This window comes from Conger conger, chromosome 10 (genome assembly GCF_963514075.1).
Source record: "Conger conger chromosome 10, fConCon1.1, whole genome shotgun sequence".
NCBI classification, from domain to species: Eukaryota; Metazoa; Chordata; class Actinopteri; order Anguilliformes; family Congridae; genus Conger; species Conger conger.
This window is the reverse complement of record NC_083769.1, coordinates 50,004,635-50,070,561: the sequence shown is the minus strand read 5'-3', so window position 1 is coordinate 50,070,561 and position 65,927 is coordinate 50,004,635. Positions and strand designations below refer to the sequence as shown.

General features: G+C 43.2%; 2 protein-coding genes across 5 annotated transcripts; both read left to right on the top strand.

Moving 5' to 3' along the window:
• Window positions 1–18,282: 18,282 nt before the first annotated feature.
• Window positions 18,283–30,113, top strand: LOC133138284 (14-3-3 protein beta/alpha-1-like). Its single transcript, XM_061256908.1, has 6 exons — window positions 18,283–18,434; window positions 25,766–26,066; window positions 27,187–27,310; window positions 27,854–28,017; window positions 28,711–28,806; window positions 29,263–30,113. Exons 2-6 carry the CDS (start codon window positions 25,773–25,775, stop codon window positions 29,317–29,319), a joined length of 735 nt encoding a protein of 244 aa, XP_061112892.1. The 5' UTR covers window positions 18,283–18,434; window positions 25,766–25,772; the 3' UTR covers window positions 29,320–30,113.
• A 3,213-nt stretch (window positions 30,114–33,326) lies between these two features.
• pabpc1l (poly(A) binding protein, cytoplasmic 1-like) lies at window positions 33,327–49,974 on the top strand. 4 transcript variants are annotated; one of them, XM_061257891.1, is made up of 16 exons: window positions 33,327–33,451; window positions 35,694–35,896; window positions 36,723–36,916; window positions 37,455–37,570; window positions 40,021–40,160; window positions 40,676–40,770; window positions 43,712–43,849; window positions 44,902–44,997; window positions 45,501–45,767; window positions 46,081–46,168; window positions 46,493–46,621; window positions 47,164–47,306; window positions 47,733–47,826; window positions 48,272–48,402; window positions 48,988–49,071; window positions 49,830–49,974. In XM_061257891.1, the coding sequence occupies exons 2-15, from the start codon at window positions 35,704–35,706 to the stop codon at window positions 49,048–49,050; spliced, it is 1,887 nt and encodes a 628-aa protein (XP_061113875.1). In that variant the 5' UTR covers window positions 33,327–33,451; window positions 35,694–35,703; the 3' UTR covers window positions 49,051–49,071; window positions 49,830–49,974. The 4 variants fall into 4 exon arrangements, with proteins under 4 accessions (XP_061113875.1, XP_061113873.1, XP_061113877.1 ...); XM_061257889.1 differs by lacking the exon at window positions 33,327–33,451 and adding an exon at window positions 34,707–34,848 and having other exon boundaries at window positions 49,830–49,973; XM_061257893.1 differs by lacking the exon at window positions 33,327–33,451 and adding an exon at window positions 34,707–34,848 and having other exon boundaries at window positions 46,493–46,612; window positions 49,830–49,972.
• Window positions 49,975–65,927: the final 15,953 nt, after the last annotated feature.

Here is a 65,927-nt window from a genome sequence, read left to right as displayed (position 1 = left end):
TGCTTCCCCTGGCTGTAGCTTCCTCTTCCCCGTGCCTTTACCGGTGATATTCTGTTTGGTTTTTGCTCTGTTTTGGATTTCCTGGTTCATGATCTCTGCCTGGCTTTGGACTTTTTGTTTTTGGATTTGTTACCTTCGCTTGCTTGGACTGCCTTCTGCCCACCACACTGCCCTGTATAATCCTGTCTGCCCACCACACTACCCTGTATAATCCTGTCTGCCCACCACACTACCCTGTATAATCCTGTCTGCCCACCACACTACCCTGTATAATCCTGTCTGCCCACCACACTACCCTGTATAATCCTGTGTGCCCACCACACTACCCTGTATAATCCTGTGTGCCCACCACACTACCCTGTATAATCCTGTCTGCCCACCACACTACCCTGTATAATCCTGTCTGCCCACCACACTACCCTGTATAATCCTGTCTGCCCACCACACTGCCCTGTATAATCCTGTCTGCCCACCACACTGCCCTGTATAATCCTGTCTGCCCACCACACTGCCCTGTATAATCCTGTCTGCCCACCACACTACCCTGTATAATCCTGTCTGCCCACCACACTACCCTGTATAATCCTGTCTGCCCACCACTCTACCCTGTATAATCCTGTCTGCCCACCACACTACCCTGTATAATCCTGTCTGCCCACCACACTACCCTGTATAATCCTGTGTGCCCACCACACTACCCTGTATAATCCTGTCTGCCCACCACACTACCCTGTATAATCCTGTGTGCCCACCACACTACCCTGTATAATCCTGTGTGCCCACCACACTACCCTGTATAATCCTGTCTGCCCACCACATTACCCTGTATAATCCTGTGTGCCCACCACACTACCCTGTATAATCCTGTGTGCCCACCACACTACCCTGTATAATCCTGTCTGCCCACCACACTACCCTGTATAATCCTGTCTGCCCACCACACTACCCTGTATAATCCTGTCTGCCCACCACACTACCCTGTATAATCCTGTCTGCCCACCACACTACCCTGTATAATCCTGTCTGCCCACCACACTACCCTGTATAATCCTGTCTGCCCACCACACTACCCTGTATAATCCTGTCTGCCCACCACACTACCCTGTATAATCCTGTCTGCCTGGATCACAACCATGGCCTGTTTATGAATTAAAGCATCGCGTTTAGTTAAAAACACGCTTAGATCATCATGCTTTGTTAAAAACTTTGAGCAGGGGCTAGTTGACAGAAATATCCAGCTGTGTCCAGCGTGTAGGATCGCCCTGGGAATGCACACATTTATACGATGACAATATTAATGATTGAACGTGGCAGGAGCAAGGTAGCCACGCTGCAAAGCATTTTCAGAGCTGGACTTGTAGCTGGACTCTGTAGTAGTTCTGAGATTGCTGCTTTGAGTCCCTGTTGGGCTGCTGCAGTTGTATCCGCCAAAGCCAACTTGTCAATAAAGACCCAGGTCTCTATAAACCTGATGGCTCAAACTCAGAGGGCCTATAATTCCGTATTACTGGGTGGTAGAATTTCTCCCGTCAAAAGAACGCATCCGTCCCGTGCCTTTTTGTTGTCGGAACCATTTGTGGTAAAATTCCAATTGCAGATGATAATATTGTATTTCCCTCGTTATGTGTTCGCGCTAAAACTCTTCCTGGTTCTGGGACCATAACCGGCTCTCTGCTGCACGGTGGACTCTGCGTTCTGAGGGCAGCGGTTAAAAAGCTGTTTATCGCTGAGGAGCTGAGTTTGTGTCCCTGGTCTGAAATAACCTCCAACCTCAAAGAGACAAGAACTGACAGGCTGAACCAGGGCTGAGGTAAACGATGAGAGAAGGCTCTTGAACTTCTGTTTTATTTTATTTATTTATTTATTTATTTGTTTGTCAGAACTGATGTTCGTAACCAGTTGGGATTACCTTAGAATGGACTGTTTGAACTAAGAGTTACTTGTCTCCTGTTAGCAGGAGAAGAATGTTGTATATTGAGGCAAAAGAAAAAAATGAAACTTGTGTTCATGTTTGACCCTTATCTCTGAGGTGAACAAGTCTAACGTATTGTGGTTTGTGCGTGCGGTGGGGGTTCTGCCCAAAAAAATCACATTGCCAGTTTGGCAAATCCATTATACATATCACATATGTTTTGGTAATTTGGTTAGTAAACAAAGTAATTACAACAACATGATTGATAAACAAAGGTTTTTTGAAGGTCAGTCTTTAAATTATTAAAATGCACTCAGTGAGCACTTTATTAGGTATTCTGCTGCTGTAGCCTATCCACTTCGAGGTTTTATGCGTTGTGTGTTTAGAGATGCCCTTCTGCATACCACTGTTGTAATGTGTGGTTATTTGTGTTACTGTCACCTTCCTGTCATCTTTGACCAGTCTGGCCATTCTCGCAAACTCTAGAGACTGTTGTGTGTGAAAAACACAGGAGATCAGCAGTTTCTCAGATACTGAAACCACCCTATCTGGCACCAACAATCACTTCACGCTTAAAAGTAACTTAGATCACATTTCTTCCCCATTCTGACATCTGGTCTGAACAACAGCTGAACCTCTTGATCATGTCTGCATTCCTTTATGCATTTAGTTGCTGCCATATGATTGGCTGATTAAATATTTGCACAAACAAGCTGGTGTACAGGTAATAAATAAATTGCTCACTGAGTATATTGAGAAGTTATTAACTAATGTTAATATAGACCTATTTCCTCATGGTCCGGGAACATTAAAGGCACATAATCTCGAGGGTGAGGGTATATAAATGCTCATACACATTAATTATATTTAGGGGGCGGCCTGTAGCGTAGCGGTTACGGTAAATGACTGGGACACGCAAGGTCGGCGGTTCGATCCCTGGTCAAGCCACAATAAGATCCGCACAGCCGTTGGGCCCTTGAGCAAGGCCCTTAACCCTGCATTGCTCCAGGGGAGGATTGTCTCCTGCTTAGTCTAATCAACTGTACGTCGCTCTGGATAAGAGCGTCTGCCAAATGCCAATAATGTAATGTAATGTAATGTAATGTAGTTATAGCTGTGCATTTTTGTGAAACCTTGATTAACGGGCAGTTATACTGTCGCCAACCCATGCCTTGACACCAAGTAACAAGCGACCACAGGTACCTGTGCAGGTAGAAACCACCGCTGTGGTTTGACCTCCACCACTGTCGATTGCAGCCAATCAAGACTTTGCAAAGCAGGAAACAGCATTTAGCTGGTTAGCAAGCATGTCAGCTTTTCATCCTTTCTCACGGCATTGTCAGAAATACGAATGGCGTGATCGGTGGAGACAGGAGAGAAGGTTGTGCGGAGGACAGTGACTACACTGGGTCACAGGTGCTGAAGGGCTGGAGGACTGGTGGTGAGGAGGGCCCGAAACAGAAAGTTTACCTGGCGTCACCTGGCTATTCACTCCGGCCATGAGCATACAGGCTACCGTACCAGGTCGTACCTGGCAGGTAGTCTCCAATTAACGTGCTTCCAGTAAACCCTGACCTGACTCAAACTGCTACACAGTGTGCAGTACGCACACTATTTCCCTCCAACTGACTCTGATGACTTTGCAGCTACAGTAGCTGCTGCAGTGACATCACACTGACAGTTATCTGTCAATCATCCTGCTGCAGGCCGGTTTCCGAGGTTTTGCAGCACTAAGAGCTGTGTTCTCTCCGGAAGGTTCCTCTGTGAGCCTGTGGTCTCCTCAAACGTCTCTCAGGTCTCTGCTAACTCACACCTCTCGAGCTCTCTCTGTTCACCTCGGGCAGTTCCCACCAGACAGCTGCGGTGTGTTGTTCTTCTCATCTACATCTATAAGATTATATATATATACATCTATAACCAAGATTTTATTTATGTTCCTGTAGGTGTGTAACAGGTTGTAGGTGTGGCAGCTGTTGGATTGGAGGCCTGTCCAGGGTGTATAACGGCCTCTCGCCCAATGCATGCTGGGATAGGGTCCTGCAGCCCCCCGCAATCCTGACAAAGACTAATAATAATAATTACATTCATGGCATTTGGCAGACGCAATGTGCAGTTGATTAGACTAAGCAGGAGACAGTCCTCCCCTGGAGCAATGCAGGGTTAAGGGCCTTGCTCACGGGCCCAACGGCTGTGCGGATCTTATTGTGGCTACACCGGGATTAGAACCACCGACCTTGTGTGTCCCAGTCATTTACCTTAACCACTATGCTACAGGCCGCCAATTATAATTATAATTCATATCCTTTATCGATAATGGACTGATGGATGGATGGAGGTGGCAGCTATGCATGTGTGAATGTGAGATGTCCTGTTTATTTCAGATTTGGGTTTATTTTGAGGTTCAGTGTTTGTGTGGAGTAAAGGGAAGGGAAAAGCGCTCCAGAGCCCAGTCACGCCAGGGACATCAGGGGGAGGGTTCAGGGGTCGAGCCTGTTCAGGCTCCTCTGGGCTACAGGCTTCTGAACAGCTACGGCTTGCCTCATATGAAGGAGGCGGCCTGTAGCTTAGTGGTTAAGGTACAGGACTGGGACACGCAAGGTCGGTGGTTAGATCCCCGGTGTAGCCACAGTAAGATCCGCACAGCCGTTGGGCCCTTGAGCGAGGCCCTTAACCCTGCATTGCCCCAGGGGGGGGGGGCAATCTCCTGCTTAGTCCAATCAACTGTATGTTACTGTGGATAAGAGCATCTGTCAAATGCCATTAATGTAATGTAATACACAGTCTCATTTTCTGCATTGAGCAGAGAGACTCACACAGACTACATTCTTTGGTCACACTTTACAATGAGGTTCATGAATGACCATTAACTATTGTAGCTGTTAACATGGATTAATGATGGACAAATACATTAATTAAGCATGAAATTAACTTTTCATTAGTTCATGCATTTGTTAATGACTAACTAATGCATTTGTTCCATGATATTTGTACATTAGCATTAGCCAACCACACTGTCTCACCCCATTAGCAATATTATTTGTCTTATTTATTGAAAAAAATAATAGAAGTAAGATTTATTAGTCCAAATATGAGACTGAAATACTTCTTGAGATTGACTTTGTTTTATTTTTTTCAGGTTAAGTATGTTAATGATAGTAGCACCCCATCTCACAAACACACTGACAGACTTGTCAGTTTTACAAACACAGTTCTCTCACTGGGCTACACTAATGCAGTAAGAGCCCGTAACAGTTTGGAGCCTAACTCTCAGACGGTTTCACATTTTTTTCCCCCTCCAGTTCTGACACCCTGCCATTGAGCCCAACACCTTACATGAACCTCAGAGTGTGTATGTGTTCATAACCGTCAGGTTACCATGGTTTCTCTGCCAGGTTTTCTCTGAATCTCTCCTCTCAGTTCTTCTGGTTTCCTGAGGCCCAGATGTTTGTAATAATGTGTTTCTGAATGGGTGTTACATAGCAGCCTGCTAACATTAACGTTGCTGCTTGAATCAGACCCGGGTTTGTGGTCTGGACACATGGTCTGCAGATAGATTAGAGTACTAAATCAGAGTGCTGAGATATTGAAATAACTCCAGCAACATTACAGATGCATCTATCAATCATACTACACATTTACATCCCCTTTACAGGAGAAAGACTAAATAAACGGCTGAGCAGTCCACTGCAGTGAGGGCTGACTCTATGTTAACTGCATTTGCCCGTCATGAGTTCATTTTGTGGCTGAGAAGAGTGCAGCAGGTGTGGTTCGTAGTTTAGCGATTTCTCCTCACATCTGACGCACGAACGTCCTTCAGAGAGGACGTCAGGTTGGCAGGGAGCGTGTGAGTGGCTGAACTGGTTCAGAGAGGACGTCAGGTTTGCAGGGAGCGTGTGAGTGGCTGAACTGGTTCAGAGAGGACGTCAGGTTGGCAGGGAGCGTGTGAACTGGTTTGCTGCATCACTGGGCTGGGAAATGGAAAGGGCATGTTGTGGTACATTATGTGCATTTACACAGGCTTACACCCGGCATGTAGAAAGCGTGCTTATCCAGTGTGTCCTGCTGGCCTGCTTTAGGATGCAGAGGGTTGTGCCTGTTCTCCAAACATCACTCTGTGTAAGCAGCTTTGAATCTTTATCAGCAGACATGCACAGTCATAATGTTGTGCTTTTGAAAGTCTGTATGTACTGTTTGTCTGAGTTTGTTTGACAGGCACATTAATCAGATTTCCTTTTATAAGAGCGGGAGTGACCGGCTGAGTGCTCTGAGTCCCCCCCCCCCGACCCAGAGCAGATGCACACGGACCGCATGACGTTCCTCTCGCCGTGAGAACACCCCCCCCCCCCCCCCCCCCCCCACACACACACACACACACTCGCGTATACACACACACATGCACACACACACGCAGGCAAGAGTGCATGTGCTCTGAACTTCCAGCTGCTCAGAATAAATTTCTACTGTGGTTTAAAAGCACAGGTTAACAGGTGCTTGACCAATACAGGGAGTATTAATCCCGGAAAATTCCCCTTTCCCAAAACACGGAGCGGTGAGCAGGAATGTGGCCACTCAGTGAAGGGAGAATCCAGGGCAACACTGAAGACAGTCAGGCGACGCCCCTCCTGAATAGGTTGTTCGTCTTTAACTTATTAAGCTGTTGTTTCGAAAGAAGAACATAAATCTTTTTAAATCCCACATGCGTTAGAATATAGGACATTAGAGAAAGCAAGACATTAATCAGGGAAATTAATTTGTCTTCAGCAGCAGGATAGCCCCACGCGGATGGCCACTAAGAGGGTGAGTTTCAGCCTTCAGAGCTGATATACACAGGAAACCACAGGAGTGGAGTGGATTGGGCGGGACTGTGACCCGCAAGGTTGGTGGTTCTAATCCCGGTGTAGCCACAATAACGGCACAGCTGTTGGGCCCTTGAGCAAGGCCCTTAACCCCGCATTGCTCCAGGGGAGGACTGTCTCTTGCTTAGTCTAATCAACTCTATGTCCCTCTGGATAAGAGAGTCTGCCAAATGCCATTAATGCAATGTAATGTGGATGTCGGGTTCAGATACAGCCCAACGTGTCTGTGTTTGGACCCAGATGGATGAAATGGCACATGAAAGAAAGACTGAAATCGCTTCATTCCAGTGCACTTCTCCATGGAAACAAACAGACAAATACAGATGTGACGGCACCCGCGTTTCCAGTGGAAAAACAACGGTGTGCGTAGAAACGACAGCAGCGCACACACACACATCGCCAGCCCCTACCCCTACCCCTACCCCGGCTCCGGGTGGTGATGTCACCGCATGTGGGACGTGTTCACCTGTGTGCCGAGCCGTGATTGGCCCAGGGCAGGGCCGGCGGGGCCGAGCTGCCCGTCAACAGCCGCGCTCATTTGCATATGCAGATGAGGCCGGCCCGTCTCCAGCCCGGGTCCTGATGAGCGCGGGCCTGCGGGTCTGATCAGCGCCTGATTGATCTGCGCCCCGTGAGGAGATGTGCGGGGCGGATCGGCGCCATGAATCAAGACGATCTATCCCTCTCCACCCCGCCATCGCAAATAAGCGTCTGATTACGAGTGATTATCGGCCCTGCGTGAGGACACTCCGCTCCTTCCGAGGCGGGGGCGGGGCGGGGGGCGGGAGGGGGTGCGTGAACGCTGCATTTCTTCTGCTGAAACACGGAGCCAACGTCAGCAGGGAACCGCTCAGCGAACACCGGGATGGAGGGAGGCGGTATGTAAAAAGACAAGTAAAATGGTAAAAGGAAAATGTGCAAAATGACACTTTAAAATGGCGAGGTCAGGCGGACCTGGTAATGAGGCGCTGAAACTAACGGGACGGTACTCCAGTAAGTCAGGAGCTCTGAGCATCTGCTTCCTGCGTTTTCTGCAGACAGAAGGACGCGCTGAATCACCCCGGCCTCCTGAGGTGCCTGTGAGAGGGAGGGGGGGTGGTGGTGGGGGGGGGGGCTGTAATTGGGAGACATTTTCTTTTTAATGGACACTGAAAGCTTCAGCGGTTATGAGGCGCATATGTAAAATCCTCTGAAACGAACCACGGAGTCAGCGAATCAGGCGCGGGGGTGAAGACAGGTGCAGACAGAGGGGCTAGCCTACAGGGGCTTGCAGAGTTTTCTCACAGGTGGGCATCACAACCCAGATCAGAAATACGTATTTTAATGAGCAGAAACGCGAACTGAACCCGACGTTTCGGCATCTCTCCTCCGTGTAAGTGAGACGTGGCCTCTGGCAGCTTTCTGAAGACGGCAGTTGGGAAGTATGAACCGATCTTCTTCACCGTGCCCCAGCCGCACCGCGGGGTTGTGGAGGTGACGTTCTCTGCGCTGTCTCTGTCATCGTTCGGGAGGAACTGTAATGTCCTCCGACTGGAGTGTGTGGATGTTTATCGCTCCCCAGGGGGCCAGACCCGCTCCTCTCTCAGCTCCTCTCTCAGCTCCTCTCTCAGCTCCCAGAGCCTCCAGAGGGGGCGGGCCCCTGGGCCTCCTGCATCCGCAGACTGACAGCTGGGCTCCGCCCACCATTAAGCCGTTGCCGTGACAGCCCTTCTGCGACCCGACGCTATTTCGGGACGTGGAAGTGATGCGCGAACTGTGGGCCTCTCAAAGCCAATAATAGCAGTTTGTGCAAAGCTTCAATTAGTTCATTAGCACTGGCAGCCTCAGCCAGCCTCCGTGCCACACAGCACGGGTTAATCTCAGGATTTAAGTTCCGTTTCAGAATGCTAACCTATTTTCATGAAATGCGAAGTTATCATGAAGATAACCGTACTTATTTAAGTGCTGCAGACTCTACTGAACCTGGTCTGGCCCTGCAAGTCTGTGTGTGCATGGTGTTTGTATTGCAGTGGATGAGTGCAGATATTTCATTCAGTCAGAAAGGGAGAGGAGAATACTTAATGCTGACTGAGTATTAACAATAATAATAATCTGTTATATAGCTGACGCTTTTATCCAAAGTGACTTACAGTTGATTAGACTAAGCAGGAAACAATCCTCCCCTGGAACAATTAGATGTTAAGACTATCATGGCTATACCGGGGCTTGAACCACCAGTCTTCTGGGTCAAAGTCATAAACCTGAACCACTCCACTACCGGCTGCCCCAGAGCCACACCCCTCTCCGAACATTGTGCTTCTGGAGCGCCTTTTCTACTTTTTCCTCCTAGTTTAGAATTCCTGAAAATTTTCAGCGGCACTCACGGATCCGTCCTCCGCCATCGATGTGGAAGAGCGCAGACACACACGTGTGCCCCCCCGACACGCGTGTGCTCTCCCGACACGCGTGTGCTCTCCCGACACGCGTGTGCTCTCCCGAAACGCGTGTGCTCTCCCGACACGCGTGTGCTCCCCCGACACGCGTGTGCTCTCCCGACATGCGTGTGCTCCCAGTCTAAACCCGTGATGTGTCCTCACACCTCCATTCACACGTCTGACAGAACGCAGCGCCCACACCGCACGAGCGGCAGCCAGCCTGTTAGCGCCAAATCAACTAGCGGGGGTCGCTAGTGAGTGATGAGAAGCTGTCAGGCTGACTGAAGCCCCCCCCCCTCCCTGAGCGAGGAGCACAGCAGAGCTGTCCGTCATAGAGCCCATCCACACACTGGAACAGAGCCTTAACAGATACCAGACCATGGGGCCCATCCACACACTGGAACAGAGCCTTAACAGATACCAGACCATGGGGCCCATCCACACACTGGAACAGAGCCTTAACAGATACCAGACCATGGGGCCCATCCACACACTGGAACAGAGCTTTAACAGATACCAGACCATGGGGCCCATCCACACACTGGAACAGAGCCTTAACAGATACCAGACCATGGGGCCCATCCACACACTGGAACAGAGCCTTAACAGATACCAGACCATGGGGCCCATCCACACACTGGAACATTGCCTTAACAGGATGAGCTACATATGCATACAAATTCCACACCCTTTCTGTAGCAGGCACACTGGTTCCGTTCACAGTTATTGCACGTCTTGCACTCTGAGCTCCTGTAAACCCCTGTAAGACAGAACCAGCCCTCACGATGCTGGTGGTTGGTCTGTCAGCCTGACGTACAGATGTCAGTACTCTTCCCGATGATAGATACGGCATCGCTCTCTCCTCTGAGACGCACCTGGACAGGGCTCTGCTCAGGAATTCTGCACAGGAAGCCTCTACCCTCCACATCCTGTTCCTTCATAGAGTCACGCCAGTCAATAATTTAGGCATACTCAGAGCAGAAGCTGTTCCGTAGTTTGATATCAGAAGTGGTTTTATAACCATAATTGTGTGAAATGAGAAGGCACCGGGGCCAGAGGATCACCTGCTTTGTTTACAGCATTAGAGCGTTCAGACCATTTGCGTGTCATGAAAAAGCTCTCCAAGTGCAGGAAATACATATCTGGATTATAATCCTTTTCTAGTTCTGTTTCTTTCTTGTAAAAAAAAAAAAAACATTTTTTTTTTAATACGAAATTGTACAATTCATGTCGCATACAACAGCCTAGTGGACAACCGATGATGATGGTAATAAAAATAATAATTATTTATTATTATTATTATTGTTGTTATTATTATTTATTATTATTATATCATCATTATTATCACTGAAAATAAATATCCCGAATGATCAATGTATTCTTATCCAAACTGTCAAAAGTTAATTTTAGAGCATAGGTATTTTGTAGACTAGGTCTAATAAGCAACTAAATACACACATCAGTGACGTTTTAATCCGGCAGGTAAAGACTGGTCATCAAGTACACATTCAGAAAAGCGTGTCGCGACAATAACTAACGGCTAAACACGCTAATGCTTATTATTTATTTGAATATTAGACATTACGACAGCGAATAAAAAATGAGCTAGTTCGATTCCGAATTAATGCCAAAGTACTCTATCCAGGCTATAGGTCCGCAATAGCACCTAGCTTTGAACATGTACGGGAAAAGCATGTACCGGAGAGTGCTGCCCGTTCCGTGGGTCTTGGGTTTCGTTGAATGTTTCACGTTTTGAATGTTACAACTGTAAAAGGCAGATGTTGAAGTCGCCCGAAGTAGCACACCATACTCGGCATAACATTATGCTGTTCACAAGTTTTTAACACTGGTATATATTGCAGATCAGAGGTGACTACTAATTGTCTCAAAACATAAATAGAAATGCAAAATGAAAATAAAAATTGTCACACTTTGTGCTACGGTGTCATTGAGTAATTAAAAACACATTTTTTAATTAGGCCCACACAAACAAATTTGAATGTAAATTAAAATGTAAGGTGTTTCGTAATATATAATAAACAACACCAATATAATAAACAACACCATTATATATAGATAAGCCAAACATTTTATAAAAGGAAAAGACACTGGACGATTAAATGCAATCTGCTACGAATACATAACGAATAAGAAGTAGAGAAACGATGAATGAAATGAATGGAAATATAAAAAGCATTAGAGTACTCACCAAGACTTGCGCTGCTGAGAGCCGTCAGATCGGTGGAGCTGCCAAGACGCTCGCTCTTCAACAGCTGTCGGTCGGCTGCTGTGCGGCGCGAAGACCCGCTCCTCGCGTGGAGCAAACCACTCCGCCATCACGGGGGAAGATCCGATCCACCAGAACAACTATCACGTTCTTACGCTCGTTTCATGATACGCACTATGTGGTTTTATTTCCTTGATTGCCTCAATGCACTTTCTCGACGGGCAATTAATTTACTGGAATAATTTGATCAATTTTCAGTCTCACCAGAGCGATCTATATGCTCCGTTGGCATCAGTGCAATATTTTCTTAAGACGTCCTTTTCTGGCGTTATTAAATTTACACTAGTGCTAGGAATGAGAAACCTGTTGGGGAAGGGATGGAAAGCTCTATTTACGCTTGTTTGATTGACACTGCGTGAGACTGCGAGCGTTCTCTATACCACTTAATGTCGGACACTATTGTACTTGCAGCCACCGGCCCGTATTTGTAGCACCACTGTAATCTACAGATGTCAACACTGGGGCTTGAACCGCCAACCTTCCGGGTCCCAGTACCGTAGCCTCAGCCTCAAACAGACAGGGGCATAACAGGTGTTTCTCATAAATATAAACATTTTGTGTCAAGAGTGAGTATTTTTGAGAATGATGGGGTGTAAAATCAGTCTTCATTGCTACAGTGGCTGAAGATCTTTCCTTCGTACGTAGAGAGCTCTCCCAGGAAACACACAAGAGTCTCTTGACCTTCTGCCATAATAATAATAGCCACAATAATGATAACAATAAGTCATTGTATTTATATAGCCCTTTTCCCAAAGCCCTTTACAGTGATGAGGAGGAAAACTCTGACGTGGGTGAAGGTTTTTGTTTAAGCCCAGCAGTACAGCACCTGATTACAGGCTGTAATTATCATGGTCTTGATTTAGGCCCATAATTAGTTCAATCAGATGGCTTAGCGCTGGGCTTAAACCGAAACCCTCACCCACAGTTTAGGGTACGGTTGGAGACCCCTGATGTGCAGGAGAACATTAGTGTTACGTGAGCAAGAGGACCAAACTTGATAAATAACATTCCCAGACAAACTAGCGCTACAATCCGTCACCAGAATTCCATACCTCCACCTGGGATGTGAGTATGGGACATTCATTCTCCGTGGCACGCATTGTCATTTCTAACATAAGGTGACTCCCACAGGGCCCATCCCTCAGTAGGCATAACAGTGTCTAATCAAGAACAATAACACCTTGTTTCAGTGGTTCTGAATGTCGCTGCTCAAAACGCCGCATAAGTGAGCAGCCCTGGGGCTGATTTTGCGAAGCCCTAGTTCCTGACAATGAACCAGACGGATAACTCTTGTCACCGGGGACAGAATTGACGAGCGCCAGCAGCTATGTGACATAAACCCTGACTTCACAACAGAGCAGCTTCTCCGTCACCGACTAATCATCTCATCCAGGTTGTCAGATAAATCCTCACGGCAGACTCTCTCCCGCCATTAATTCTGAACGCACGCTCTCTGTGGTGTCACATGATCCCGTCATTCCTGCGCTGCTTTGAAAATGTAATAACAAGCTCTGTCTACATATATTATCTCTGACATACTCGTTTTGATCAAGCGCTGCGAATATTCTCTCTCCTCTACCCTCTCTCTCTCTCTCTCCACTGCAGACGATGCCTTTACATTTCTCAAACAGTTGCAGACTGTCACGGAGAACACTGCTGTATAAACAGGCTGTCGCGTCGTTAAGGAGACTGATCTGTTTCTCCAGCACGGTTCTCCTCGCGCGCCTCCCGCTCGTTCCGTATGAACAGGTGCTCGTGTCTTGATGATGACGCACGGCTTCTATACGTCGTTGTTTTTGACGATGCCCAACGTAATTCTCTTCACAGAGAATCTATCTGATCGTTATCTTCAAGCGCCCAGACTGTAACGCAGAATCCAGAGATCTGCAGGTACGAGTCACAGGTGAGCTGATAACACTGCCAGTCCAAAGCTGGTTTGATCCAGTGCAGGTACATGTGAGATTCCTTTGAGGGTTTCTTTAAGGTGGAACTTCAAAGGATTTCAGTCGTTTCACTCATCCACTAAACACTTGTCACATTGCCAAGAGGCACAGTGTAATAACTTATTTTTAGAATTCAAACTAAATGCTGCCGGGGTTCAGGAGTATTAATGTTCAGCAAAGTCAACTTTAAGCCTTTGTAGAAAAGTTTTTTAGGAGGGGGGGGCGGTGGATCGGGGTTGATGGTTGGATTGAAAATTCCAATTTACACAAAACACCGGCCGTCAGAAACGGAAAAAGAACAGTATCACACAGACAAATGGCGCCATCACCTGGATATGTCGTGGTATTACACTTTGTGAACTGGTACTGTTTTACAATGCACATTCAGAAGTGATGTACAGCTTTTTTTAAATTGTATTTACCCCGTGCAATGGAATGGAAAATAAGCATCAAATGAATCTATATTTAAAAATGGTAAATTTATGTGGCATATTTTGCTGACAGTTTCACTAGCAGTACAAGCAGCTAAATCCCATTGACTGCCACTGCATAGGAATGCTGACCATTTTCAGCATGACAGTTAGACAGACACAATCTCACTGAGAACAATATTTTTCTGAATACCTGTGTGCTGTTTAACTATTCATGCAATATAAATGACTTGTACCCAGCTCCTGCCAAATGGCTGGAGCTAAGCAGGTGTGGGCTTGGTTAGTAATGGCTGAAGCTAAGCAGGTGTGGGCTTGGTTAGTAATGGCTGAAGATAAGCAGGTGTGGGCTTGGTTAGTAATGGCTGAAGCTAAGCAGGTGTGGGCTTGGTTAGTAATGGCTGAAGCTAAGCAGGTGTGGGCGTGGTTAATATTTGGATGGGAGACCTCCTGGGAAAACTAAGTTTCTGCTGGAGGTGGTGTTAGGGGGTGATCTTCTCTCTGGTCAAATCATCCCTCTGGTCAAATGATGGGGGCACTGTGCTATAGGACACCCACACACACACACACACACCCACACACACACTAGCTGCCCCCCTAGTGACACAAGCCGAAGGGAATACATGAGCAAATTTTTTTTTCCTTTTATTTTTTATTTTTTCATCAATCTCTGTTGCTGTGTTTCTCCAGACTCAGTTGGGCCTGCTAGGTATATAAAAATACAAATGCATCAGTTATTTAGTTTGTTGTTAAATAACTGTTATGTAATGTGTTATTTGACGGCCTGTTTTAAGACATTGTGCTGATGTCAGTCGCCCTGCTCAGTGACAGAGTGTGCGTGTTCCGGTAGCATCCGCCGGGGGAACAGGTGTTCACGCAGGTGTGCTCTGCCTGGCCTTCAGAAGCCTGGCGGGCCTGTCCCACACTGGGGCGGAGGCCAAGGGGCCCGCGCAGGAGGTGAGTCTCCGTTTCATCTCTCAGCATATCAGCTACGAGTCCTCTGAGGCTCAGAATGTTTAAATATTTTAACATATTCACAGTTATAAGTACCCCCCGGCAGAGGTTTACTCCATGAGCAGCTGCTTCGTAACTGCTTCATCAGTGTATTAGTGTTGTTGCTTTTGTTATGTTTATGATTTTATGACGGCTACATATCTGAGTCTCTCTCAGGTTTCAGGTCTTGTTTCTGTGGCTGATAATACAGAGCAGCAGAGTTTTACTTTAATATCAGCGCTCTCTGTCCTGTGTGTGCATGTGACCCTGGGCGACTGTGTCCCTGGGCGACTGTCTCCCTTGATGGCTGTCTCCCTTGGCAACGGTCTCCCTGGGTGATTGTGACTGTTCATTGTTTGCTGTACAGATTGAGGTGGTGGGCAGGTCTGATGAGATGGGTGAGATGTCCACCAGGCTGGGGAAACTCTCCGATTACTTTCCCAAGCCGTACCCCAACAGCAAAGCTGCCCGCCGGGCCAATAACGGAGCCTTGCCCCCTGACCTCAGCTACATCATCAATGCCAGGTCCCGCCCACATTAGCCCAGGGACTGCCTGTGCTACACAGTGAGCCCCATGTGCTATAATGAGAATGTTTATTCAGGTGTAAGCCTGGCAATAATCAAGGCAGTAAGGCTGTCTGGGGCTAGCAGCTGTGTTATGTGGTCTCAGTAACTCTGGCTCCCCCTGCAGACACAGAGGAGCGGACTATGTGTTCTCCCTGCTGACGGGGTACTGTGACCCCCCCCCCCCCCCCCCATGGGCGTGGCTGTGAGGGAGGGGCCCCACACATGGGCGTGGCTGTGAGGGAGGGGCCCCACACATGGGCGTGGCTGTGAGGGAGGGGCTCCACTGCAACCCCAGCCCCACCCATGTGCAGCGGGGTGCTGGAGCTCGATGATGGTCAGTTATCTCCTTTATCCCTCACCCGATTCTGTTTGCTTTTATTTTCTGTCTAATGTTCAAAGGCCCACTCCCTTCAGTATTCTCTTCCTGGTTTTAGTATCTTAAACGCCCACAAAACGTTCACAAAGAGGGACAGGATTCGAGGAGAAAAATAACTGGTAATAACTAGCAATTAACTGACTAATTTAGAAGATCAACGGGTTTCTCAAATTGTGCCTGAAGGTCTGTGGCTCGGTCTCAGAGGCAGGGTTTGTTCCCACACCCTGGGTGTGTCGAAGTGTCCTAGAGCAAGACACTCATCCCCCAATTTCTCCTGATGCATGGCAGCCAATCGCCGTTGGTGTGAGTGTGTGTGTGAGTGTGTGTGTGTGTGTGTGGGGGTGAATGGGTGAATGAGAGGCAGACATTGGAAAGTGCTTTGGATAAAAGCTCTATATAAATGCAGTCCATTTACCATGGAGGTGTTTACCTGAACTCACCTGTCTGAAAAACTGCAGGATGAAAAAGATGTTCTCCTCACCCCCTCTGAGGTTTCTGACTGCAGATGATCTCACAGTGATCAGGGAGGAGCACTGTTCAACACAGGAGGCTCAGTCACTACAATGCAACTTAAGGTTTTATTTTACCTGGGATGTCCAAGGAAAATTAGTCTCTGGAAATAACATCCCAGGAAATAATGATTAATTTTTCAGGTACAAAAAATGACACTCGTTTTGGCAGGAAACAGTCCATAAACAGTCCCACTGTAGTTCTTCAGCAATGAGGAAGGGTTGAGGTGTGCTTTTTGTGCTTTTGCTGCTGGTATGTCTCTCTATTCAGAGATTGCTTTGGCCAGCCACACACAGAGAATGCCTTTATCTGTTAAATTAACTAAATTGTTTTGCAGTGGAATTTCCGCGGTTGCAGTTGGCTACAGTTGCACACCGGGGACCGGGGTTCGATTCTCGGTCCTGCCAAAAGCCAAGTTTGGCCGGCTCACGTGGAGCAGCAATAATTGGCTCGCTGCTCCAGAGGGAGGGACTTGGCAGGGTTAGTAGATCGCCGCACGAAACAAGCACCTCGGGCGCCTCGGAATCACGGTTACAGCTTGGGAGGCGAGACGGCTTGAAGAAGGCGTGTCGCTCTCCCGTTGGCCGCTGAGGGACGGGGTGTGGCGGTGTATCTAATACTAGCTCTAATTGAATCAGACGGGGTCCAATTGGCTACCAAATTGGGAGAAAAAGGGGAAGAAATCGGATTAAAAAATTATTTAAAAAAACTTGGGTAAAAATCACTAATTTCTTCAATCTTAGCACAGCAGTAGCTGGGAACATAACTTTCTCAGTAATCTTGAAACCACTTTTTCACCACTCTTAACGGACCTGGTTAGAGCACGAACCTGCCCGCTCTGTTTCTGCAGCGTGTAACCTGCTGCTCTGTTTCTGCAGCGTGTAACCTGCTGCTCTGTTTCTGCAGCCTGTAACCTGCCCACCCTGTTTCTGCAGCCTGTAACCTGCTGCTCTGTTTCTGCAGCGTGTAACCTGCTGCTCTGTTTCTGCAGCCTGTAACCTGCTGCTCTGTTTCTGCAGCCTGTAACCTGCCCGCTCTGTTTCTGCAGCCTGTAACCTGCCCACCCTGTTTCTGCAGCGTGTAACCTGCCCACCCTGTTTCTGCAGCCTGTAACCTGGCTGTCCTGTTTCTGCAGCCTGTAGCCTGGTCAATTTGTTTCTGCAGTGGTGTGCATCCTGCAGTGTGGCCGTGGTTCTGTTCATGAAGGTGTCTGTGGACAGTGGTCACTCACACATCCACACGGGTCGCTGAAGAGTGCAGGTGCTCAGGGCCTCTTCTTCATTGCCAAAACATTTCTTTAGTCCAACTGTCAAGGTTTTCCTTGTCCTACCAGGCCCTTTGCTGTTACTCAGCGGACCAGTTCTTGTTTGTTTTGGTTTGGGTAAGGTTTGGCCTCTGTCTCTGTCTTTTCTTATTCCCTCACCTCATAATGGCTTCCTTGACATTCATTTGCACAAGTGTGGTTCTCGTGCTGACAAACCCCAAAAAGATGAAAAAAATCCATTTGTCCCAAACATTAATGTGCCCTGAAATGGGGGGAGGGGTGTATAAATTACATATCATTACAAATCCCAAATGTAATTGCAAATAACAGTATTATGAAAATGCAGCAAAACATTTCAGCTTCCCATTTGCACCCTTGTTGTATTTTGTAAGTTTGAAAATATTTAGCGCATATAAAAATGTATACAAATCAAGGATTCATTTTCTTTATGTTAGTGTATTTTGATGTCTCTTTCAAAGTTAGGAACACTTACATTTACTCCAGATTTGTTCTTATCTAAAAACATGGAACCTGAAGTGATGAACTAACTTCACTGCACACTGGAATGAATAACGATGAAAAGATTTCGCTGTGATTCTGATGCTCCTCCTAGTAACAGTCACCATGGCAATTGCTGACGTCACTACAGTGGTTACCATGGTTATGATGTCGTAATGACCCCTAAAAAACTGGGTGTGAGACCCCGGAGAGCGCTCACTGTAGTCGGGCGGCGGGGGGAGGGGCGGGGTTTAGAGGAAGCGGAAGTGTCAGTGTAAGCGGAAGTGGTACTGCCCTGAACATCCCAAGCAACGAGACGGAGGACGGAGAGAGACTCCAATTGCATCGTCCACTCATAAAAGCAGGAATTAAAGTACATTATTAATGTGAGTTCCTTAGATCAGGGTTGATTGTGCTCCGTCTTATCAGACGGCCGGGGGGGTATTGGCGGCTCACCTTGACACAATAGTGGGTGTGATCACAGTTAGTGGTCGCTAGCCACCAAGCTAACGGTTTTGGGAGGGAGCTAGAAATTAGCTTGCTAGCACGGGCCTTGGGTGGGAATAGCGATCACAGGAGGGCAAAAAACAAAATGCCTATGGGTAAGGCTTCCTAAACAACCGCGAACGGGTCTAAAATGGTTTCTACCGTAATATTGTCGGAGACAAAGGAGGTATGGCGTAGTTATCCCCCGACGGGCTTGGCTACTTTTTTTGAAGGAAAGGCCGGGCCATTGCGGGTCGTGTTAGCTAAACGTGACGAACAACATTACGTTAATGCAGCAGTGGACATCACAGCCCAGCGCACTCAGCCGCAGAGCAGCGCCCCTGGGCGCGGAAGCCGGGTGGCGAGCCCGGCACCTGATATTTACATATTTTCCATGTAATTGCATGTAGTTCAAGCTGTAAATCATAGGTAGCCTAGGGCGTGTAATTTTGGCGTCGCAGTTGCTTGCGGTTAGCAAGCACGCGTAAGGATTCAGGTGGAGGGGCCGGATTTTAACTAGCGCTGACTGATGCCGAAAATTAGGTTTCTTCTCCGCTATCTAGCTCATGAGCGGCATTATGTGACGGGTATTGGCTAACTAGCATAATAGCTAGCGTATGTGTTCGTGTAAGCTAAGTTAGCTAATAATGTGCATTGTAACCAATGCGTTCGTGCTAACGTAGCTCGTATCTGCTAAGTTATCGCGCAATGCAATGTCTTAAATTACCTGGTGGGTGGTTAATCGATTGCGTCGTTTTGACAGACCTGCTTTTCCAGCGGGTAAACGTTAGCTTGATAACATAAAGGCTATTTTTATACACTCATTACAGATAAAAATGGCTGACGTACATTCATTCTGGGCGAATGGGGTATATTTAATTGATCGCTGGTAGACGTTATTTAGGTGCAGCCATCGATTGCAGCTGCGAACATTAACGCCATGCGCTCTTGCTTTTTTTTTTTTTTTTTTTTTTTTTTTTTCTTCTCAAGCAATCTCGCATAACGGGTTAGCTAAACTTGCTGTGGTCCGGGTATTAAGTTGTTGCCTCACGACTGGTCACACCTAGCTAGTACAGAAAGTGGTGGGTGTTCCGGGTGATGTCCGGTATTCTCGAGTGGAGTGCAGACTGTATCCGGGGGGAGCTCTGACCCCAAAAGCAAGCAAATCTCCCAGCGCTAAAGATAGCGAGGTTCAGTGTGAAAATGTCTTATGACCATTGCGCCCTTAACCATAGCGCGCACACACACACACGCGTTTGATTTACGTGTTGGAGTAGATGTTGTTCTTTGCTTATCTATCGGAAGGGAAAAGAGCCAGATGACGCGATCGAACCGTTATTTTTTTGTTGCATCTCAAACCTGTAAAAAAAAATTAAGAGGTATGTGTGATGGTGATCACCTTACAGCATTGTCGGAAGAAAGCAAAAGAGCCGCGAATAACGTGATTTTCCGAGCCTTATGTAACCATTTTGAGAGCAAACAAGTATAGCTTATATTTAAGTCTCGGTTGTGTGCATAATTATAATACTTGAAAAATCAATCGCGTTTTCGAGGTGAGTGGGTTGCCATGACTCCCAGGAGACGGGCTCTTCCCCTGGCACGTGTCGCTTCTGCGGGCTCCAGCAAATTGTCCATATTTCCGCAGTGCGCTGGACGCATTTAATCAGCCTGATGATCAAGATAGCACAGAAGACTCTTGAATTACGGTTAATTTGTCATCCTTTGAACTTCTGTGGCAAATGAGCGCATCTACAATTTGTCAGATATGTAAGGCTACATCTTGAACATGTTTAAGAGCTTTTAAAATGCGATGAGGTTGTACTACTTTGCGGAAATATATTTAATTCAAATTCATATATTTCTATACATGTTTGTACGACAAATTGAATCTTTTGAGTACAAAAAATGTCAATTGAAAATATAGCCGAGTGAGTGCTGTTTACACTGCGTTTAGGGTGCGTCACCCCTTGATGAGTTCGTCAAAACCTTTAAATCCTAAAGAAGCGTTTGCAGTGTTGCCCTTTCAAGGTTGCACTCCAGACAAATGACATTTAGTTTCATACGTTTATGCAAGAGCAATGGGCTTAGTAATTAGTCCGGGCGGTGCCAGTTTGCAGTGCCGTTGCCGTCTCGGATCTGATGTGCTGACGGCCTTGTGGGTGTGTGCGGATAACCTTTAGTCTGGGTGTTCATATAAAATGAGCGGTGTGGTGAAATATTGCAGTGTTTCCTGCGGCGACTTGAGCACACTGGGGAATGTGAGCCGTGCAGTGCTGCACCTCGAAGGACCTGCAGGCACTTCCTGTATCCTGAGAGAGTGAACGAGGAAGTGTATTCCTTCAGACGAGGAACGGGCTTCAGAGCAGTGGTCTGTACAGCTGAACGGGCTTCAGAGCAGTGGTCTGTACAGCTGAACGGGCTTCAGAACAGTGGTCTGTACAGCTGAACGGGCTTCAGAGCAGTGGTATGTACAGCTGAACAGGCTTCAGAGCTTCAGAGCAGCAGTATGTACAGCTGAACAGGCTTCAGAGCTTCAGAGCAGCAGTATGTACAGCTGAACAGGCTTCAGAGCAGTGGCATGTACAGCTGAACAGGCTTCAGAGCAGTGGCATGTACGGCTGAATGGGCTTCAGAGCTTCAGAGCAGCAGTATGTGCAGCTGAACAGGCTTCAGAGCAGTGGCATGTACAGCTGAACGGGCTTCAGAGCAGTGGCATGTACAGCTGAACGGGCTTCAGAGCAGTGGCATGTACAGCTGAATGGGCTTCAGAGCAGTGGCATGTACAGCTGAACGGGCTTCAGAGCAGTGGCATGTACAGCTGAATGGGCTTCAGAGCAGTGGCATGTACAGCTGAACGGGCTTCAGAGCAGTGGCATGTACAGCTGAACGGGCTTCAGAGCAGTGGCATGTACAGCTGAATGGGCTTCAGAGCAGTGGCATGTACAGCTGAACGGGCTTCAGAGCAGTGGCATGTACAGCTGAATGGGCTTCAGAGCAGTGGCATGTACAGCTGAACGGGCTTCAGAGCAGTGGCATGTACAGCTGAACGGGCTTCAGAGCAGTGGCATGTACAGCTGAATGGGCTTCAGAGCAGTGGCATGTACAGCTGAACGGGCTTCAGAGCAGTGGCATGTACAGCTGAACGGGCTTCAGAGCAGTGGCATGTACAGCTGAATGGGCTTCAGAGCAGTGGCATGTACAGCTGAACGGGCTTCAGAGCAGTGGTACGTGAGCCAGGTGTGTTCTTACCACTTCTGGGGTCACTTGCTCCTGAGCCCCCTGTGAAAGAGCAGGTTTGTGTGAAAGAGCGGGTTTGTGTGAAAGAGCGGGTTTGTGTGAAAGAGCGGGTTTGTGTGAAAGAGCGGGTTTGTGTGAAAGAGCAGGTTTGTGTGAAAGAGCAGGTTTGTGTGAAAGAGCAGGTTTGTGTGAAAGAGCAGGTTTGTGTGAAAGAGCAGGTTTGTGTCAGTCCCACGGAGTTCATTCACAGTGCAGCGGCGGACACCGTTTCTGTTGTTTCGGCACTTCGGATTTGAAATACGATGAATATTCGGTTTTAGCTTTAATTTGAGTGTATTTAAATGAATATCGGGTGGTCCGTGTAGCTATTGCAGCCTTTTCTATAGTCCCTTCATTTTAGGGGATCAAAAGTAATGGGACAGCTGGCTGCTCTGCTGTGTGTCTGTGCCTCCCTCATTGTATCGTGCACAAGAAAGCTAACACGTCCAGACTTGATTGTTAGTGGAATTTGTATGTGGACTGTAGCTGCTGCCTCAACATGCTGTCACAAGGCTGAACAATCAGAATACATGGAACCCAGACAAAGCCAAAACCTTGGATTTTGTCAAAATCAACCATTTGGTACCTTGAAGCAAGAACGCACCAAGTGAGCTCGGCAACGGCAGACGACCTGGCAGACCACGGAAGCGCCAGGCTGAAGAACCAAGTTTCCGTTGTGAAGAGAAACCCTGTTTCAACTGTCAAACGGAAGAACACTCCCCAGAACGCTCACTCCTGCGACGAGAAGACCACATCAGCATGTCCTCAGAGAGTTCACAAGATGCAAATCGGTAAGCCTCAGGAACAGAACGTCCAGATTAGAGTTTGCTACGAAGTACGTTCAAGAAATCATTGATTGTGATGGGATGGGGTTTAACCTGCACCAAGGTGATGGAAAGGGGGGAATTCGAGAGAAAGGATCTAAAGCCCCCCCCCCCCCCCCCCCCCCAGCTGTGGAGGTTGTGTTATGACTTAGGCATGTGTGGCTGCCACTGGAACTGGCTCACTTGTGTTCACTGATGATGTGACACTGGAACTGGCTCACTTGTGTTCACTGATGATGTGACACTGGAACTGGCTCACTTGTGTTCACTGATGATGTGACACTGGAACTGGCTCACTTGTGTTCACTGATGATGTGACACTGGAACTGGCTCACTTGTGTTCACTGATGATGTGACAGCTGACAGTGGCAGCAGGATGAATTCTGAAGTGTACAGAAATATCTGCTCAGATCCAAGCTAAGGCCTCAAAACTCATTGGATGGCGTTTCACCTTGCAGCAGGACAATGACCTTAAACACACTGCTCAAGCAACCAATAATTTTTTATTATTTTAATTTTTTTTCCCCCCAACGCTAAAACGTGGAATGTTCCTGGCTGGCCATGTCAATCACCCATCCTGAATCCAAATGAACATTCGTTTCACTTGCTGAAGACAAGACTGAAGGCAAAATTCCCCAGAAGAAAGCAAGCTATGAAGATGGCTGCAGTCCAGGCCTGGCAGAGAATCACCAGGGAAGATGCCCGGCATCTGATTATATCTGGTGGCTTCAGGCAGTCGTCGAATGCAAAGGATTAACAACGAAGTACTAAATGGCAACTATTTTGGCGTGTTAATTTGTCCAATTATGAATGTGCTTCTGGGAGTTGGGGTCATTGTGGTGTATTAGGACTCCTTATTGGATGCAACGCTATCACGTGATTGTGTGCGTAACGATTTTTGCATAAGTGTTCGCATTCATATTCTTGGTGGTACTTGCCTGTCGGCTAAGGAAGTTATTACTGCAAGCTGTGTTCCTAGCTAGCGCAAGTAACAAAACCAAAGAAAGCAAGGGCAGTGTTAAAATGCTAACGGGCACATTCAGGCTACCTCTAGCTACCTAACTGGCAAACATTAGCAAAAGCGCATGTATATAGCACATAACAGTTGTCCACCTAGCTAGCGAGTGCTGCCTCATGTGTAGCATAATTTACAAATGCATGCTATGTCCTAACTTCTTCAATAGGTTTGTAGAGTGTATCCACCGAGCTAGCTAATGCTAGTGCCTACTGCAGTTGACAACTTATTGCTATAAACACTGCAATAGGTTTAAGTGTGGCTAAACAGCGAGATGCTAAATTGTGTCAGTCAGGTGACAGAACTATGGTCTACTGTAGGAAGGACTTGTTGGCAGATTGAACATCCACTCAGTCTCCAGGCTTCCATTAGTGTCTGTGGCATTCAGCACGAGTGGGTGGTGAGTTTTTAAAAAAATATATATGTATGGAATGTTTTAAGTCGGTGTTCTAGAACTCCCGTTGTTTTGCCAGTAGCGATTGTTACATCAGCATTAGAATGTTCCGGTCAGAGCACTCTAATCTCATGTCCGTGACCTCACTCCTGCAAGGGCGCGAGGGCAGCCAGCAGAGAGTGCCTGAGAGGGGAGGTCAGAGGGATTGTGATTACAATAGTAATTTGACTTTTACATGAACATATTGTCGACTGTAAGTGTCCTTTAGTGCCATGTACGAACAATTTATGTTCCTTTAAAACTCACATTTCACTTTCATCGATAACCGTGACCCCCAACAGCACCGAAAACGGTAAAATTAGACTTGAGTGTTCCATTGTTTGCACTGACTGACTGGGGCAGCCTCAATGGCTCTTACTGGATGATGTTATGTTTGAAGTATGGAGTATGCATTTTGAAGTATGCAGTAGGGAAGTTTGAACTGCATTCTGACTGATAGCCAGGTCAGTATTTTCAATGGATACCATTTGATCGATCAAGTGTTCCTCGTGCTGTAGTATTATGTGTCTGCCACAAGGTGGTGACAAAGCCATCCATTATAATGTCGAGCCGGTGATAGAATGGCTCGCTCCATCTTAGTTTGACCTGCATTGAACATTAGCAGGTACTCTTAACAATACTGAGTCTGTCTGTTTCTGAACTGTAATAGTTAGCTGGCTCACTACCTAGCTATTTGAATGCTGTTTTACATGTAGCTCAGGTTAGCATATAACATGGACAATAAAATACATTTCAGTTACATTTCCACTATTCATGAGGAATTTTAATTGGATTACAACGACGTGCACACGCAAACTCCAGCATCATTTCAATCAGCGGAATTACACATTTAATTCATGTTGCACTTTTTTTCTGAACCTCGTGCAATTTTAGCTGCTACTTCCAATTGGTCGACTGTTAGCTTGACCTCATTGGTCCTTCCCACAATGTGGAGACTACTACTTGCTTGTTTGTAATGAGAATCTTATTGTTTTTGAATGGGGGGAAATGTGGTAAACTGGTGTTACAGTGGAGGAAGACCGATGTCCAGCATTATCTCCTGCAGTGTGCTCTGCGGTTGCTCTCAGCTGATTGAATAATGGTTCATCGTTGATAAGAACGCTGATGGATTAATTGGATTCTTAAACGGTAACGTGTCACTAGACCATTTCAGATTAGAGAGACTTTTCCTCTGTCGTCAGATAGATCCTCTGGACTGGAGGAAAGTTAACTTTTATCGGTCATGTCGTAGATTTCATTGTTATCAGTTGATTGTTATTGATTTCATCGGCATCGATGATAGTTTCATTTTAGTGTTGAACGGTTAAATTTCGATAAGTTACAGACCGATATAATGGATAACCTAACATTGGCGATTAGTATATTCATAGGTCATATAGTAGATGATTTTAAGCTTTATCGGCTTTATCAATCGTTTTAATGGCCGATTAATCGATTAAAATTTTACTGTTAAGCGGTTCAATTTCAACACACGATTTCAACGGTTAACCTAGCATCGGCGATTAGATTGTATATCGGCGGGAGAGACAAATCCCCCTCGACTGGAGGAAAGTTCATTTTCACAGGCCACGTAGCGTTGTAGGTTTTTAAGCTCGTCGGTTAGTCATTTTTCAAATGGATTTGATTGGCGATTGGTGGGTTGACTGCGGTGTGCGTCCGCAGTGAGAACATGGACAAGAGCGACCTGGTGCAGAAGGCCAAGCTGTCGGAGCAGGCGGAGCGCTACGACGACATGGCGGCCGCCATGAAGTCCGTGACGGAGCAGGGGCAGGAGCTGTCCAATGAGGAGCGGAACCTGCTGTCCGTGGCCTACAAGAACGTGGTGGGGGCGCGGCGCTCGTCCTGGAGGGTGATCTCCAGCATCGAGCAGAAGACCGAGGGCAACGAGAAGAAGCAGCAGATGTCCCGCGAGTACCGCGTGAAGATCGAGACCGAGCTGCAGGACATCTGCAACGACGTGCTGGTGAGGCCACACACACACACACACACACACACTCACTCATCTGCAACGACGTGCTGGTGAGGCCACACACACACACTCATCTGCAACGACGTGCTGGTGAGGGAGGCCACGCACACGCACGCACACACACACACACACACACTCATCTGCAACGACGTGCTGGTGAGGCCACGCACACACACTCATCTGCAACGACGTGCTGGTGAGGGAGGCCACACACACACACACACACACACACACACACTCATCTGCAACGATGTGCTGGTGAGGGAGGCCACGCACACACACACACACACACTCATCTGCAACGACGTGCTGGTGAGGGAGGCCGCACACACACACACACGCACACACACACAGACACGCACGCACACACTCTGCATCACTCATCTGCAACGACGTGCTGGTGAGGGAGGCCACACACACACACACACACACTCATCTGCAACGACGTGCTGGTGAGGGAGGCCACACGCACACACACACAGACACGCACGCACACACTCTGCATCACTCATCTGCAACGACGTGCTGGTGAGGGAGGCCGCACACACACACACACACACACACACGCGTATATGCTCTCACACACACGCACACACACACACACACACACACACACGCACAGACACGCACGCACACACACTCTGCATCACTCATCTGCAACGACGTGCTGGTGAGGGAGGCCGCACACACACACACACACACACACGCGTATATGCTCTCACACACACGCACACACGCACACGCACACACACACACACACACGCACACACACACACACACACACACACACACACACACACACACACGCGCGTATGTGCTCTCTCACACACACACACGCGTGCACACACCGACACAGACACTGGCACGCACACACGCACGGACACACACACGCACGGACACACACACACACACACACACACACACACATGCACAGGCACAGACTCAAGCTCATGACTGCTCGCAGTCTGTGACGCACAGACCTCCAGGTGCCGCTCTGCCAGGCCTGCACTGCGGCGGCCATCTTGGGGGCTGTTCTCTTCAGCAGATGGAACGCGTGCATCTGTGTAAAAGAAGCTCTGACTGATGTGAGGTGTGTTCTGTCCTCCTCCCACAGGGACTCCTGGACAAGTACCTGATCGCGAACGCCTCTCAGGCAGAGAGCAAGGTGTTCTACCTGAAGATGAAAGGGGATTACTTCAGGTACCTGTCTGAGGTGGCTGCAGGAGATCAGAAGAAGGGTGAGTCTGATCGCCTGTGACTGTGGCTCTGCCGCTTTCTTATTGGGCAGAGTGCAGCTGGGCGGGGTCAATGTGGGGCACTGCTGCATTCTGGGTCATTAATACCACCCACAAAAAGCTTTCAGACAAGAAGGGTTAAGAACCAGAAATAATTTTGCCAGTGACCGAAGCAGGCCTAATTATAATTGTTATATTTATTATATCATTACATATTTTAATATTCTCCCTGTTTTAACAGTAAAAAAAAACTCTAATATTTAAGAAAGCAAAAAACGTAAAAAAAAAAAAAAAAAAAAGTAAAAAAAAAAAAAAATGTATTAAGTAAAAGAGAAAAATGTATGGTTTTTGAATTACTTTATAAACTGTCAAAAAAAACCACTTGAAGAAATATTTTGTAATATGTGAAAAGACCACAATGGTCAACAGCTTAATGGGTAATGGTATGCAATACTTACTTCTGTTCTCACTTCTCATGAATGAAGAATAAAAATGGTGGTTAAAAACTTAAGAGCAAGTGTTAAAATGTTTTATTTAACCCCTCAGAGACGGTGGAGAACTCCCAGGTAGCGTACAGGGAGGCTTTCAGCATCAGCAAGCAGGAGATGCAGCCCACCCACCCCATCCGCCTGGGCCTGGCCCTCAACTTCTCCGTCTTCTACTACGAGATCCTCAACTCCCCTGAGCAGGCCTGCACCCTGGCCAAGGCGGTGAGCCCCGACCCCGGCTACACAACCTGCAGCTACACAACATGCTACACAACATGCAGCTACACAACCTGCTACACAACATGCAGCTACACAACCTGCTACACAACCTGCAGCTACACAACCTGCAGCTACACAACATGCTACACAACATGCAGCTACACAACATGCTACACAACCTGCAGCTACACAACATGCTACACAACATGCAGCTACACAACATGCTACACAACCTGCAGCTACACAACATGCTACACAACCTGCAGCTACACAACATGCTACACAACCTGCAGCTACACAACATGCAGCTACACAACATGCTACACAACATGCAGCTACACAACATGCCGCTACACAACATGCCGCTACACAACATGCCGCTACACAACATGCCGCTACACAACATGCAGCTACACAACATGCAGCTACACAACATGCTACACAACCTGCAGCTACACAACATGCAGCTACACAACATGCAGCTACACAACATGCTACAGAACATGCAGCTACACAGCTACACAACCTGCTACACAACCTGCAGCTACACAACATGCTACACAACCTGCAGCAACACAACATGCTACACAACCTGCTACACAACCTGCAGCAACACAACCCTCTCATATAGCCCACACTGCAGCTACACAACCTGCAGCTACTGCATGACAGCCGTTGTTTTTCACCTCTTTCCAGGCGTTTGATGAAGCCATCGCCGAACTCGACACCTTGAACGAGGATTCGTACAAAGACAGCACCCTGATCATGCAGCTACTAAGGGACAACCTCACCGTAAGTCTGAGCCTGTAGCCTAGTGACTAAGGTACATGACTGGTGCAGCCTGTAGCCTAGGGGCTAAGGTACATGACTGGGGCAGCCTGTAGCCTAGGGGCTAAGGTACATGTCTGGGGCAGCCTGTAGCCTAGTGGCTATGGTACATGACTGGTGCAGCCTGTAGCCTAGTGGCTATGGTACATGACTGGTGCAGCCTGTAGCCTAGGGGCTAAGGTACATGTCTGGGGCAGCCTGTAGCCTAGGGGCTAAGTTGCATGACTGGGACCCGGTGGTGAAGCCCCAGTGTAGCTACAGTAAAGTCAGTGCAGCTATTGGGCCCTTGAGCAAGGCCCTTAACCCCTCATTGCTCTGCGGGGGGGGGGTGGTATTGTCTCTTGCTTGCTAATCAACTGTAAGTGGTTTTGGCTAGAAGTGTCGGCTGCAAGTGTAATGTGGGACTCTTCCTCTTCACAGCTGTGGACATCGGAAAACCAGGGTGAGGAAGGGGAGGCTGGCGAGGGGGAGAACTAACTGCGCTGACCTCCGATCCAGCCACCCTCTCTCTCCCTCTCCCTCTCTCCCTCTCTCTTTCTCTCTAACACACATCCCCCCATTCCATCATCCAGCTCTGCCCCTCTGTGACGAGCAGCATGAATTGTACCCGACCTTGCGGTTGTGCCCCCCCTCCGACCCCCTGAGGTGACAGGGTAACATCCCCCGTAGTCTCTTTCTGCCCTCTGTCAATTAACCCCCCCCCCCCCCCCCCGTTTAAACGTAGAAAACCATTCGCTTTTCTACCTTTTTCTTTCTTTTGTTTGGATTTTAGTTTTGTTTTTTTGTTTTTTTTTTTTGGTTCCTGATCCTCATTCATGATTCCATTTTTTAAAAAAATATTTCCATTCACATAGAAGGTTATTGCTTTTCCATCGTTCTGATTTCCTTTTTAATTTTTTTTTGTTGTCAGTTTTCATTTCCTTTTCATTTTATTTTTTCGTTTATTATTATTTTTAATTTTTTTTTTTTTTTTGTGTAATTCGTCATGGTATTTGCAGGTTTTATTGTAAGGTTATTAAAGTGGCAGTTTATTTTCACCAAACACTGTGATGCTTAGTTTTGTGTTTCCTTCCCCATGTGACTCTCCCCTCCCTCCCTCTCTGTGTAGGTACACACACACGTATGTAAATGTAACTCTGGGCTGGATGTGCGTAGGTGGCACAGCAGCGCAGGAGGGAGAAACTGCCTGTATTGTGACACTGACACTGGCTATACTGCTGTGTAATTATGTTCACAATTTCACCGAGGAAATAAAATCTGCTTAAGCTAAAGGGACCCCATGTTTCAGCGTTACAGATCCGTCCTTTTCGTTAAACCGCCCGTCTGAACACGGCTGTGACAACGACAGGGCCGTGATAAAGACGGGCAGTCGGCATACAGGGGAAACTTTACTCTGTGACTTTTTTAAAAACATTTTCTTTGCAAATGAAGTCTGATAAATGTAACCTGTTTCTTGGTGTGAGGGGTGGAGGGGTTGTACTGTTGTGAACGTACTTGTAAATGATCCAACAAGAGGTTGTGTAATCTTTCCAAACAGGGTTTCTCAAAACTACAGGGGTACTAGAGATAACTTTTGAGGTCCAAATCATGATTTAAACTGAAATCTGGAAGGAGCCTTTCCATGACCGACCTATGCAAGTGACTGAGAGCTTGCGTACGTAACGGACTGAGTGCTCGAGAGCTTGCGTGCGTGACGGACTGAGTGCTCGAGAGCTTGCGTGCGTAACGGACTGAGTGCTCGAGAGCTTGCGTGCGTAACGGACTGAGTGCTCGAGAGCTTGCGTACGTGATGGTTGGAGTGCTCGAGAGCTTGCGTACGTGATGGTTGGAGTGCTCGAGAGCTGGCGTACATGATGGTTGGAGTTGATGGTTGGAGTGCTCGAGAGCTTGCGTACGTGGCAGTTGGAGTGCTCGAGAGCTGGCGTACGTGATGGTTGGAGTTGATGGTTGGAGTGCTCGAGAGCTTGCGTACGTGACGGTTGGAGTGCTCGAGAGCTTGCGTACGTGACGGTTGGAGTGGACACGTGCTTGCTGAGGCTGTCTTCATGGCATAGTTTGGCCTCTGACACATGCAGTCAGGAGGCAGCAGGTCAGAGGAGATTTAACGCCCTGGAATAATCAGGAATCCGAGGTCACTCAGTGTCACAATACCCAACCACTGTCATTAACATTCTGCTTTAGGTGTAGAGACTACCTATCCCTGTCCATCCTACGGAGGCCTGCTTCTATCCTCTTTCACTCACACACACACACACACACACAAACATACTGTACACTCAGAAACATACACACACAAGGACAAGTCCCTTTTTTTTGCTGAACAAAATGGCAGTTAATATTTTACGCTTGATTTTTAAAAATGCAGTGGTGAATGTGGAGAGCGTCTGTATATCTGGTACCTCTTCTTGCTTTGTTTCTACTGGCCAGTATTCTGCCTGAAGTCTGCTTCTGTGATGGTTTCATCGCCTAGTGCGCACGTAGTTGTGAACGTTTAGAATAGCTGGGGAAAAATAGATTTAAAAAAAAATGAGCCCAAAAAACCCCTCCTCCCAGGTTATTGATAAATTCTAGATTTGTGTGTCTTTTAAAAAATAAAAAAAAATAAAAAAACGCTTCTAGTTTCACCTTACATGTAACAATCAGGAAACGTGTACAAGAACATTTAAAGTGAAATAAAGGTTTTATCAGTTCAGAGTTCTTCTGCTTTTTTGTTGACTAAAATACCCCCTTTCCCCCCTTTTAGAGTGGTCTTTAGAGCAGGCATGAGAATATATGCACACACATTTTTAGTGTCTTAACAGGTGAGATATTGTGAGGGTTTATTAAAGACCATCACCCTAGACTTAAATACTAAAACCAAAGAAAAGGCAGGATTGCATTGACATAAATTGGACATAAATGTCAGAGACATTGGCCAAACAACAGGCTTGATGATACAAATTGGAACATCATGAAGAAGAAAGCACTGGTGTATGTTTGGGATCGTTGCCCTGCTGTGGGATGAAGCACCGTTTGGAGGCTTTCAATTAAACTTGAGCAGATAAGATGCTTCCGGCCTCTTCAGAATGCATTCTGCTGCTGCTATCAGCAGTTACATTATCAACGATGGCATGTAAACCATCACCTGTGGCAGCCATACGTGCCCAAACACCCCCACCACCATGTTTCACAGATGATGGGGGTGCTTTGGATCTGAGACAGTTCCTTTTAACCTACATCTTTTCCTCTTGCCATCACTCTGATAGAAGTCAGTCTTGGCCTTGCCTGTCCACAAGACCTTTCTCCAGAACTCTGCAGGCTCTTGGTGGCTAGAACATGGCCATCCTGTTTTTGCAGCTGATTAGTAGTTTGCGTCTTGCAGTGGAGCCTCTGTTTCCGTTTGTGATGGTGCTTCTGAAGACAGTGTAGTGTTTCTGATCTGTTAAGACAGGTGTCTGGGTGTTTTTCTTCATTATGGTGAGAATGATTCTGTTGTTGAGGTCTTCGTTGGCCTGCCACTCTGTTCGTAAATACTGAGCTCACCTGTGCTCTTTCTTCTTAATGATGTTCCAAATACTTTATTTGGTAAGCCTGGCTTCTGGCTCAATTACTCATAATGGCTTCCTTGACTGTCATTGGTCCTCATGTTGACAACTGCAATAGCACTAAAAAGCTAAAAAGTCAAAATCCTAGAATCAATCCTTGTTACTGAAAGCTCTCTTACATCTGCACTAAGGGTGCGACTGAATAAACCTGTCTAATCAGAAACAGCTGAGAAGCCAACTATCCAATTACTTTTAGTCCTCTAAAATGGGAGACTGTATAAAAAGGGATGTAATTCTGACATAGAACACGCAATATGGATGTAAATAGCCTCAAATTTAAGCTGACACTGCATTTCAACCTCATAATGATTGCATCATTTCCAGTCCAATGTGCTGGGGTACAGTCAAAAGAACAGAAATTGTACCACTATCCAAATACTTACAGACCTCACTGTAAACATCCTTCCATACAATTAAACAAAATATTGTGTAGTAGAAGGTGAACAAATCTCTCCATATATTATCTTCCAAATTGGTGGAAACACGCATTTCAATTACATATCACACAAGAAGCAATACTGAATATGACTTACTCAAAGCTGTGACAAGGTTTAGCTGCTTCGGTTGTGATACAGTTCTGTGGTCTATAGGTTTAAACACCAGCTACACACACTTCCATTGACCCATTTGTTCTAATACTGCAACTCCACGGGTTTTTTTCTCTAATATTTTTTTCTGCAGGCCGTGTACCTTGTGCTGAATACCTTTGAAACTAGGACAAGCGAGTTATCGTTGAGATCTGTCCTTCTCTTGACATGGATATTGAGTGTTAATTAACGACTACTTTGTGTGGCTATCGGGGGGGAAATACAAGCACAATGTGTTTAATTTGGGTTGAAAAACAAAACAAGTGAGACAAATGGAACATGGGTTCAACATGAAAAGGGTTACATTTAAGAGAGACGATAACCGAGGACTTAAAGGAGTGTCTAAGAACCCTCTGAACACGGAGTGTTTTGTATGCAGAGTACATAAAGCAAAGTGAGCTGTACAAAAAAATTACGATGTTCTGTAACACTAGAGAGGTAAGTACAAGTAAAATCGCAACCTTGTGTACAAGGCTCCGTCTGTCTGGCTGCAAGTGGACCTTTGCCAAGGTGGGGCCCACGATACTGTCCTTCCGTCAGTGACGCCTGGAAGGCAGCAGGTTCAGCTCAGCTAAACACAGATTATGTGCACATACTACTTCGCAGGCAGGTTGTCTTTAATGTATTTTTTTTTATCAAATCTATCTGTTACTTAGCTAGCTAGTTTGCTCAACCGTCGCGATTAGTTTTTGTTCTTTTTTTAGATCTACAAGCTGCTGCCTTCGCGGCTTCACTGGGATGGAAAGTACCTTAGGCGTCGGCGTAGAACTGACGCGTCATACTTTTGTTTTCTTCTATGGTGTACAACATGGCTGATAAACCAAATCAAAGATACATTACTGCCATCTACTGTCCGGAGTGTATAGATGAGACGGCTGCTGACTAATTTTGCTGATCAGTCCAGAATATTTTTTGAGATTATCGTGACATCAGGGAGTTCCAAGGGTGTAAACGATCGTAGGTTGTGCTCTTGAATGAGAAAAAATTGAATACGTAATATTTCAGTATATTTCGTCCTCAAGTATTTCCATTGCTCATTTGTTATATTGCATCTAGGTCTAATAATAGTTTAGTTTGGCAACTTAAATTAATATTTTCAGATGCTAGGCTAACATATGACGATAAACAGGGCAGTGTGTAGTTGGTCATAACAATCAAGATTTCTTCATTAGCAGCCAAGGCGTACATTTTGCAGACAGGACAGTCGGCGTTTCAAATAAATCACAGCGATACAACAATACAAATTTATCTCTCCTCTGCCTCCTCTCGAGCGTCTGTGGTCACTGCGCGTTGGGTGATCGTTGCGAATTACGAATCTACTGTTACATTCCCTTACACGACAGATAAAAATAGTTATACTTTGACAGGTTTGACAGTCCTGTTATGTGTTTTACCATCAACTATAGCTTTCAATGCTATGACAGTCACACAGTCACAATCTTTGCGAAGAATAGGTAGTTATGCAATAAGCACAACACAATGATCACAGATCATCAAATGTATTTTGTAGAGTTTACACTTTAATTTAAAATAAATACACCGCTACAAATTCGCCATAGTAATATCAAGGAAACAAAAATAAATAAATAAAAACAAAGTTTGTGTTGCGAAGGGTACTACTTTTATTAGCGGAGGAAGTGAGACTACATAGAAGCTTATAAGTACATTGCAGCAACAGGTGAGTAATTTGGCGCGGAGCGGAATGGCGGTTTATGGCTTCGAGCAGTTCGCTGGTTAATAACTAAAACGTAAAATTGAGCACCAGTAAAGTTAGCTAGCTAACTAACTCTCTGTACCAAGTGGTAATACAGAGGACTTTGAAACATTTGAGTAAGGTATGTGTGTTTGTTGAGTTTTGTAACGATTTGATTTCCGGGGAGCCGATTTTTGTGTTTCCTACCATTTATTATATTCTTGGGAAGCCAGCTGGTGTCCGCAGGGCGTTGGGCGTAAATTGGCTGACTGGCTGTTTAACGGAGGTAGTTTAGGGAATACCGCCGCAATTGCTTTATCCACGGCTGGCCGATTTTGAGTTTCACTATAAACTATTCGTTGTTTTATTGATTGCATGAACTTAAATTTACTTAACTTTTCTGTCCCACAAATGCTGGACGTTTTAGGCTGCAGCCAACATGGAGCAAGTTAATGGCGAGCCCTGCAAACCGTGTTTTTGATGCGCTAACGCGATCCTGGAACTAGCCAGATAGTAAACAAGTTACTGCCCAAATTACATTCAACTAGTTAGCAGTATTTAACACCCACTCCAAATATCTTAGTTATTAATATTGCTTGCGAGCTAAGACTGGGATGTTTGTTAGCAGTTGTGGTCCACAAAACCATGCCAGACATTTAGGATCGATTGTAAAATACGGCATCGGATGCATAATTTAGTTAAATAGGCTAGTGTATAGTTTTGGATTGATTACCAGTAAACTATTCTCAGTTCATATCTTGCTTAGAAAATGTCGTCTGTAAAACATAACGTGACATGATGTATAAATGTGTAGGATGTTAAATGCACATATAGTAAAGTCAAATGAATAAGGCATTAGTTATTGAGATCGGCGGTCCATAATTATATGATTAACCGCAATGAGGTGGGATGCTGCGATTACTCTTGCTGAAATGGGATTAATAATAATATGGCTTTGTTGTCCACTTTTCTGCCAATATATGCCAGTGACATTGCGATGAACAGTAGCGGCCCCGCCTATCCGCTTGCCTCCCTGTACGTGGGGGACCTGCACCCCGACGTGACGGAGGCTATGCTATACCAGAAGTTCTCCCCCGCCGGTCCCATCATGTCCATCCGCGTTTGCCGTGACATCATCACCCGGAGGTCGCTGGGATACGCCTACATCAACTTCCAGCAGCCGGCCGACGGTGACTGTCAATCAACACTTATGACGTGGCGTTGTGCATGGCGCTGCCTATGTTACAGTAGATAGACAGGCTATGTAGTGCAGTGAGAGATCCAATGTTTGGGTGCCCAGACTTGATGTCGTGCTGGTTACTCCCTGGTTAATAGGCAGCCTAAGGTGCTTGACTGGGACCCGGAAGGTTTGTGGTTCAAGCCCCAGTGTGGCCGCAATAAGATCCACACAGCTGTTGGGCCCTTGAACAAGGCCCTTAACTCCAAGTTGCTCTAGGCGGTGTTGTCCCCTGCTTAGTCTAATCAGCTGTTTGTAGCTTTGTATAAAAGCATCAGCTTTGAATGTAATATAATGTAATGTAGGTAAGTTGAAATCTAAAATTACATGGAATAAATTGCATCGACTGAATGGTGTATTCTCATGATTATTTCGTCTTATTGATCTTCTCTGATTTCTTAAAGTATGCATCAGTTTGGACCAATGTCGGGTTAGAGGCACCACCCTACCAAGGGATTTTAATCTACAGAAATTGGTTGGTGAAGTTGGTGTAGCTCTACGGTGTCCAGTCTTAGCCGAAAATGGCCGGTGCAGATTTTAGCTTCGGCCCTGCACGAGCACACCTGATTCTACTAAACTACCCAGTCTTCAGTCGAGACTTGATTAGTAAGAGTCGGGTGGCTCAGTGCTGGACCAAAGCCTGCACCCACACTGGCCCGTTTGCGATGGGATTGGACCCGCCTCGTACAGCAGAACCTGCAGTCATGTCAGGGGGATGAACGCTGTCCTGACACTTCAGTACTTTTTATCCAACCATCGGTGGGCTTTCTCTTTCCCAGCGGAATGTGCCTTGGACACAATGAACTATGAGGTCATCAAGGGTCGGCCGATCAGGATTATGTGGTCCCAGCGCGACCCCGGTCTGAGGAAGTCGGGAGTCGGGAACATCTTCATAAAGAACATGGACGAGTCCATCGATAACAAGGCTCTATACGACACCTTTTCCGCCTTCGGCAATATCCTGTCCTGCAAGGTACTGTGAGCGTTGTTCCACTGTGAAACGGGACATAAAAGTGATTTGGCTGCGTGTTGATGATCTGAGGTTCAGTGTAATCTGTTCTCCTGAGGCCAAATGTCAGTGCAAGATGCATGGTTAGGTTTTGCACTTTTTCTTTAAATACAGTAAAGGGTTCAGTTGGGAAAACCCTTCTATAATTGCAAACATTTTATTGAGATGTTTTTAATATTCTAAGAATGTGTGGAGCGTTTGGTGGCGTTGAGTACCTGCTGGCGTCGTGTAAGGTGTGTTCTCAAGTGTAGTGTTGTGTGTTCTCAGGTGTTGTGTGTTATCAGGCAGTCTGTTTTGTGTTCTCAGGTGTTGTGTTGTGTGTTATCAGGTGGTCTGTTTTGTGTTCTCAGGCGGTCTGTTGTGTTGTGTGTTCTCAGGTGGTGTGTTGTGTTGTGTCTTCTCAGGTGGTCTGTTGTGTTGTGTCTTCTCAGGTGGTCTGTTGTGTTGTGTCTTCTCAGGTGTTGTGTTTTGTGTTCTCAGGTGTTGTGTTGTGTGTTCTCAGGTGGTGTGTGATGAAAACGGCTCCAAAGGCTATGGGTTTGTTCACTTCGAGACCCAGGAAGCAGCCAACCGAGCTATAGACACCATGAACGGCATGTTGCTCAATGACCGCAAAGTGTACGTACGGCGTGAGTGTGAGTCGTGTGTCTGTCAGTGTGAGTGTCAGTGTCTGTGTGCTTGTACGTCTGTGCGTGCGTGCGACAGCGAGAGTGAGCATGGTGAACTAATGTTCAAACATTAGCCCTTAATTTTGACTCGCAGTTAAAAAGATAGTTTGGATTTTGATATCTCAACCTATTTTTGACTCATCCACGATGATCGATAGATCGCTCCTCCAAAAACGTCTGTGGCACAACTTTTGAAACTTCCCAAACTTGGTGTTAGTTTTTGCAGATAAATTTAGGTCATCCCTGGTCTCATCACACAGGGCACATGTGCAAAAACTGAAAAGTTACACTTGGATTTATTTGGACATGGAATGTTACATGAGATATGTGTCGATTGAACCCCGACCCGTAGGAGCATTCCTGAGTGCACATGGGATTGTGGGTCCTCCAGAAAAAGACCAAGTATCAAGAACATTCTTATGTAGAAACCGCAAATGGCAGTTAAAGGAGCATTGTCACGCTTTCAGTCAAGCTTATTTGGATTAAATGCTTAAATTATGTATGTAGGCATTTTTAAAATCACTGTTAGTGTAGCTGCTTCCTAAATAGGGGCAAAACGTCTGAAAACAAATAACGTCACTGGATGTGTTTGGCTTAATCTCCAGCCTGTGTTGCCCAGAAGGTAACAGGCACTCAAACTCCACCTTTGAACGCAGAGACGTGTTTATGGACAGCCACCCATTGCATTGAATGCACCATGCACTTCTACCAGGCAATATCAATGGAGCATAGAAAAGTATTTGAATCCAAAGCAATTATATATTTGGCCCAGGACTGGAATGCCCCAGCTCCCTGTTCAACACTTTTTCTTCCTGTAGAATGCACCAGCTCACACTGTAACACTGTTCCTGTAGAATGCACCAGCTCACGCTGTAACACTGTTCCTGTAGAATGCACCAACTCACACTGTAACACTGTTCCTGTAGAATGCACCAGCTCACACTGTAACACTGTTCCTGTAGAATGCACCAACTCACACTGTAACACTGTTCCTGTAGAATGCACCAACTCACGCTGTAACACTGTTCCTGTAGAATGCACCAACTCACACTGTAACACTGTTCCTGTAGAATGCAGCAACTCACACTAACACTGTTCCTGTAGAATGCACCAACTCACACTGTAACACTGTTCCTGTAGAATGCACCAGCTCACGCTGTAACACTGTTCCTATAGAATGCAGTAACTCACGCTGTAACACTGTTCCTGTAGAATGTACCAACTCACACTGTAACACTGTTCCTGGGGCGTTCCATGAAAAATTGTGAAATTCATGACAAACCCAAATTCCCACTCAAGTGACTTTTTTAAGAGCCGATATTTCTAGAATGACAAATTCAATGAGGCTACTGTTATACATGTTCTCTACTGAATACATAAAGAACATTTAAACGAAGTTTGAGGTCACCTCCCACACCTGGTTGATTTTTCATGGAATGACCCTTCTGCAGACCTGAAGCTCACACTTTAATACCTTTTCTGTAGAATGCACCAGCTCATGGTTATCACTCTGTTTCTGCTCAGCCTAGAGACAGGTAGACAGGTGGAAAGTGGCTTATCGCAGTCACAGCCAGTGCCCTGTGTCCTGGGGGAATCTTGTGTGATGTCCACCTTTAGGTTAGTGGAATGGGCCGGTTGGCAGGTTGTTATTTTGCTTTCATACATCCTACTCCAGAGTTTATAAAACTGTTTCTCTCCCCTATATTTCCTGTAATATAGGCAGCTTTTCCCCCCAATCTACAGCAGCACTTAAAGTGGCAATCTACAATTTCTTCATGTGAATAAACACCGTATTTAAGATACGTTCCCGCTGTCGTTTCTCCAGCGATGGCCACTGAGACCGTTTGAATTCTTAAATTGAATTTCTATTTAAAAACGTTAAGTTTGTGGCCGGCGCTTCACTCCCGCCCTGTATGCAAACGTAGCGCGGAAACCATGGAAACCTGCGGAATAAAGGACTGTTGGCCGGGACACAGAATTTGGGCACAACTGTCTTTGCTTTACAAGTTTACAACAATAGATGAAAGTAGTAAAGTGACTGAAAACCGGAAACCACCCCGGCACTCAGAAGAAGGGAAACGTGCGAAAAGGCTGTGTGTTGCAGGGAACTCTGGGAACTGAAGTGTAGAATAGACCTGTTATGACGGCCAGCCGCCATGGGAGGCCGCTAAATCCACCAAAACCGAGGAAATCGTAGATTGCCAACTTTAACGTACGGGGGGGGGGGGGGGGGGGGGTTGGGGGAACCCTGTGATCTGTGACAGAATGGCATTCTGGGACATTGAGGCGGGTGATGTCACGCTCCTGTCCCGTGTGCTCCACCAATCGGAGTGGGCTGTGCTGTGACGGAGCGTGGCCGTCGTGCGTGCGTTCACTCTCCGTGCCGCTGTTCCGGTGCAGTTTCGTCGGCCACTTCAAGTCTCGGAAGGAGCGCGAGGCGGAGTTTGGGGCCAAGGCCATGGAGTTCACCAACGTCTACATCAAGAACTTCGGAGAGGACTTTGACGACGAGAAGCTGAAGGAGATGTTCTCTGAATATGGTGAGAGAGGCAGAACTGGAGGGGTCGCTGGGACGGGTCATTCCTAACATGAGCAGCAGAAATATTTGGGTGGAAATGGAACTGATTGTGTGTGTGTGTGTGTCTGTGTGTGTGTCTGTGTGTGTGTCTGTGTGTGTGTCTGTGTGTGTGTCTGTGTGTGTGTCTGTGTGTGTGTCTGTGTGTGTGTGTCTGTGTCTGTGTCTGTGTCTGTGTCTGTGTCTGTGTCTGTCTGTCTGTCTGTCTGTCTGTCTGTCCTGTCTGTCCTGTCTGTCCTGTCTGTGCGTATCTGTGTACGTGTGTATCTGTATCTGTGCACGTGTGTGTGTATATGTATGTGTGTGCGTGTGTATCTGTGCACGTGCGTGTGTATCTGTGCACGTGCGTGTGTATCTGTGCACGTGCGTGTGTATCTGTGCACGTGCGTGTGTATCTGTGCACGTGCATGCGTGTGTGCGTGTGTGTGTGTGTGTGTGTGTGTGTGTGTGTGTGTGTGTGTGTGTGTGTGTGTTCTGCAGGAAGGACCCTCAGTGTGCGTGTTATGATGGATGAGCGGGGCCGGTCCCGTGGATTTGGCTTTGTGAACTATGAGAACCACGAGGACGCACAGAGGGTAAGGCCCCCTGCAGAGAGGCGGTGCCCCGCCCTGCCCCTGCCCCGGATTGTGGGGGTGTTTGGTCGCTAACGTTCACACTATGCGGTCCCTAACACTCTGGCTCTGCGGTCCCTAACACTCTGGCTCTGCGGTCCCTAACGCTGTGGCTATGCGGTCCCTAACACTCTGGCTCTGCGGTCCCTAACGCTCTGGCTCTGCGGTCCCTAACGCTGTGGCTATGCGGTCCCTAACGCTGTGGCTCTGCGGTCCCTAACGCTGTGGCTCTGCGGTCCCTAATGCTGTGGCTATGCGGTCCCTAACGCTGTGGCTATGCGGTCCCTAACGCTGTGGCTATGCGGTCCCTAACGCTCTGGCTATGCGGTCCCTAACGCTGTGGCTATGCGGTCCCTAACGCTGTGGCTCTGCGGTCCCTAACGCTGTGGCTCTGCGGTCCCTAACGCGCTGGCTATGCGGTCCCTAACGCTGTGGCTCTGCGGTCCCTAACGCTGTGGCTCTGCGGTCCCTAACGCTGTGGCTCTGCGGTCCCTAACGCTGTGGCTATGCGGTCCCTAACGCTGTGGCTATGCGGTCCCTAACGCTGTGGCTATGCGGTCCCTAACGCTGTGGCTATGCGGTCCCTAACGCTGTGGCTCTGCGGTCCCTAACGCTGTGGCTCTGCGGTCCCTAACGCTCCGGCTATGCGGTCCCTAACGCTCCGGCTATGCGGTCCCTAACGCTGTGGCTATGCGGTCCCTAACGCTGTGGCTCTGCGGTCCCTAACGCTGTGGCTCTGCGGTCCCTAACGCTGTGGCTATGCGGTCCCTAACGCTGTGGCTCTGCGGTCCCTAACGCTGTGGCTATGCGGTCCCTAACGCTGTGGCTATGCGGTCCCTAACGCTCCGGCTATGCGGTCCCTAACGCTGTGGCTATGCGGTCCCTATCGCTGTGGCTATGCTGTCCCTAACGCTGTGGCTATGCGGTCCCTAACGCTGTGGCTATGCGGTCCCTAACGCTGTGGCTCTGCGGTCCCTAACACTGTGGCTATGCGGTCCCTAACGCTGTGGCTCTGCGGTCCCTAACGCTGTGGCTCTGCGGTCCCTAACGCTCTGGCCCTGCGGTCCCTAACGCTCTGGCCCTGCGGTCCCTAACGCTCTGGCCCTGCGGTCCCTAACGCTCTGGCTATGCGGTCCCTAACGCTGTGGCTATGCGGTCCCTAACGCTGTGGCTCTGCGGCCCCTAACGCGCTGGCTATGCGGTCCCTAACGCTGTGGCTCTGCGGTCCCTAACGCTGTGGCTCTGCGGTCCCTAACGCTGTGGCTATGCGGTCCCTAACGCTGTGGCTATGCGGTCCCTAACGCTGTGGCTCTGCGGTCCCTAACGCTGTGGCTCTGCGGTCCCTAACGCTGTGGCTCTGCGGTCCCTAACGCTGTGGCTCTGCGGTCCCTAACGCTGTGGCTATGCGGTCCCTAACGCTGTGGCTATGCGGTCCCTAACGCTGTGGCTATGCGGTCCCTAACGCTGTGGCTCTGCGGTCCCTAACGCTGTGGCTCTGCGGTCCCTAACGCTCCGGCTATGCGGTCCCTAACGCTGTGGCTATGCGGTCCCTAACGCTGTGGCTATGCGGTCCCTAACGCTGTGGCTCTGCGGTCCCTAACGCTGTGGCTATGCGGTCCCTAATGCGCTGGCTCTGCGGTCCCTAACGCTCTGGCCATGCGGTCCCTAACGCTCCGGCTATGCGGTCCCTAACGCTGTGGCTATGCGGTCCCTAACGCTGTGGCTCTGCGGTCCCTAACGCTGTGGCTCTGCGGTCCCTAACGCTGTGGCTATGCGGTCCCTAACGCTGTGGCTCTGCGGTCCCTAACGCTGTGGCTATGCGGTCCCTAACGCTGTGGCTCTGCGGTCCCTAACGCTGTGGCTCTGCGGTCCCTAACGCTGTGGCTATGCGGTCCCTAACGCTGTGGCTCTGCGGTCCCTAACGCTGTGGCTATGCGGTCCCTAACGCTGTGGCTATGCGGTCCCTAACGCTCCGGCTATGCGGTCCCTAACGCTGTGGCTATGCGGTCCCTATCGCTGTGGCTATGCTGTCCCTAACGCTGTGGCTATGCGGTCCCTAACGCTGTGGCTATGCGGTCCCTAACGCTGTGGCTCTGCGGTCCCTAACACTGTGGCTATGCGGTCCCTAACGCTGTGGCTCTGCGGTCCCTAACGCTGTGGCTCTGCGGTCCCTAACGCTCTGGCCCTGCGGTCCCTAACGCTCTGGCCCTGCGGTCCCTAACGCTCTGGCCCTGCGGTCCCTAACGCTCTGGCTATGCGGTCCCTAACGCTGTGGCTATGCGGTCCCTAACGCTGTGGCTCTGCGGCCCCTAACGCGCTGGCTATGCGGTCCCTAACGCTGTGGCTCTGCGGTCCCTAACGCTGTGGCTCTGCGGTCCCTAACGCTGTGGCTATGCGGTCCCTAACGCTGTGGCTATGCGGTCCCTAACGCTGTGGCTCTGCGGTCCCTAACGCTGTGGCTCTGCGGTCCCTAACGCTGTGGCTCTGCGGTCCCTAACGCTGTGGCTCTGCGGTCCCTAACGCTGTGGCTATGCGGTCCCTAACGCTGTGGCTATGCGGTCCCTAACGCTGTGGCTCTGCGGTCCCTAACGCTGTGGCTCTGCGGTCCCTAACGCTCCGGCTATGCGGTCCCTAACGCTGTGGCTCTGCGGTCCCTAACGCTGTGGCTATGCGGTCCCTAACGCTGTGGCTCTGCGGTCCCTAACGCTGTGGCTATGCGGTCCCTAATGCGCTGGCTCTGCGGTCCCTAACGCTCTGGCCATGCGGTCCCTAACGCTGTGGCCATGCGGTCCCTAACGCTCTGGCCATGCGGTCCCTAACGCTCCGGCCATGCGGTCCCTAACGCTGTGGCCATGCGGTCCCTAACGCTGTGGCTCTGCGGTCCCTAACGCGGCCTCTCCCGCAGGCGGTGGAGCAGATGAACGGTAAAGAGCTGAACGGGAGGATCATCTACGTGGGCCGCGCCCAGAAGAGGCTGGAGAGGCAGGGCGAGTTGAAGCGCAAGTTTGAGCAGATCAAGCAGGAGAGGATCCACCGGTACCAGGTACTGCAGGGCCCTGTGGCCCGGGCACTGACGCTCCAGTCCTGCAGGGGGCGCTGTGTTCTTTACTTCTGCATTCACAGTACTTCTGTCCAGAAAACACATCTATCCGCGACTACTTTGAATGGGACTCGGGGAATAGTTGCAAGTTAAGTCTTTCAGTTAAGAGCCGTGTGTTTGTAGAAGGTTATAAGCTTTGGTGGAAAGGCGTGCTTGTGTCCGTCTGCAGGGGGTTAATCTGTACTTGTATAAAGGCCTGTCTGTGTCTGTCTGCAGGGGGTTAATCTACGTATAGAAAGGCCTGTCTGTGTCCGTCTGTTGGGGGGTAATCTGTACGTGTATAAAGGCCTGTCTGTGTCCGTCTGCAGGGGGTTAATCTGTACGTGTATTAAGGCCTGTCTGTGTCTGTCTGCAGGGGGTTAATCTACGTATAGAAAGGCCTGTCTGTGTCCGTCTGTTGGGGGGTAATCTGTACGTGTATAAAGGCCTGTCTGTGTCCGTCTGCAGGGGGTTAATCTGTACGTGTATTAAGGCCTGTCTGTGTCTGTCTGCAGGGGGTTAATCTGTACGTGTATTAAGGCCTGTCTGTCTGTCTGCAGAGGGTTAATCTGTACGTGTATAAAGACCTGTCTGTGTCTGTCTGCAGGGGGTTAATCTGTACGTGTATGAAGGCCTGTCTGTCTGTCTGCAGGGGGTTAATCTGTACGTGTATAAAGGCCTGTCTGTGTCCGTCTGCTGGGGGTTAATCTGTACGTGTATAAAGGCCTGTCTGTGTCCGTCTGCAGGGGGTTAATCTGTACGTGTATAAAGGCCTGTCTGTGTCCGTCTGCTGGGGGTTAATCTGTACGTGTATAAAGGCCTGTCTGTGTCCGTCTGCTGGGGGTTAATCTGTACGTGTATAAAGGCCTGTCTGTGTCCGTCTGCAGGGGGTTAATCTGTACGTGTATTAAGGCCTGTCTGTCTGCAGGGGGTTAATCTGTACGTGTATTAAGGCCTGTCTGTCTGCAGGGGGTTAATCTGTACGTGTATAAAGGCCTGTCTGTGTCCGTCTGCAGGGGGTTAATCTGTACGTGAAGAACCTGGACGATGGTATCGATGACGAGAGACTGAGGAGAGAGTTTGCTCCTTACGGCACCATCACCAGCGCCAAGGTCACCAAATATTTTTGTACAAAAACGTTGATTAATCCAGCACGTGGTCACACGGTTCTGTATGTGAGCTGGAGTAACCTTTTTGCCCCCAGTGCTTATGGGAGTTGGAGGTCGTAGTTAGGAGGTGGGGTGCCTTTTCACTTGATCAGGACTTGAACTCCCATCAGCAGCTCTGAGAAGTTTGGTGTAATGTGATAAATGTACTCCTTAGTCTTCTGTGTCGTGGGGGGGGGCGGGGCTGCAGGTGATGACACTGACCCTGGTGTCCTGGGGGGCGGGGCTGCAGGTGATCACACTGACCCTGGTGTCATGGGGGGGGGCGGGGCTGCAGGTGATGACACTGACCCTGGTGTTGTGGGGGGCGGGGCTGCAGGTGATGACACTGACCCTGGTGTCGTGGGGGGGCGGGGCTGCAGGTGATGACACTGACCCTGGTGTCCTGGGGGGGGCGGGGCTGCAGGTGATGACACTGACCCTGGTGTCATGGGGGGGCGGGGCTGCAGGTGATGACGGACGGTGGCCACAGTAAGGGCTTCGGGTTCGTGTGCTTCTCGTCGCCCGAGGAGGCCACCAAGGCGGTGACGGAGATGAACGGCCGCATCGTCAGCACCAAGCCGCTGTACGTGGCGCTGGCCCAGCGCAAGGAGGAGCGCAAGGCCATCCTCACCAACCAGTACATGCAGCGGCTGGCCAGCGTGCGTGCCATACCCGGCCCAGTCATCGGCTCCTACCAGCAGCCCTCCGGATACTTCATGTCCACCGTGCCACAGGTCGGCCGTGACTCCTTAGCTCTGCCGTGACTCCTTAGCTCTGCCCTGACTCCTTAGCTATACCGTGACTCCTTAGCTCTGCCGTGACTCCTTAGCTCTGCCGTGACCTTTGTGGAAGTTGCTTTATTTATTATCACTTGTTTTTCACCTGTCTATCTTTAGCCCCTTGTATTTTATACCTTAATCTAGGACTTTTCCATTTGCATTTGTCTCTGTACTGTAGTTGTCTTGCGTTTGAAAAACGATAGGGTTTATCGGTACTGTAGTCTGGGTTATTTGAGGTGGCCAGTAACACAATGCTGAAACTCCGCAGCCTCAGAGTCGGTCCTTCTACCCGCCGAACGCGGTTCCCCAGATCCGCCCTGCCCCTCGCTGGGCTCCCCAGCCTCCCAGAGCTCAGGGTAAGTGCTGTTAGTGCAGCTGCTTCTAATTATTCAACAGCTAATGTCATCTCATCTTTTAGCTGCTGAAGACTTATCTGTATGAAGAGTTGGTATAATCCTGTGCTGGCGGTAACTGGTGTTGGCAGGTTTTCAGTAGAGGATAGGTAATGATGCAACCAGCCCTGCAGAAATGGAGTGCCCAGCTCAGAACATCCCTGTGCTGTTCCCTCCTTCTCTCTCTCTCTCTCTCTCCCCTCCCCCCCCTCTCTCTCCCCCTATCCCCCTCTCTCTCCCTCTCCCCCTATCCCCCTCTCCCTCCCATCCTCTCTCCCTCTCTCTCAGGGCCGTACTCGGCCCAGATGGTGAGGTCGGCCGTGCCTCGTCGGGCCTCTACTCCAATCAGCAGCGTCCGCCAGGCGTCCACCCAGGCGCCCCACGTCCTGAACCACACGCAGAAGATGGGTGAGCTCTGTGGGTCCTCCAGGATGCACCCGCCCTCTTCTTCTGTGGTTCTGCTGGTTTTGGGGTGGGATGCTTATATCCCGCCAGTCCTTGTTGGGTTGAGTAGAGTGTCTCGACCTCGTTGAGTTGAGCTCAGTGTCTGGTCCTTGGGTCGAGCCCGGGGTCTGGACCTTGTTGAGTCGAGCCCGGTGTCTGGACCTTGTTGGGTTGAGCAGAGTTGAGCCCGGGGTCTGGACCTTGTTGGGTTGAGCGGAGTTGAGCCCGGGGTCTGGACCTTGTTGGGTTGAGCGGAGTTGAGCCCGGTGTCTGGACCTTGTTGGGTTGAGCGGAGTTGAGCCCGGTGTCTGGACCTTGTTGGGTTGAGCGGAGTTGAGCCCGGTGTCTGGACCTTGTTCACACACTTACACACTTAGTGACCGCCGCACAACATGGCTTCTACAACATGGCCGAGCCCATGAACTTGACTTCCGTGATTTCAGTCTATGATACAAATGGGTATACAGCTAAAGTGCGATCCAGAGTGTGAGTCTGCGTTTAACGACTCTCCCCAGCCAACATCGGCACGCAGACGGCCGGCGGGAGAGCCGCCATGTCCGGGCCTGGGGTCCGCGGGGTCAGCCAGTACAAGTACTCCACCGGGGTCCGGAACCTGCAGCAGGTCATCACCATGCCAACCCAGGTCACTGTGCAGCAGGTGAGTGAATAGGCGGGGCTATTGGGCTACTCCCGCTGGGTGAGGAGGAGGTGTCGTCGGGGGGAGTAGGGGATGAATAGGGGATTTTACATTACATTATTGGCATTTGGCAGACGCTCTTATCCAGAGCGACGTACAGTTGATAAGACTAAGCAGGAGACAATCCTCCCCTGGAGCAATGCAGGGTTAGGGGCCTTGCTCAAGGGCCCAGCGGCTGTGCGGATCTTATTGTGGCTACACCGGGATTAGAACCCCTGACCTTGCGTGTCCCAGTCCTTTACCTTAACCACTACGCTACAGGCCGCCCTACTATGGGGGATAAGTAGGGGATGAGTAGGGGATGAGTAGATGTGGGGGGTGAGTGGGTGGGATTGAGTTTGTGGTGAAGCCCAGCGGTGATTGGTTGGTTGATTGTTTGATTGACAGGTGGCTGAGCCTGCGGTGTTGGTGCGTGGGCAGGAGCCTCTGACCGCCTCCATGCTGGCCGCCGCCCCCATGATAGAGCAGAAACAGCTGCTGGGTACGTGTTCCAGCTCCGTGCGTAACATGTGCTTCTGCGTTGTGTTTGTGCGTATCCGCAGTCAACCAAGTAATCACAAATCCACAATCCACACACAAGGTTCGAAGAGCTAGTCTCCACTGGTAATGCAACCAGCAGCCTTTTCACACTGAAAGACCAGAGACGGACGTGACCAACCTGGGGCAAACCCGCAGCGAATCAAAGATAGTCGTGCGAGTAGCAAAGATGCAAATGTAAAGGGAGAAGTGTATAACAGGCCGTGACGCCCTGTGACGCCCTGTGACTCCCTGTGACTCCCTGTGACTCCCTGTGACGCCCTGTGACTCCCTGTGACTCCCTGTGACGCCCTGTGACTCCCTGTGACTCCCTGTGACTCCTTGTCACGCCCTGTGACGTGCGGTGACTCCCTGTGACGTGCTGTAACATGCGGTCTCGCTGGCTGCAGGTGAGCGGCTGTACCCCCTGATCCAGACCCTGCACCCCTCTCTGGCCGGGAAGATCACCGGCATGCTGCTGGAGATCGACAACTCTGAGCTGCTGCACATGCTGGAGTCACCCGAGTCCCTGCACTCCAAGGTACCGTACCTTACCTTACCGACCCGGTCCCTGCACTCCAAGGTACCGTACCTTACCGACCCGGTCCCTGCACTCCAAGGTACCGTACCTTACCGACCCGGTCCCTGCACTCCAAGGTACCATATCGTACCGACCCAGTCCCTGCACTCCAAGGTACCGTACCTTACCGACCCGGTCCCTGCACTCCAAGGTACCGTACCTTACCGACCCGGTCCCTGCACTCCAAGGTACCATATCGTACCGACCCGGTCCCTGCACTCCAAGGTACCATATCGTACCGACCCAGTCCCTGCACTCCAAGGTACCGTACCTTACCGACCCGGTCCCTGCACTCCAAGGTACCGTACCTTACCGACCCGGTCCCTGCACTCCAAGGTACCATATCGTACCGACCCGGTCCCTGCACTCCAAGGTACCGTATCGTACCGACCCGGTCCCTGCACTCCAACGTACCGTACCGGCCCAGTCTCTCACTATAAGGTACTGCTGGGTTGTCCCGGGGTTGGGGGACAGGGCAGGGGCTGAACCAGGGGTGCGGTTCTGCAGGAGGGGCCGGGTTGTAACTGGGTCGGGTGTGTCCGGCAGGTGGAGGAGGCAGTGGCGGTGTTGCAGGCCCACCAGGCGAAAGAACTCTCCCCGAAGAACTGAAGCGTTGAAGCGCCCCTTCAGGTGGGTTTGAGAACTGCACCGAGATCCCCGCCTGCCCGGGGTCTCTCAGCAGGGTTCCCCAGTTCATCACAGGAGGGATTTACTGTGTGTTTATTAATCCTGCTTTATTAATTATATTAATGCTACGAACGGAAGCCCTGCACACTGACACTAAAATGGAAATAATCTGAAAGGAAACTAGCGAAATTGCAGTTATTCATTATATTACATTACATTACATTAGTGGCATTTGGCAGACGCTCTTATCCAGAGCGACGTACAGTTGATTAGACTAAGCAGGAGACAATCCTCCCCTGGAACAATGCAGGGTTAAGGGCTTTGCTCAAGGGCCCAACGGCTGTGCGGATTTTATTGTGGCTAAACCGGGATTAGAACCACCCGGTTTACGTGTCCCAGTCATTTACCTTAACCACTACGCTACAGGCCGCCTATTCAAGGCAAACAAACGTTTCGGTTACAGACGGCGTCAAGGTGCACAGGAAATGGTTACAAACCTTACATCAATGCTGGCAATGAACTGACAGCTTCATAGGAACTTTGATATAATCTGGAAACATAGCATGGAGTTGCTATGCCGATGCCAGTTATAAATCTTTGTGAAACAGTGAAGCTTTGGACTTTTAGGTTGTGCCCTTTTACCATGACCATTATTTAGTTGTGCCGAATGCAACTGACTTCATAGGAGCAACTCAACAGGGTTTTTTTTTTTTTGCATTTAAAATGGAGGCCTGATTAAACTGCTTGTCCTTCTCTTGCAGGAAACTGTGATACTCGGCTTCACTGAGGGAGGAAAAAGGAAACAAAAAAAGAGTAAAATATGAAAATGAAAAAAAAATGAAAAAAAAACATTAGTTGTAAACAGGGCTTTGTGAATGACTGAATCCTGAGTGAAAAGATTATCTTTATAAAGTAAGACACAAAGCCAGCCTTCTGTTTACAATGTGTTCCCTTTGTTCTGGTTTTGTTATGTGTTTTTTTTGCATTAAAATATTGAACACAACCGGCTTGTCCCATGTATGTCTGTATGTCAGTCTACAAATCCTTCATAATTTATGACATTATTCGATGTACTTATCTGGGAGGAACTGCAGTGTTAAAAAAAGGAATCCGGTAATTATGGGAAATAGTGCCCACCTGGAAAACAACATTCCCAGAGGGAATTGACTGCAAAGGGTTTATTCCCAGAGGTGGGCGGTGGGTGGGGAGAACTGGAAAGTTTTTCGAACAACATTGGCCTGAGTCCCAAAGCCCTTAATTGTCAGCCATGTTTTTTCATGTGAAGCTTTTGACACTGTTCAACACGACAATCCTGTTTCTGTTCCAGAGTGTTCAACTTTAGATTTCCCTCAAAGGAAAAATGTGGTGTTCCACCAGGGTCAGTGCTAGGACCATTGTATGCTGTGTTTTGCTTATATACTCTAAACATAGTACGGAGCCAAGTTGTTGTGCAGTTATATTGTTGAAACCGTGAAGCTCTTCTGTCCTTGTGGTTCGTGGCATGCATTGCTGTTAGCTTGGCCTGACCCTTAGCTTTCTCTTGAACTCTGATAAAATGGGTCCAAAAACCATGACAATTACTTTGTTGTGCTGAATGGGACTGTGAAAGACTTTGTTGTTACCATTGTCCCTGGCGCCTCATTTCTTGGATTCAAACTTAAATGTTAATCTTAAAATTCCCAACGTTGTGCTTGCCTTTTATTTATAAAAATAAGAAAAAGTTGGTTTAGTGTTGTTCTGTATTTTTAAGGCATAAATTAATTGCAGATAGTTTAAACATTTAATAGAAATCTATTTTTTCATAAACTTCACACAATACATCTTTAATCTTGCATCCAATAAGTGGGAGAAAAGTAAAAAGTATTTCTGTATTGAAGAAGACAGTCTTGTGTCCAAAAAGTGAAAGAAATGTAGGGACACTGAATAAATCTGAAAACTAGAAAGGGATTTCAAAGGGTTTTTACACATTTATGATAAATCCCACATTTTGAGAAATCCTCAGAATATATAAAAATTATTAAAAAATAAAATCCTCTGTGTGTTTTTGTCATTTATTTGGATGGTGGAGGCAGATTTAATTAATTTGAATAAATACATTGCAAAAGGTTTCTTTTTTTATCAATAAAATGTATAAACCCGATGTCAAAAAGGTGAAAAAAAAGAAAATTAACCCTTCTATGAATTAAGGAGCAGTATTTCATAAATATGAACAAATAAATTGACTGCAAATGATGTTCAAACATTTATGATGATAACCTCACTCCAGAAAATACAATACATAAGACTATATGTCTTATGTCCAAAAACAAATTAATGTAATATTTTTGTGATTTTGATAGATGAAGCGGGTCCATTTCATTAATATGAACAAATGATGACTGCAAAAGTTCTTTAGACAATTAGAATTAAAAAATATGTCTTATGTCCAGAAATTGTGTCATTGTGAAAATCCTCCGTGTATGTTTTTGTCATTTCCTTTGATGGACATTCCATTAATGTGAACATGTTTTGGGCATTCATAAAGAAATAACTGCGATGGACTGGCGACCTGTCCAGGGTGTATTCCTGCCTTTCGCCCAATGTATGCTGGGATAGGCTCCAGCCCCCCTGCGACCCTGTTCAGGATAAGCAGGTTAAGATAATGGATGGATGGATAAAGAAATAAGAATTCTTTAAGAAAAGACACACAATACATTAGACTATAGTCTTATGTCCAAAACATGAAAATATGAAAATCCTCAGTATTTACTCAGTTTTTATCCATCAGAAGAATAAATAATTTGTTTATTTTTGTCATTTAGCATTGATTTTTTGACATTGTGATGAAATCCTGATTGTTCCAGAAAAAATACAAAATATATAAGACTATAGATGTCCAAGTGTGTTTTTATCAGTTCAAAGGTATATTTCAAATGGTCACATTTACATTTTTGTCATTTAACATGGTTTTTAAACATTTATGATAATCATACTTTCCAGAAAAGGTGTAATAATGTGAAATTCCTCAGTGTGTTTTTATCATTCGTATGTAGATGTTAGAGGTGAATTTAATGAATATGAGCAAATAAATTGGCAACAAAGAGTTTATAAATTGTTATGATGCTAATCTCGTTCCAATGAAATGACTCAATACATAAGATTATAGTCTATTATAGTCATAAGTACATGAAGTGAAAAAGTGAAGAAAATCCGCAATGTCTTTATTCATTATATCGATGAACGATGAGTAATTTAGTAAATGTCTACAAATGAATTGTTTTTTACAAAGATTTTTTAAATATTCTTGATTAAATAATTGTTTCAGGAAAACCATAAAATATTACTAATCTTACGTCCAAAATGTGTAAAAATTCTTCAGTGTTTGTATAATTTGTATGTAGATGTCAGAGGTAAACCTCATGAATATAAGCAAATAAATTGACTGCAAAGGGTTTCTAAAAATTTATGATGATAAGCACAATTTCTAGAAAAGACAAAAATATATAAGATTATAGTCTTAAGTACAAAAAGTGAAAAAGTGAATATCCGCAATGTCTTCATTCATTCTCTCGATGAACCATGAGTCATTTAATAAATGTCTACCAATAAATTGTTTATTATTTTCATTCATTTGGGATGATATACTTATTGTTCTGGAAAAGCCACAAAAATACCTAAGTATCCAGGGAATCAAAATGTGAAAATCCACAATATGTTTATTTATTATTTCTATGGGTGAAAAGGGAGTATTTTAATAAATGTGGACAAATACATTTTTTAGAAAGATTTCTTAAATATTCTTGATGAAATAATTGTTTCAAAAAATCCACAAAATACATAAGACTAGTCTTATGTCAAAAAGGTGTAAAAATGTGAAATTGTTCAGTGTGTTTGTAGAATTTGTATGTAGATGTCAGAGGCAAAATCTCATGAATATAAGCAAATAAATTGACTGCAAAGGGTTTATAAATATTCATGATGATAAGCACACTTTCTAGGAAAGACAAAAGTATATAAGGCTATAGTTTTATATCCAGATTTAAAAAAGTGAAAATACAAAATATGTTTATTTATTCTTTCTCTGGGTGAAAAATTAACATTTTAATAAATGTGAACAAATATATTTTTGACAAAAGATATTTTACATTCTTGATGAAATAATTGTTTCAGAAAATCCACAAAATACATAAGACTAGTCTTATGTCCAAAAGGTGTAAAAATGTGAAATTGTTCAGTTTGTTTGTATAATTTGTATGTAGATGTCAGAGGTAAATCTCATGAATATAAGCAAATAAATTGACTGCAAAGGGTTTCTAAATATTTATGATGATTGGCACACTTTGTAGAAAAGACAAAAATACATAAGACTATAGTCTTAAGTACATAAAGTGAAAAAGTGAAAATCCGTAATGTCTTTATTCATTTTCTCGATGAACCATGAGTAATTTTATAAATGCCTACCGATAAATTGTTTATTATTTTCATATATTTGGGATGATATTCGTATTGTTCCAGAAAATCCACAAAAATACCTAAGTCTTAGATCCAGATTATAAACAAGTGAAAATTCAAAATATGTTTACTTATTCTTTCTCTGGGTGAAAAATTAGTATTTTAATAAATGTGAACAAATATATTTTTGACAAAAGATATTTTACATTCTTGATGAAATAATTGTTTCAGAAAATCTACAAAATACATAAGACTAGTCTTATGTCCAAATGGTGTAAAAATGTGAAATTGTTCAGTTTGTTTGTATAATTTGTATGTAGATGTCAGAGGTAAATCTCATGAATATAAGCAAATAAATTTACTGCAAAGGGTTTATAAATATTTATGATGATAAGCATACTTTCTAAAAAAGAGAAAAATATATAAGACTATAGTCTTAAGTACATAAAGTGAAAAAGTGAAAATCCGCAATGTCTTCATTCATTTTCTCGATGAACCATGAGTAATTTTATAAATGCCTACGAATAAATAGTTTATTATTTTCATATATTTGGGATGATATTCTTATTGTTCCAGAAAATCCACAAAAATACCTAAATCTTATATCCAGATTATAAAAAAGTGAAAATTCTAAATATGTTTACTTATTCTTTCTCTGGGTGAAAAATTAGTATTTTAATAAATGTGAACAAATATATTTTGGACAAAAGATATTTTACATTCTTGATGAAATAATTGTTTCAGAAAATCTACAAAATACATAAGACTAGTCTTATGTCCAAAAGGTGTAAAAATGTGAAATTCTTCAGTGTTTGTAAAATTTGTATGTAGATGTCAGAGGTAAATCGCATGAATATAAGCAAATAAATTGACGGCAAAGGGTTTCTAAATATTTATGATGATAGGCACACTTTGTAGAAAAGACAAAAATACATAAGACTATAGTCTTAAGTACATAAAGTGAAAAAGTGAAAATCCGTAATGTCTTTATTCATTTTCTCGATGAACCATGAGTAATTTTATAAATGCCTACCAATAAATTGTTTATTATTTTCATACAGTTGGGATGATATTCTTATTGTTCCAGAAAATCCACAAAAATACCTAAGTCTTATATCCAGATTATAAAAAAGTGAAAATTCAAAATATGTTTACTTATTCTTTCTCTGGGTGAAAAATGTATATTTTAATAAATGTGAACAAATATATTTTTGACAAAAGATATTTTACATTCTTGATGAAATAATTGTTTCAGAAAATCCACAAAATACATAAGACTAGTCTTATGTCCAAAAGGTGTAAAAATGTGAAATTGTTCAGTTTGTTTGTATAATTTGTATGTAGATGTCAGAGGTAAATCTCATGAATATAAGCAAATAAATTGACTGCAAAGGGTTTCTAAATATTTATGATGATTGGCACACTTTGTAGAAAAGACAAAAATACATAAGACTATAGTCTTAAGTACATAAAGTGAAAAAGTGAAAATCCGTAATGTCTTTATTCATTTTCTCGATGAACCATGAGTAATTTTATAAATGCCTACCGATAAATTGTTTATTATTTTCATATATTTGGGATGATATTCGTATTGTTCCAGAAAATCCTCAAAAATACCTAAGTCTTAGATCCAGATTATAAACAAGTGAAAATTCAAAATATGTTTACTTATTCTTTCTCTGGGTGAAAAATTAGTATTTTAATAAATGTGAACAAATATATTTTTGACAAAAGATATTTTACATTCTTGATGAAATAATTGTTTCAGAAAATCTACAAAATACATAAGACTAGTCTTATGTCCAAATGGTGTAAAAATGTGAAATTGTTCAGTTTGTTTGTATAATTTGTATGTAGATGTCAGAGGTAAATCTCATGAATATAAGCAAATAAATTTACTGCAAAGGGTTTATAAATATTTATGATGATAAGCATACTTTCTAAAAAAGAGAAAAATATATAAGACTATAGTCTTAAGTACATAAAGTGAAAAAGTGAAAATCCGCAATGTCTTCATTCATTTTCTCGATGAACAATGAGTAATTTTATAAATGCCTACGAATAAATAGTTTATTATTTTCATATATTTGGGATGATATTCTTATTGTTCCAGAAAATCCACAAAAATACCTAAATCTTATATCCAGATTATAAAAAAGTGAAAATTCTAAATATGTTTACTTATTCTTTCTCTGGGTGAAAAATTAGTATTTTAATAAATGTGAACAAATATATTTTGGACAAAAGATATTTTACATTCTTGATGAAATAATTGTTTCAGAAAATCTACAAAATACATAAGACTAGTCTTATGTCCAAAAGGTGTAAAAATGTGAAATTCTTCAGTGTTTGTAAAATTTGTATGTAGATGTCAGAGGTAAATCTCATGAATATAAGCAAATAAATTGACTGCAAAGGGTTTCTAAATATTTATGATGATTGGCACACTTTGTAGAAAAGACAAAAATACATAAGACTATAGTCTTAAGTACATAAAGTGAAAAAGTGAAAATCCGTAATGTCTTTATTCATTTTCTCGATGAACCATGAGTAATTTTATAAATGCCTACCGATAAATTGTTTATTATTTTCATATATTTGGGATGATATTCGTATTGTTCCAGAAAATCCACAAAAATACCTAAGTCTTAGATCCAGATTATAAACAAGTGAAAATTCAAAATATGTTTACTTATTCTTTCTCTGGGTGAAAAATTAGTATTTTAATAAATGTGAACAAATATATTTTGGACAAAAGATATTTTACATTCTTGATGAAATAATTGTTTCAGAAAATCTACAAAATACATAAGACGAGTCTTATGTCCAAAAGGTGTAAAAATGTGAAATTCTTCAGTGTTTGTAAAATTTGTATGTAGATGTCAGAGGTAAATCGCATGAATATAAGCAAATAAATTGACGGCAAAGGGTTTCTAAATATTTATGATGATAGGCACACTTTGTAGAAAAGACAAAAATACAGAAGACTATAGTCTTAAGTACATAAAGTGAAAAAGTGAAAATCCGTAATGTCTTCATTCATTTTCTCGATGAACCATGAGTAATTTTATGAATGCCTACCAATAAATTGTTTATTATTTTCATACATTTGGGATGATATTCTTATTGTTCCAGAAAATCCAAAAAAAATACCTAAATCTTATATCCAGATTATAAAAAAGTGAAAATTCAAAATATGTTTACTTATTCTTTCTCTGGGTGAAAAATGTATATTTTAATAAATGTGAACAAATATATTTTTGACAAAAGATAATTGACATTCTTGATGAAATAATTGTTTCAGAAAATCTACAAAATACATAAGACTAGTCTTATGTCAAAAAGGTGTAAAAATGTGAAATTCTTCAGTGTTTGTAAAATTTGTATGTAGATGTCAGAGGTAAATCTCATGAATATAAGCAAATAAATTGACTGCAAAGGGTTTCTAAATATTTATGATGATTGGCACACTTTGTAGAAAAGACAAAAATACATAAGACTATAGTCTTAAGTACATAAAGTGAAAAAGTGAAAATCCGTAAGGTCTTTATTCATTTTCTCGATGAACCATGAGTAATTTTATAAATGCCTACCGATAAATTGTTTATTATTTTCATATATTTGGGATGATATTCGTATTGTTCCAGAAAATCCACAAAAATACCTAAGTCTTAGATCCAGGTTATAAACAAGTGAAAATTCAAAATATGTTTACTTATTCTTTCTCTGGGTGAAAAATTAGTATTTTAATAAATGTGAACAAATATATTTTTGACAAAAGATATTTTACATTCTTGATGAAATAATTGTTTCAGAAAATCTACAAAATACATAAGACTAGTCTTATGTCCAAATGGTGTAAAAATGTGAAATTGTTCAGTTTGTTTGTATAATTTGTATGTAGATGTCAGAGGTAAATCTCATGAATATAAGCAAATAAATTTACTGCAAAGGGTTTATAAATATTTATGATGATAAGCATACTTTCTAGAAAAGAGAAAAATATATAAGACTATAGTCTTAAGTACATAAAGTGAAAAAGTGAAAATCCGCAATGTCTTCATTCATTTTCTCGATGAACCATGAGTAATTTTATAAATGCCTACGAATAAATAGTTTATTATTTTCATATTTTTGGGATGATATTCTTATTGTTCCAGAAAATCCACAAAAATACCTAAGTCTTATATCCAGATTATAAAAAAGTGAAAATTCTAAATATGTTTACTTATTCTTTCTCTGGGTGAAAAATTAGTATTTTAATAAATGTGAACAAATATATTTTGGACAAAAGATATTTTACATTCTTGATGAAATAATTGTTTCAGAAAATCTACAAAATACATAAGACTAGTCTTATGTCCAAAAGGTGTAAAAATGTGAAATTCTTCAGTGTTTGTAAAATTTGTATGTAGATGTCAGAGGTAAATCTCATGAATATAAGCAAATAAATTGACGGCAAAGGGTTTCTAAATATTTATGATGATAGGCACACTTTGTAGAAAAGACAAAAATACATAAGACTATAGTCTTAAGTACATAAAGTGAAAAAGTGAAAATCCGTAATGTCTTTATTCATTTTCTCGATGAACCATGAGTAATTTTATAAATGCCTACCAATAAATTGTTTATTATTTTCATACAGTTGGGATGATATTCTTATTGTTCCAGAAAATCCACAAAAATACCTAAGTCTTATATCCAGATTATAAAAAAGTGAAAATTCTAAATATGTTTACTTATTCTTTCTCTGGGTGAAAAATGTATATTTTAAATAATTTGTAAACAAATATATTTTTGACAAAAGATATTTTACATTCTTGATGAAATAATTGTTTCAGAAAATCTACAAAATACATAAGACTAGTCTTATGTCAAAAAGGTGTAAAAATGTGAAATTCTTCAGTGTTTGTAAAATTTGTATGTAGATGTCAGAGGTAAATCTCATGAATATAAGCAAATAAATTTACTGCAAAGGGTTTATAAATATTTATGATGATAGGCACACTTTGTAGAAAAGACAAAAATACATAAGACTATAGTCTTAAGTACATAAAGTGAAAAAGTGAAAATCCGTAATGTCTTTATTCATTTTCTCGATGAACCATGAGTAATTTTATAAATGCCTACCAATAAATTGTTTATTATTTTCATACAGTTGGGATGATATTCTTATTGTTCCAGAAAATCCACAAAAATACCTAAGTCTTATATCCAGATTATAAAAAAGTGAAAATTCTAAATATGTTTACTTATTCTTTTTTCTGGGTGAAAAATGTATATTTTAAATAATTTGTAAACAAATATATTTTTGACAAAAGATATTTTACATTCTTGATGAAATAATTGTTTCAGAAAATCTACAAAATACATAAGACTAGTCTTATGTCAAAAAGGTGTAAAAATGTGAAATTCTTCAGTGTTTGTAAAATTTGTATGTAGATGTCAGAGGTAAATCTCATGAATATAAGCAAATAAATTTACTGCAAAGGGTTTATAAATATTTATGATGATAGGCACACTTTGTAGAAAAGACAAAAATACATAAGACTATAGTCTTAAGTACATAAAGTGAAAAAGTGAAAATCCGTAATGTCTTTATTCATTTTCTCGATGAACCATGAGTAATTTTATAAATGCCTACCAATAAATTGTTTATTATTTTCATACATTTGGGATGATATTCTTATTGTTCCAGAAAATCCACAAAAATACCTAAATCTCATATCCAGATTATAAAAAAGTGAAAATTCAAAATATGTTTACTTATTCTTTCTCTGGGTGAAAAATTTATATTTTAATAAATGTGAACAAATATATTTTTGACAAAAGATATTTTACATTCTTGATGAAATAATTTTTTCAGAAAATCTATAAAATACATAAGACTTGTCTTATATCCAAAAGGTGTAAAAAGGTGAAATTGTTCAGTGTTTGTAAAATTTGTATGTAGATTTCAGAGGTAAATCTCTTGAATATAAGCAAATACATTGACGGCAAAGGGTTTCTAAATATTTATGATGATAGGCACACTTTGTAGAAAAGACAAAAATACATAAGACTATAGTCTTAAGTACATAAAGTGAAAAAGTGAAAATCCGTAATGTCTTTATTCATTTTCTCGATGAACCATGAGTAATTTTATAAATGCCTACCAATAAATTGTTTATTATTTTCATACATTTGGGATGATATTCTTATTGTTCCAGAAAATCCACAAAAATAATTAAGTCTCATGTCCAGATTATAAAAAAGTGAAAATTCAAAATATGTTTACTTATTCTTTCTCTGGGTGAAAAATGTATATTTTAATAAATGTGAACAAATATATTTTTGACAAAAGATATTTTACATTCTTGATGAAAAAATTGTTTCAGAAAATCTACAAAATACATAAGACTAGTCTTATATCCAAAAGGTGTAAAAATGTGACATTTTTCAGTTTGTTTGTATAATTTGTATGTAGATGTCAGAGGTAAATCTCATGAATATAAGCAAATAAATTTACTGGAAAGGGTTTATAAATATTTATGATGATAAGCATATTTTCTAGAAAAGAGAAAAATATATAAGACTATAGTCTTAAGTAAATAAAGTGAAAAAGTGAAAATCCGCAATGTCTTCATTCATTTTCTCAATGAACCATGAGTAATTTTATAAATGCCTACGAATAAATAGTTTATTATTTTAATATATTTAAGATGATATTCTTATTGTTCCAGAAAATCTACAAAAATACCTAAGTCTTATATCCAGATTATCAAAAAGTGAAAATTCTAAATATGTTTATTAATTCTTTATATGGGTGAAAAATTAGTATTTTAATGAATGTGAACAAATACATTTTTTACTAAGATTTTTTAAAATTCTTGATGAAATAATTGTTTCAGAAAATCTATAAAATAGATAAGACTTGTCTTATATCCAAAAGGTGTAAAAATGTGAAATTCTTCAGTGTTTGTAAAATTTGTATGTAGATGTCAGAGGTAAATCTCATGAATATAAGCAAATAAATTGACTGCAAAGGGTTTATAATTATTTATGATGATAAGCATACTTTCTAGAAAAGAGAAAAATATATAAGACTATAGTCTTAAGTAAATAAAGTGAAAAAGTGAAAATCCGCAATGTCTTCATTCATTTTCTCGATGAACCACGAGTCATTTTATAAATGCCTACGAATAAATAGTTTATTATTTTCATATATTTGGGATGATATTCTTATTGTTCCAGAAAATCCACAAAAATACCTAAGTCTTATATCCAGATTATAAAAAAGTGAAAATTCTAAATATGTTTATTTATTCTTTATATGGGTGAAAAATTAGTATATTAATGAATGTGAACAAATACATTTTTTACTAAGATTTTTAAAAATTCTTGATGAAATAATTGTTTCAGAAAATCTATAAAATAGATAAGACTTGTCTTATATCCAAAAGGTGTAAAAATGTGAAATTCTTCAGTGTTTGTAAAATTTGTATGTAGATGTCAGAGGTAAATCTCATGAATATAAGCAAATAAATTGACTGCAAAGGGTTTATAAATATTTATGATGATAGGCACACTTTGTAGAAAAGACAAAAATACATAAGACTATAGTCTTAAGTACATAATGTGAAAAAGTGAAAATCCGTAATGTCTTTATTAATTTTCTCGATGAACCATGAGTAATTTTATAAATGCCTACCAATAAATTGTTTATTATTTTCATACATTTGGGATGATATTCTTATTGTTCCAGAAAATCCACAAAAATGCCTGTCTTATATCCAGATTATAAAAAAGTGAAAATTCTAAATATGTTTATTTATTCTTTATATGGGTGAAAAATTAGTATTTTAATGAATGTGAACAAACACATTTTTGACAAAGATTTTTTAAAATTCTTGATGAAATAATTGTTTCAGAAAATCTGTAAAATAGATAAGACTTGTCTTATATCCAAAAGGTGTAAAAATGTGAAATTCTTCAGTGTTTTTAAAATTTGTATGTAGATGTCAGAGGTAAATCTCATGAATATAAGCAAATAAATTGACTGCCAAGGGTTTCTAAATATTTATGATGATAGGCACACTTTGTAGAAAAGACAAAAATACATAAGACTATAGTCTTAAGTACATAAAGTGAAAAAGTGAAAATCCGTAATGTCTTTATTCATTTTCTCGATGAACCATGAGTAATTTTATGAATGCCTACCAATAAATTGTTTATTATTTTCATACATTTGGGATGATATTCTTATTGTTCCAGAAAATCCACAAAAATACCTAAGTCTTATATCCAGATTACAAAAAGTGAAAATTCAAAATATGTTTACTTATTTTTTCTCTGGGTGAAAAATGTATATTTTAATAAATGTGAACAAATATATTTTTGACAAAAGATAATTGACATTCTTGATGAAATAATTGTTTCAGAAAATCTACAAAATACATAAGACTAGTCTTATATCCAAAAGGTGTAAAAATATGACATTTTTCAGTTTGTTTGTATAATTTGTATGTAGATGTCAGAGGTAAATCTCATGAATATAAGCAAATAAATTTACTGCAAAGGGTTTATAAATATTTATGATGATAAGCATATTTTCTAGAAAAGAGAAAAATATATAAGACTATAGTCTTAAGTAAATAAAGTGAAAAAGTGAAAATCCGCAATGTCTTCATTCATTTTCTCTATGAACCATGAGTAATTTTATAAATGCCTACGAATAAATAGTTTATTATTTTAATATATTTGGGATGATATTCTTATTGTTCCAGAAAATCCACAAAAATACCTAAGTCTTATATCCAGATTATCAAAAAGTGAAAATTCTAAATATTTTTATTAATTCTTTATATGGGTGAAAAATTAGTATTTTAATGAATGTGAACAAATACATTTTTTACTAAGATTTTTTAAAATTCTTGATGAAATAATTGTTTCAGAAAATCTATAAAATAGATAAGACTTGTCTTATATCCAAAAGGTGTAAAAATGTGAAATTCTTCAGTGTTTGTAAAATTTGTATGTAGATGTCAGAGGTAAATCTCATGAATATAAGCAAATAAATTGACTGCAAAGGGTTTATAATTATTTATGATGATAAGCATACTTTCTAGAAAAGAGAAAAATATATAAGACTATAGTCTTAAGTAAATAAAGTGAAAAAGTGAAAATCCGCAATGTCTTCATTCATTTTCTCGATGAACCACGAGTCATTTTATAAATGCCTACGAATAAATAGTTTATTATTTTCATATATTTGGGATGATATTCTTATTGTTCCAGAAAATCCACAAAAATACCTAAGTCTTATATCCAGATTATAAAAAAGTGAAAATTCTAAATATGTTTATTTATTCTTTATATGGGTGAAAAATTAGTATATTAATGAATGTGAACAAATACATTTTTTACTAAGATTTTTAAAAATTCTTGATGAAATAATTGTTTCAGAAAATCTATAAAATAGATAAGACGTGTCTTATATCCAAAAGGTGTAAAAATGTGAAATTCTTCAGTGTTTGTAAAATTTGTATGTAGATGTCAGAGGTAAATCTCATGAATATAAGCAAATAAATTGACTGCAAAGGGTTTATAAATATTTATGATGATAAGCATACTTTCTAGAAAAGAGAAAAATATATAAGACTATAGTTCTAAGTAAATAAAGTGAAAAAGTGAAAATCCGTAATGTCTTTATTCATTTTCTCGATGAACCATGAGTAATTTTATAAATGCCTACCAATAAATTGTTTATTATTTTCATACATTTGGGATGATATTCTTATTGTTCCAGAAAATCCACAAAAATACCTAAGTCTTATATCCAGATTATAAAAAAGTGAAAATTCAAAATATGTTTACTTATTCTTTCTCTGGGTGAAAAATTTATATTTTAATAAATGTGAACATATATATTTTTGACAAAGGATATTTTACATTCTTGATGAAATAATTGTTTCAGAAAATCTACAAAATACATAAGACTAGTCTTATGTCCAAAAGGTGTAAAAATGTGAAATTGTTCAGTTTGTTTGTATAATTTGTATGTAGATGTCAGAGGTAAATCTCATGAATATAAGCAAATAAATTGACTGCAAAGGGTTTATAATTATTTAAGATGATAAGCATACTTTCTAGAAAAGAGAAAAATATATAAGACTATAGTCTTAAGTAAATAAAGTGAAAAAGTGAAAATCCGCAATGTCTTCATTCATTTTCTCGATGAACCATGAGTCATTTTATAAATGTCTACCAATAAATTGTTTATTATTTTCATATATTTGGGATGATATTCTTATTGTTCCAGAAAATCCACAAAAATACCTAAGTCTTATATCCAGATTATCAAAAAGTGAAAATTCAAAATATGTTTATTTATTCTTTATATGGGTGAAAAATTAGTATTTTAATGAATGTGAACAAATACATTTTTTACAAAGATTTTTTTAAATTCTTGATGAAATAATTGTTTCAGAAAATCTATAAAATAGATAAGACTTGTCTTATATCCAAAAGGTGTAAAAATGTGAAATTCTTCAGTGTTTGTAAAATTTGTATGTAGATGTCAGAGGTAAATCTCATGAATATAAGCAAAAAAATTTACTGCAAAGGGTTCATAAATATTTATGATGATAAGCACACTTTCTAGAAAAGACAAAAATACATTTGACTACAGTCTTAAGTACATAAAATGAAAAAGTGAAAATCCGCAATGTCTTCATTCATTCTCTCGATGAACCATGAGTCATTTTATAAATGTCTACCAATAAATTGTTTATTGTTTTCATACATTTGGGATGATATTCTTATTGTTCCAGAAAATCCACAAAAATACTTAAGTCTTATATACAGATTATCAAAAAGTGAAAATTCTAATTATGTTTATTTATTCTTTATATGGGTGAAAAATTAGTATTTTAATGAATGTGAACAAATACATTTTTTACAAAGATTGTTTTAAATTCTTGATGAAATAATTGTTTCAGAAAATCTATAAAATAGATAAGACTTGTCTTATATCAAAAAGGTGTAAAAATGTGAAATTCTTCAGTGTTTGTAAAATTTGTATGTAGATGTCAGAGGTAAATCTCATGAATATAAGCAAATAAATTGACTGCAAAGGGTTTATAATTATTTAAGATGATAAGCATACTTTCTAGAAAAGAGAAAAATATATAAGACTATAGTCTTAAGTAAATAAAGTGAAAAAGTGAAAATCCGCAATGTCTTCATTCATTTTCTCGATGAACCATGAGTCATTTTATAAATGTCTACCAATAAATTGTTTATTATTTTCATATATTTGGGATGATATTCTTATTGTTCCAGAAAATCCACAAAAATACCTAAGTCTTATATCCAGATTATCAAAAAGTGAAAATTCAAAATATGTTTATTTATTCTTTATATGGGTGAAAAATTAGTATTTTAATGAATGTGAACAAATACATTTTTTACAAAGATTTTTTTAAATTCTTGATGAAATAATTGTTTCAGAAAATCTATAAAATAGATAAGACTTGTCTTATATCCAAAAAGTGTAAAAATGTGAAATTCTTCAGTGTTTGTAAAATTTGTATGTAGATGTCAGAGGTAAATCTCATGAATATAAGCAAAAAAATTTACTGCAAAGGGTTCATAAATATTTATGATGATAAGCACACTTTCTAGAAAAGACAAAAATACATTTGACTACAGTCTTAAGTACATAAAATGAAAAAGTGAAAATCCGCAATGTCTTCATTCATTCTCTCGATGAACCATGAGTCATTTTATAAATGTCTACCAATAAATTGTTTATTGTTTTCATACATTTGGGATGATATTCTTATTGTTCCAGAAAATCCACAAAAATACTTAAGTCTTATATACAGATTATCAAAAAGTGAAAATTCTAATTATGTTTATTTATTCTTTATATGGGTGAAAAATTAGTATTTTAATGAATGTGAACAAATACATTTTTTACAAAGATTGTTTTAAATTCTTGATGAAATAATTGTTTCAGAAAATCTATAAAATAGATAAGACTTGTCTTATATCAAAAAGGTGTAAAAATGTGAAATTCTTCAGTGTTTGTAAAATTTGTATGTAGATGTCAGAGGTAAATCTCATGAATATAAGCAAATAAATTGACTGCAAAGGGTTTCTAAATATTTATGATGATAAGCACACTTTCTAGAAAAGGCAAAAATACATAAGACTATAGTCTTAAGTACATAAAGTGAAAAAGTGAAAATCCGTAATGTCTTTATTCATTTTCTCGATGAACCATGAGTCATTTTATAAATGTCTACCAATAAATTGTTTATTGTTTTCATACATTTGGGATGATATTCTTATTGTTCCAGAAAATCCACAACAATACCTAAGTTTTATATCCAGATAATCAAAAAGTGAAAATCCACATTATTTTTATTTGTTCTTTCTTGATG

Bases quoted from the DNA above. Each gene is read 5' to 3' on its own strand.
- LOC133138284 (XM_061256908.1), top strand. From the start codon at position 25,773: ATGGACAAGAGCGACCTGGTGCAGAAGGCCAAGCTGTCGGAGCAGGCG. The intron at 27,311-27,853 runs GTGAGTCTGATC...TTAACCCCTCAG, and splicing joins TGCAGGAGATCAGAAGAAGG to AGACGGTGGAGAACTCCCAG. The intron at 28,018-28,710 runs GTGAGCCCCGAC...ACCTCTTTCCAG, and splicing joins CCTGCACCCTGGCCAAGGCG to GCGTTTGATGAAGCCATCGC.
- pabpc1l (XM_061257891.1), top strand. From the start codon at position 35,704: ATGAACAGTAGCGGCCCCGCCTATCCGCTTGCCTCCCTGTACGTGGGG. The intron at 36,917-37,454 runs GTACTGTGAGCG...GTGTGTTCTCAG, and splicing joins GCAATATCCTGTCCTGCAAG to GTGGTGTGTGATGAAAACGG. The intron at 43,850-44,901 runs GTACTGCAGGGC...GTCCGTCTGCAG, and splicing joins AGAGGATCCACCGGTACCAG to GGGGTTAATCTGTACGTGAA.